Genomic DNA, 60,144 nt, shown 5'->3' with positions numbered 1-60,144 from the left:
TTTCTCCTCATCTCCTTCCTAAGAGAGCGTCCTTTAATTCTGAGACTTTAATTCACCCATTCCTATCTCTGCCTTAAAAATATCCACTGACTTGGCCTCCCCAACCGCCTGTGGCAAAGAATTCCACAGATTCACTGCCCTCTGACTAAAGAAATTTCTCCTCATCTCCTTCCTAAGAGAGCGTCCTTTAATTCTGAGACTGTGACCTCTAGTCCTAGACTCTCCCACTAGTGGAAACATCCTCTCCATGATTGAATAGGAATCTGAGGGGTAACTTTTTCACACAAAGTGTGGTGGGTGTATGGAACAAGCTGCCAGAGGAGGTAGTTGAGGCTGGGACTATCGCTATGTTTAAGAAGCAGTTGGACAGGTACATGGATTGTATAAGAAAATAACTGCAGATGCTGGTACAAATCGATTTATTCACAAAATGCTGGAGTAACTCAGCAGGTCGGGCAGCATCTCGGGAGAGAAGGAATGGGTGACGTTTCGGGTCGAGACTGAGGAAGGGTCTCGACCCGAAACGTCACCCATTCCTTCTCTCCCGAGATGCTGCCTGACCTGTTGAGTTACTCCAGCATTTTGTAGGTACATGGATAGGTCAGGTTTGGAGGGATATGGACCAAGCGCAGGCAGGTGGGACTAGTGTAGATGGGACATGTTGGCCGATGTGGGCCAAAGGGCCTAGTTCCACACTGTATCACTCTATGACTCTATGAATGGCAGAATAGACTTGATGGGCCGAATGGCCTAATTCTGCTCCGAGGACTTATGAACTATACCTGTGCCCCACGAGGGGTTATTTGTTGCAGGAGTTCAGTGATTATCAGTTGTCGTTTTAACGAGAGCTTCATTGGGCAGTTGTTCCCAAGGGGACTCCCCAACCTGGGGATTTCCACCCAAGTCATATTGTGGTCAATCGCTGAACAACACAAAAGAAACCAAGGGGAATGAAACTCCCTCTCACAAGGTGTTGCCCGGGCGACCAGCAGGAGCTTGCTGCTGCCTCTGGAACATTTTAAACGCCCACCGTATGGAAACTGTGTGCAAAGTAGTGACTACACTGGCAAGCTGTAGAGACGCAAATACCACGTGGAGACTGAAACCACAATCACCCCCACCCCCCCTAACCTCACTAGGGGTGTGTGTGTGTCCGTGTGTGTGTTTACGTGTGCGTATACCTGTGTGTGTACGTGTGTGTGTACATGTGTGTGTGTGTGTGTGTGTGTATGTGTATACGTGTGTGTGTGTGTGTGTGTGTGTGTGTGTGTATGTGTGGGTATGTGTGTGTGTGTATGTCGGTGTGTGTGAATGTGTGTGTGCGTATGTGTACATGTGTGTGTGTGTACACGTGTGTATATGTGCGTGTGTGTGTACATGTGTGTGTGTACACGTGTGTGTATGTGTGTGTACATGCTTGTGTCTGTGTATACATGTGTGTGTACGTGTGTGTATGTGCGGGTATGTTGTGTGTGTGTGTATGTGTATGTGTGTGAACATGTGTGTGCATATGTGTACATGTGTGTGTGTACACATGCGTGTGTATATATGCATGTGTGTGCCTGTGGGTGTACATGTGTATATGTGTGTGCATGAGTGAATGTGTGTGTGTGTGTGTACGTGTTTACGTGTGTGTGTGTCTGTATGTGTGTGCGTGCGTTTTATATATTATACAAGACAGACACAAAAAATTGGAATAACGGCATCACACAGCATCTCTGGAGGAAAAGAATGGTCGAGACCCTTCATATATATACTGTCTGTATGTGTGTGCATGAAAGACCAGCAGATGCTGGTTTAAATCAAAGATAGACACAAAATGCTGGAGTAATTCAGCGGGTCAGGCAGCATCTCTGGAGAGAAGGAATGGGTCATGTTTCGGGTCAAGACCCTTCTTCAGACAGAATGTGTGTGTGTATATATGTACAGTATGTGTGCATGAATTTATATATTTACCTGTACATGTATATGTGTATATATATTGTATATATATCATATCATATATATACAGCCGGAAACAGGCCTTTTCGGCCCACCGAGTCCGTGCCGCCCAGCGATCCCCGTACATTAACACTATCCTACACCCACTAGGGACAATTTTTACATTTACCCAGTCAATTAACCTACATACCTGTACGTCTTTGGAGATATATATGTTGTTTATATATATATATATGTTGTTTATATATATATATATATATATACTGTATATATATACTGTAAATATTATTTATATATATACTGTATTTATATAATGTATATAATATATATTTATATGTGTGTGTGTGTGTGTGTGTGTGTGTATCTGAATGTGTGTGTGTGTGTGTGTGTGTGTGTGTGTATCTGAATGTGTGTGTGTGTGTGTGTGTGTGTGTGTGTGTGTGTGTCTGTCTGGACAAATCTTTTGTTTGTTTTATGTCTTGTTTGCTCTGTAAAGCGTCTTTGAGTATCCTGAAAAGCGCTATATAAATTAAATGTATTATTATTATTATATGAATGTGTGTGTATAACTGTATGCGTGTGTGAGTATATGTACTAGCACCTACTCAATGGGCTAAATGGCCTCCTTCCTCTAAAGAACACTCATACACCTTCAGTAATAACGAATTAGTCATTTCTTTATTTTTTTGTAAATGTTCACATTCTGTATAAAGGCGACAAAAAAAATGAAACTATGGGCAGCAGAATGCCTCCAACATTATAAATCAGAAGTTAACTTAATTATTTACAGTACGTACAGTATATACATTGATTGTCTTCATAATTGAGGCTTTGCTACAGAGTTTTTTTACAACGCCTCGAAATGGTGAATCCCCCCCCTCCCCCTGATCACACACCACCCACCTCCCCATAGCAGGTCTGTCCCAGCTCCGAATCTGTGGAATTCTCTGCCACCGAGGGCAGTGGAGGCCAATTAACTGGATGTTTTCAAGAGAGAGTTAGATTCATCTCTTAGGGCTAACGGAATCAAGGGATATGGGGAGAAAGCAGGAATGGGGTACTGATTTTGGATGATCAGCCATGATCATATTGAATGGCAGTGCTGGCTCGAAGGGCCGAATGGCCTCTTCCTGCACCCATTTCTCTATGTTTTCTCTGCTGCTATGTTATCAGGCAACTGAACCGTCCTACCACAACCAGAGAGCAGTGCTGAACTACTATCTACGTCCTTGGTGACCTTCGGACTATCCTTGATCGGACTTTGCTGGCTTTACCTTGCACTAAACGTTATTCCCCTATGATGTGTCTGTACACTGTAAATGGATCGATTGTAATCGTGTATTATCTTTCTGCTGACTGGTTAGCCCGCAACAAAAAGCTTTTCACTGTACCTCGGTACACGTGACAATAAACGGAACTGAACATCACTGGTTAATATACTTCATGGCTTCATTAAAAGTCTCCTCAGAGTGATCATTAGGTCATCAGTCAAAAGGAGCAGAAGTAGATCAATCGGCCCATCGCGACCAACATGTCCCATCCACACTAGTCCCACCTGCCTGCGTTTGGCCCATATCCCTCTAAACCTGTCCTATCCATGTACCTGTCTAAATGTTTCTTAAACATTGTGATAGTCCCAGCCTCAACTACCTCCTCCGGCTGCTCGTTCCATACACCCACCATCCTTTGTGTGAAAAATGTTGCCCCAAAGGTTACTCAAATCTTTCCCCTCTCACCTTAAACCTGTGTCCTCTGGTTCTCGATTCCCCTACTCTGGATAAAAGATTCTGTGCATTTACCCCATCTATTCTTCTCATTATAGACAATGGGTGCAGGAGGAGGCCATTCGGCCCTTCGAGCCAGCACCGCCATTCAATGTGATCATGGCTGATCATTATCAATCAGTACCCCGTTCCTGCCTTCTCCCCATACCCCCTGACTGCTATCCTTAAGAGCTCTATCTAGCTCTCTCTTGAATGCATTCAGAGAATTGGCCTCCACTGCCTTCTGAGGCAGAGAATTCCACAGATTCGCAACTCTCTGACTGAAAAAGTTTTTCCTCATCTCAGTTCTAAATGGCCTACCCCTTATTCTTAAACTGTGGCCCCTTGTTCTGGACTCCCCCAACATTGGGAACATGTTTCCTGCCTCTAACGTGTCCAACCCCTTAATAATCTTATATGTTTCAATAAGATCCCCTCTCATCCTTCTAAATTCCAGTGTATACAAGCCTAGTCGCTCCAGTCTTTCAACATATGAAAGTCCCGCCATTCCGGGAATTAACCTAGTAAACCTACGCTGCACGCCCTCAATAGCATGATCTTGTACACCTCTGTAAGATTACTCTTCCTCCTCCTGCTGCAAGGATTAAAGTCTTAACCTGCTCAACCACTCCCGATAGTTCAGGGCCTCGAGTCCTGGCAACATCCCCGTGAAACCTTCTCTGCACCTTCTCCAGCTCGACAACATTGTCCCTATAACAACGCGACCAAAACTGAACACAATACTCTCAATGTGGCCTCCCTAATATCATGTACAACTGTAACATGACCTTCCAACCTCTACACTTAATATGTAGGGAGGAACTGCAGATATTGGTTTACACCGAAGATAGCTACAAAATGCTGGAGTAACTCAGTGGGACAGGCGGCATCTGTGGAGAGAAGGAATGGGTGACGTTTTGGGCCAGACTGAAGAAGGATCTTGACCCGAAAAGTCACCCATTCCTTCTCTCCCGAGATGCTGCCTGGCCCGGTGAGTTACTCCAACATTTTGTATCTATCTTCTACACTTGATACTCTGATTGAACAAGGCCAATGTAAATGGACAGGTATCTGGATGGGGTAGGTTTAGAGGGATATGGGCCAAATGCAGGCAGGTGGGACTAGTGCAGATGGGACATCTTGGACAAGTTGGGCCGAAGGGCCTGTTTCCGTGCTACATGACTCTACGCTAGATGCGACTGTGGTACAAGTCTATTTTTTGAGTTACCCCTAATTGAATTGAATAATGAATTGAATACATACAAGGAATTATCTCGGTGCCCTGCTCGCAAGTAACAACACAACAATTAAGAATTTAAAAATTATCATTTAAACATGTGAAGAATGAAATAAAATACCAGAGCAAAAGGAGGCTACAGACATTTGGTTATTGAGTAGAGCTAACGCTCGTGGGGAAAAAGCTGTTTTTATGTCCGGCTGTGGCTGCTTTGACAGTCCGGAGTCGCCTTCCAGAGGGAAGTGCTTCAAAGAGATTGTGGCCAGGGTGAGAGGGGTCAGAGATGATCTTGCCCACTCGCTTCCTGCCCCTTGCAGTGTACAGTTCATCAATGGGGGGAAGGTTGCAGCCAACAACCTTCTCAGCTGTGCGAACGATCCGTTGCAGCCTCCGGATGTGGTGCTTGGTGGCTGAGCCAAACCAGACCATGATTTGGTCGAAGGTAGACACAAAATGCTGGAGTAACGAAACGCTGGGTAACCTTTGAGGTGGTGGGTGTATGGAACGAGCTGCCAGAGGAGGTAGTTGAGGCAGGTACTATCGCAAAGTTTAAGAAACATTTAGATAGGTACATGGATAGGGCGGGTTTGGAGGGATATGGGCCAAGCGCAGGCAGGTGGGACTGGTGTAGATGGGACATATTGGCTGGGGTGGGCAAGTTGGGCCGAAGGGCCTGTTTCCTCACTGTATCACTGCGTGACTCTCTCTATGACCAAATGGATCCATATGTCAAGACCTGGTTGTAAAGGTTTGCCTCTATATTTAAAATGTGGCAATGTAGACTCGTCCTGCACAGAAACTGGCCCATCGGCCCAATTCGTCCGAACTGAACCATCCTGACACAACCACATCGGGGATGCTCAGACTATCTTTGATTGGACTTTACCTTGCACTGAACATGATTCCCTTATCAGTAGGAAATAAAACTGCAGATGCTGGTTTAAATCGAAGGTAGGCACAAAGTGCTGGAGTAACTCAGCGGGTCAGGCAGCATCTCTGGAGAGAAGGAATGGGTGACGTTTCGGGTCGAGACCCTTCTTGGATGCGCGGTGCAGGACTAAGATCCAGTCTAAAGACTGTGCGGCCAGGTTGGGAGAGTTCAGGTGGGGATAGACTTGGAGGCTGCAGAACACAGTAGTGATAGGGGCAAACAGCAAAGACATTGACATTGCAGGAACAGCTCGAATATCCACCAGAGCACGCGGCCTGAATAGCCATTCATTACTTAGGTGGTGAACCTCCCAAACATAATCTGCCCGGCAACAACAATAAAAACGAATGCATACAAACTAGGGTTGCCAACTGTTCCCGTATTAGCCGGGACATCCCGTATTCTGGGCTGAATTAGTTTGTCCCGTACGGGACCGCCCTTGTCCCGTATTGGTAGGGTTGCCAACTTCCTCACTCCCGAATACGGGACAAAGGGTGACGTGACCTCACCCAGCCAGCGGCCACGCGCTCCCGCTCCACCAATGGCGGCCGCCATTGGTGGAGCGGGAGCACGTGGCCGCTGGCTGGGCGAGGTCACGTGGGGCGCGGGGCGGTGACGTCACCCGTATTTGGGAGTGAGGAAGTTGGCAACCCTAAAAAAAAAACATTCCTGGACAATACAATCATGGCGAAAATTGCACAAAACCTAAAGCAAATTCTTCAGAAAAACTTCATTTCCCCCCCACCTCAAAAACAATTTGTAATACATTCTTAAAACAAAATAGAGTCAAGAAAGTTACAGTGCTTGTGGGTTTGACCAGGATAGGAAAATACACCGTGCCCACATGTGCAGATGCTGGTTTCAACCCAAGATAGACACAAAATGCCGGAGTAACTCAGCGGGACAGGCAGCATCTCTGGAGAGAAGGAATGGTCAAGACCCAAAACGTCGCCCATTCCTTCTCTCCAGAGATGCTGCCTGTCCCGCTGAGTTACTCCAGCTTTTTGTGCCTAATCTTGAGAAGGTTTGATGTTCTTCAACACCCTAATGTCCTTGGCTTTGGGTCAAAGTGGAGACAATCAATCTTTAAGTTTTAGTTCAGTTTCAGAGACACGGCGCGGAAACAGGCCCTTCGGCCCACCCTGTCCGCACCGACCAGCGATGCCCGCACACTAACACTACCCTATACACACACGGGGGACAATTTATTTACACCCAGCCAATTAACCTGCAAAGCTGTACGTCTTTGGAGTGTGGGAGGAAACCGGAGATCTCGGAGAAAACCCACGGGGAGAACGTGCAAACTCCGTACAGACGGCGCCCGTAATCGGGATCGAACCCGGGTCTCTGGCGCTGTGAGGCAGCAACTCTACCGCCGCGCCACAGTGTATCTGTGAAATGCCTCACAGTTTTTGAGTATTCTTCGACCCGGTGGGGTGGTGTCAGTAAGATAGCCGGGGTAAAGGACTCTCTGGACAACGTTTCCACATCTCCCAGGCTAGAGATGGCAATTGATGGGACCTCCGTTGGCGTGTCAGTTGCCTCCATCACAACCTGGCCCTCCACCATTTTGGAGGGGACAATGATGATGGTGGGACCAAGTGGGCAGTCCAATTGCAAAGGTGTCATGGTTAAAATGTCCCCCTCCCTCCTCCTTCACCTAACCCTATCTCTCTGTTTGAGCTTCTGTACCTCCAAGGGGAAAGGAAAGGGTATAAACTGGAAATAAAGACTCCTCAATTACATTCAACACAGGTAGACACAAAATGCTAGAGTAACTCAGCGGGACAGGCAGCATCTCGGGAGAGAAGGAATGGGTAACGTTTCGGGTCGAGACCCCTTCTTCAGACTGAGGAAGTACATTCAACACGGGTTTTGAGACCCTTCAGGCCAACTATTGGCCTGCTAACCCTCATGGCCGTAGCCACATGGACTAATGGAGAATAGGAGAGGCAGTCATGTTAAGAGTGGGAGGGGGGGGAGTTAGAGTTTTCCTGCACCTCTCCCCCTCCCCCTCCCATCCAACTCTAAAGTCAACCAAATGCCCCTCCACCCCCCCCCCCCCCAATTCTCACCCAACAAAGGGGGTGGCCTCTCAGCGTTTGCTGCCGGTTTGGTCATCTGGCATGGTGATGCTGGTGGCCAGAATACTGGGCAGCTCATCGTCTACCTGTGGAAACTCCCCGAAGGTGTAGGGGTTTAAGTAGCCCGTCTCTGCGGAAGCAGCCATGTCTCCCCCCTGCACCCTGGCACTGGCGAAGGCAGGGTTAAACATCCCCCCCTCTCTGTGGTGCAGCACGTCTTCCACCTGGGCCCCAAAGTGACCATTGCTCCAGTCCAGAGGCTCTTCTTTCTTGCAGCCACCGCCGTACAAGTCATTCACGGACTCCATGGTAGAAGGTTCGGGGCAGAAGGTCGTGTATCTCTGGTCAAAGCACTCCCACGGCTTCTGGACGTGTCTCGAGTCTGGAAATCTCTCATCCTCCTCCCCTGTCAAGCCAAGAACAAAGTCTTACACACGTTTTCAGGATATCCCTTATCGTTCTTGGTTCTTGGTCCTCCAAAATATTCCAAATGGAATTTAAACTGGAGGTCAAGTCAAGTCAAGTCAAGTCAATTTTATTTGTATAGCACATTTAAAAACAACCCACGTTGACCAAAGTGCTGTACATCTGATTAGGTACTAAGGAAAAAAAATGAAACATACAGTAGCACGCAAACAGTTCACAGCGCCTCCTCAATGAGCCTCAAACGCTAGGGAGTAGAAATAGGTTTTGAGCCTGGACTTAAAGGAGTCGATGGAGGGGGCAGTTCTGATGGGGAGAGGGATGCTGTTCCAGTCTAGGAGCTGCAACCGCAAAAGCGCGGTCACCCCTGAGCTTAAGCCTAGACCGCGGGATAGTGAGTAGCCCCAAGTCGGCCGACCTGAGGGACCTGGAGTTAGAGAGGGGGGTTAGAAGATTTTTGATGTAGGGGGGGGAATGTCCATTTAGGGCTTTATACGTGAATAGGAGGAGCTTGAAGTTGATTCTGTACCGTACAGGGAGCCAGTGGAGAGAGGCCAGAATCGGGGTGATGTGGTCCCTTTTATGGGTACCCGTCAGGAGTCTCGCTGTGGCGTTTTGGACCAGTTGCAGGCGGGACAGGGAAGATTGGCTGATCCCAGTGTATAGGGAGTTGCAGTAGTCTGGGCGGGAGGAAATGAAAGCGTGAATGATTTTTTCTGTGTCGTCGAATTGGAGGATAGGTTTGATTTTAGCTATGGTTCGAAGTTGGAAGAAGCTGGCTTTTACCACAGCGTTGACTTGCTTATCAAATTTTAATGCAGAGTCAAATATCATGCCGAGGTTTTTGACATGCGGTTTGACTAGGCAGGATAGACTTCCAAGACTGCCTGTTATCGATTTGATGGAGTCGGGGGGGGGCGAATAGGATGACCTCAGACTTGCTCTCATTTAATTGGAGGAAGTTCTGTGCCATCCAACATTTTATGTCCTCAAGGCAGTGTAAGAGGCTGTTTAAATTTGACTGGTTGTTGGGTTTCAAGGGGAGGTAAAGCTGAGTGTCATCGGCATAGCAGTGGAGGTGATGAAGTTAAACTTGTGGGGATGAAGTTAAATGGACGTTAATACGAATGGGTCGACTGGGCTTACATTCACTGGAATTTAGAGGGATGAGTATGGATTGTAGACACAAAAAGCTGGAGTAACTCAGCAGGACAGGCGGCATCCCTGGAGAGAAGGAATGGGTGACGTTTCGGGTCGAGACCCTTCTTCAGACTAAAGAATGGGTCGACTGGGAGTATATTTACTGGAATTTAGAAGGATGAAAGGGGATCTTATAGAAACATTAATAACTATTAAGGGATTGGACAGGCTAGATGCAGGAAAAATGTTCGCGATGTTGGGGGAGTCCAGAACCAGGGGTCACAGTTTAAGAATAAGGGGTATTTATTCATAAAATGCTGGAGTAACTCAGCGGGTCAGGCAGTATCTCAGGAGAGAAGGAATGGGCGACGTTTCTGGTCGAGACCCTTCTTCAGACTGATCCTAACTTATTTATTTTGTGAATAAATACTTTCGATTTGTACCAGCATCTGCAGTTATTTTCTTACACTAAGAATAAGGGGGTCGGCCATTTAGGACTGAGATGAGGAAAAACTTATTCAACCAGAGAGTTGTGAATCTGTGGAATTCTCTGCTACAGAAGGCAGTGGAGGCCAATTCACTGGATGTTTTCAAGAGAGAGTTGGAGCCCTTTTAGGGCTAACGGGATATGGGAATAAAGCAGCGGTGCTGGCTCAAAGGGCTGAATGGCCTACTGCTAGAGGGTGGTGAATCTGTGGGATTCATTGCCACAGAGGGCTGTGGAGGCCAAGTCAATGGATGTTTTTAAGGCAGAGATTGACAGATTCTTGATTAATGCGGGTGTCAGGGGTTATGGGGTGAAGGCAGGAGAATGGGGTTGAGAGGGAGAGATAGATCAGCCATGATTGAATGGCGGGGTAGAATTGGTGGGCCGAATGGCCTAATTCCGCTCCTATCACTGATGAGCCTGTGAACCATTCCCCGTAGTGGTACCGAATGCCAACCTTACCTCGAAACGTCATTGGGTTTTTCGGTCCTGCTGCTGCATCTGGTAAATTCACATTAGCATCTGTCAACAAAACAAAACAAAGGATTTATTTATTCAGTCAGTTAATGCCACACGCATTCTCCTGATCCATCTTCTCACCTTACACTGTGTAGCCTAAACTCTCCTTCCAAACCTTTCCCATCCACTTGCTTGTCCAAATGTCTTTTAAATGTCATAGCACCTGCTCGATCTACCTCCTCTGGCAGTGTAAGATCTGCCTCCTCTGGCAGTGTAAGATCTACCTCCTCTGGCAGTGTAATATCTGCCTCCTCTGGCAGTGTGATATCTACCTCCTCTGGCAGTGCAAGGTCTACCTCCTCTGGCAGGGCAAGGTCTACTTCCTCTGGCATTGCTAGATCTACCTCCTCTGGCATTGCGAAATCTACCTCCTCTGGCAGTGTAAGATCTACCTCCTCTGGCAGTGTAAGATCCACCTCCTCTGGCAGTGTAAGATCCACCTTCTCTGGCAGTGTAGGATCTACCTCCTCTGACAGTGCAAGATCTACCTCCTCTGGCAGTGTAAGATCCACCTCCTCTGGCTGTGTAAGATCCACCTCCTCTGGCAGTGTAATATCCACCTCCTCTGGCAGTGTAATATCTACCTCCTCTGGCAGTGTTAGATCCAACTACTCTGCAAGTGTAAGATCTACCTCCTCTGGCAGTGTAAGATCTACCTCCTCTGGCAGTGTAAGATCTACTTCCTCTGGCAGTGTAAGATCTACTTCCTCTGGCAGTGTAAGATATACCTCCTCTGGCAGTGTAAGATCCACCTCCTCTGGCAGTGTAAGATCCACCTCCTCTGGCAGTGTAAGATCCACCTTCTCTGGCAGTGTAGGATTTACCTCCTCTGGCAGTGTAATATCTACCTCCTCTGGCAGTGTAAGATCCACCTCCTCTGGCAGTGTAATATCCACCTACTCTGGCAGTGTAATATCCACCTCCTCTGGCAGTGTAATATCTACCTCCTCTGGCAGTGTTAGATCCAACTACTCTGACAGTGTAAGATCTACCTCCTCTGGCAGTGTAAGATCTACCTCCTCTGGCAGTGTAAGATCGGCCTCCTCTGGCAGTGTAAGATCTACTTCCTCTGGCAGTGTAAGATCCACCTTCTCTGGCAGTGTAGGATCTACCTCTGGCAGTGTAAGATATACCTCCTCTGGCAGTGTAAGATCCACCTCCTCTGGCAGTGTAAGATCCACCTCCTCTGGCAGTGTAATATCTACCTCCTCTGGCAGTGTTAGATCCAACTAATCTGGTAGTGTAAGATCTACTTCCTCTGGCAGTGTAAGATCTACCTCCTCTGGCAGTGTAAGATCGGCCTCCTCTGGCAGTGTAAGATCTACTTCCTCTGGCAGTGTAAGATCTACCTCCTCTGGCAGTGTAAGATCCACCTCCTCTGGCAGTGTAATATCTGCCTCCTCTGGCCGTGTAAGATTCACCTCCTCTGGCAGTGTAAGATCTACCTCCTCTGGCAGTGTAAGATCTGCCTCCTCTGGCAGTGTAAGATCTTCCTCCTCTGGCAGTGTGAGATCTACTTCCTCTGGCAGTGTAAGATCTACCTCCTCTGGCAGTGTAAGATCTACCTCCTCTGGCAGCTCGTTCCTGCACTCACCACCCTCCGTGTGGAAAAAGTTATGCATCCCATCTCGGGACGGCACGGTGGCGCAGCGGTAGAGTTGCTGCCTTACAGCGCTTGCAACACCAGAGACCCGGGTTCAATCCCGACTACGGGTGCTGTCTGTACGGAGTTTGTACTTTCTCCCTGTGATCGCGTGGGTTTTCTCCGAGATCTTCGTTTTTCTCCCACACCTATAGGCATGTAGGTTGAAGGTAGACTTCTTCAGTCTGAAGAAGGGTCTCGACCCAAAACGTCACCCATTCCTTCTCTCCAAAGATGCTGCCTGACCCGCTGAGTTATTCCAGCATTTTGTGTCTACCTTCGATTTAAACCAGCATCTGCAGATCTTTCCTACACAGGTTTGTAGGTTAATTGGCTTGGTGTATGTGTAAATTGTCCCTAGTGTGTGTGTTGCATAGTGTTAGTGTGTGGGGATCGTTGGGCGGCGCGGACTCGGTGGGCCGAAGGGCCTGTTTCCGCGCTGTATCTCTAAACTAAACAAAAAGATCTCACTGTTGGAGATACAGCATGTAAACAGGCCCTTCGGCCCAACGAGTCTCTGCCGACCAGCGACCCCCCCCCCCTTCCACTTGCACCATCCCACACAGTAGTAGATACTATAACATTTAGAAGGCATTTGGACAAGAACTTGGATTGGAAAGGTTTAGAATGATATGGCCAAATGGGCCCAGAGTCAGAGTGTTACAGTGTGGAAACAGGCCCTTCGGCCCAACTTGCCCACACCGACCAACATGTCCTATCCACATGACTCCCACCTGCCTGCGCTTGGTCCACATCCCTCTAAACCTGTCCTATCCAGGTACCTGTCTAAATGTTTCTTAAACGTCACGTTAGTACCTGCCTCAACTACCTCCTCCGGCAGCTCGTTCCATGCACCCACCACCCTCTGTGTAAAATGTCACCCCTCAGGTTTCTACTAATTCTTTCCTCCCTCACCTTAAACCTATGTCTGCTGGTTCTCGATTCCTCTACTCTGGGCAAGAGACTCTGCATTTACCCGATCTATTCCCCTCATGATTTTGTACGCAAAGCTGAGATCACGGACGCGATGGGCCGAAGGGCCTGTTTCCGTGCTGTATTCCTCCATGACTCAAGCCTCAAGCTAAGACTGAGTCACTAGTTCACATTTGGCGTAGAGGAGCAGACTGAGATTACAACTATAGGTAGACACAAAATGCTGGAGTAACTCAGCGGGACAGGCAGCATTTCTGGAGAGAAGGAATGGGTGGCATCTCGGGTCGAGACTATCTTTTGTGTCTATCGTCAGTTTAAGCCAACATCTGCAGTTCCTTCTTGGACAATTGGGCGGCACGGTGGCGCAGTGGTAGAGTTGCTGCCTTACAGCGAATGCAGCGCCGGAGACTCGGGTTCCATCCTGACTACGGGCGCCGTCTGTACGGAGTTTGTACGTTCTCCCCGTGACCTGCGTGGGATTCCTCCGAGATCTTCGGTTTCCTCCCACACTCCAAAGACGTGCAGGTTTGTAGGTTAATTGGCTTGGTAAATGCTTAAAAAAAATGTCCCCAGTGGGTGTAGGATAGTGTTAATGTGCGGGGATCGCTGGTCGGCGCGGACCCGGTGGGTCGAAAGGGCCTGTTTCCACACTGTATCTTTAAATTAAACTAAACTAAAATAAAACTATGACCGAGTGTTCCAAACTCACCTATGAATGTGCTGATTGGAGGGAACTTGATCTTTCTTTTCCACTTGTGCTGAATGCCGTAGTAATCTGACGTGGGAAATAAAAGTGGTGAAGAATCAGCTCAAAGTCATCACACTGAGGTCATCCACACAACAGTCCCAGAGAGCACAGTCCCCATTGCCCACACCATCCACTGTCCCAACTCACAAACCATCACCTAACTATCTCACACTTGCTTGTCACACAATGCTGGAGTAACTCAGCGGGTCAGACAGCGTCTCTGGATAGAAGGAATGGGTGACGTTTCGGGCCGAGACCCTTCTTCAGACTGATGTCAGGGGAGGGAGGGGGGGGCGGTTTAGTTAGTTTCATTAACCTAAACTAACCCAAACTAACCCAAATTAACCCAAACTAATTTAAACTAACTAATTTAAAGTAACTAAATTAAATTAACCTAAACTAACCCAAACGAAATTAAAATAACTACATTAAACTAACCTAAACTAACCCAAACTAAATTAAACTAACTAAATTTAACTAACCTAAACTACCCAAACTAAATTAAACTAACTAAATTCAACTAACCTAAACTAACCCAAACTAAATTAAACTAACCTAAACTAACCCAAACTAAATTAAACTAACTAAATTAAACTAACCTAAACTAACCAGAAATTAGACTAACTAAATTAAACTAACCTAAACTAACCCAAACTAAATTCAAATAACTAAATTAAAATAAACTAAATTGAACCAAAACCGAAATAACTAAACTGACCTAAACGGAGGCTTTCCCCTGTACCTCGGCACTTGACAAGCAACAGGACGCACCCACCCATCCCTGCACCCACCCGCCCCTGCACCCACCCGTCCCTGCACCCACCCGTCCCTGCACCCACCCGTCCCTGCACCCACCCGCCCCTGCACCCACCCACCCACCCATCCCTGCACCCACCCGCCCCTGCACCCACCCGTCCCTGCACCCACCCACCCATCCCTGCACCCACCCGCCCCTGCACCCACCCGCCCCTGCACCCACCCGCCCCTGCACCCACCCACCCACCCATCCCTGCACCCACCCATCCCTGCACCCACCCGCCTCTGCACCCACCCACCCCTCCCTCCCACACGGAGTGGGAATGATCATCTGCCGGCTGGGCGCGGGCGCGTCCTTTACCGATGTCCCTGGGGATGTAGCGGAACTCGAAGGGGTCACTGTACTCCTTGTCGGAGGGTCGGTACAGCCGCAGGTTGACGGGCACCGGCCGCTGGATGTCGATGTCACAGTACGGCGGCGTCTTGAACACGATGGCGATTTGCCGATGGACGTCCGTCTGGGAAAACACACCCCGGGCCTCCCAACCATCATCGGAGAAGATAACTGCAATGTCTTCTGTGTAGGAGAGGGGGGGGGAGAGGGGGAGGGAGGGAGAGAGGGAGAGAAAGAGAGAGGGAGAGGGAGTTACAGATGACAGCTCACATTGACTTCCCCCCCTCCCCATTCCCCGACTACGGGTGCTGTCTGTACGGAGTTTGCACGTTCTCCCCGTGACCACGTGGGTTTTCTCCGGGTGCTCCGGTTTCCTCCCACACTCCAAAGACGTGCAGGTTTGTAGGTTAATTGATTTCGGTAAAGATTTTAAATTGTCCCCTGGTGTGTGTAGGATAGTGTTAGTGTGCGGGGATCGCTGGTCGGCACGGACTCGGTGGGCCGAAGGGCCTGTTTCCACGCTGTATCGCTAAACTAAACTAATCTTTATCGTGGCCTGTTCCTTCTCTCCAGAGGTGCTGACTGACCCGCTGAGTTACTCCAGCTTTTCGTGTCCGTCTTCGACTAAATACGTCAGTGACTTTGTTGGCGCGTCCTGCATGGGCGCTAACGGAGATCCTCGCGGTACCAAGCACACGTGTGAATAAAGCATCAACCGGTCCTTCAGTGGGCAAACTGCGCAGGAGTTGCTGCATTGTTGCAGGCAAGAGACCGCGGCCCCCGTGACAACAGTGCAGTCTAATGCGTGTAGACAGGGCAATGGTCAGAGCATGGAGAAACCACCCTCCACTCCCCTCCCTCTCCCTGAACTCCCTCTCCCTGAACTCCCCCTCCCTCCACTCCCCCTCCCTCCACTCCACGCGCTTTCCCCGCCTCTTACGTCCCCTCCAGGCCACTCGACTCCACTCTCCCCACCTCTCCCCCCTCCACTCTCCCCACCTCCACTCTCCCTTCCCCCTCCCTCCACTCCACTCTCCCCCCTCCACTCCACTTCCCCCCATCCCACTCCCCTCCCCCCTTACCTCCCCTCCCCTCCCCTCCACCCCTTCCCTTTCCTCTTCCACCCCTTCCCTCACCCCCTCCACTCTCCCTCCCTCCACTCCACTCCCCCTTCCCCCCACTCCCCTCCACTCTCCCTCCCTCCACTCCCCTCTCCCTCCATCCACCTCCCTCCACTCCACTTCCCCCCATCCCACTCCCCTCCCCGCCCCCCTTACCCCCCCCCCCCCCCACTCCACTCCGTACCTTTCTGCACCTTGTCACACAGGAGGAACAGCTCTTCGCCGCCCGTGCACACCCCACAGTCTTTGTTCAGCCGGCAGATCCGTAGCTCGGACGTGTTGGTGGCTTCTGTGCGGTGGAGAGAGAGAGAGAGAGAGGGGGGGGGGGGGGGGGGGGGGGTGTGAGATGAGGCGTTGAGACAACGTCAGGGCCCTAGTGAGACCGCACCTGGAGCACTGTGTGCAGTTGTACAGGGCCCTAGTGAGACCGCACCTGGAGTACTGTGTGCAGTTGTACAGGGCCCTAGTGAGACCGCACCTGGAGCACTGTGTGCAGTTGTACAGGGCCCTAGTGAGACCGCACCTGGAGTACTGTGTGCAGTTGTACAGGGCCCTAGTGAGACCGCACCTGGAGCACTGTGTGCAGTTGTACAGGGCCCTAGTGAGACCGCACCTGGAGTACTGTGTGCAGTTGTACAGGGCCCTAGTGAGACCGCACCTGGAGCACTGTGTGCAGTTGTACAGGGCCCTAGTGAGACCGCACCTGGAGTACTGTGTGCAGTTGTACAGGGCCCTGGTGAGACCGCACCTGGAGTACTGTGTGCAGTTGTACAGGGCCCTGGTGAGACCGCACCTGGAGTACTGTGTGCAGTTGTACAGGGCCCTAGTGAGACCGCACCTGGAGTACTGTGTGCAGTTGTACAGGGCCCTAGTGAGACCGCACCTGGAGTACTGTGTGCAGTTGTACAGGGCCCTAGTGAGACCGCACCTGGAGTACTGTGTGCAGTTGTACAGGGCCCTAGTGAGACCGCACCTGGAGTACTGTGTGCAGTTGTACAGGGCCCTAGTGAGACCGCACCTGGAGTACTGTGTGCAGTTGTACAGGGCCCTAGTGAGACCGCACCTGGAGTACTGTGTGCAGTTGTACAGGGCCCTAGTGAGACCGCACCTGGAGTACTGTGTGCAGTTTTGGTCTCCAAATTTGAGGAAGGATATTCTTGCTATTGAGGGCGTGCAGCGTAGGTTTACTAGGTTAATTCCCGGAATGGCGGGACTGTCGTATGTTGCAAGACTGGAGCGACTAGGCTTGTATACACTGGAATTTAGAAGGATGAGAGGGGATCTTATTGAAACTTATAAGATTATTAAAGGATTGGACACGTTAGAGGCAGGAAACATGTTCCCAATGTTTGGGGAGTCCAGAACAAGGGGCCACAGTTTAAGAATAAGGGGTAGGCCATTTAGAACTGAGATGAGGAAAACCTTTTTCAGTCAGAGAGTGGTGAATCTGTGGAATTCTCTGCCTCAGAAGACAGTGGAGGCCAATTCTCTGAATGCATTCAAGAGAGAGCTGGATAGAGCTCTTAAGGATAGCGGAGTCAGGGGGTATGGGGAGAAGGCAGGAACGGGGTACTGATTGAGAATGATCAGCCATGATCACATTGAATGGCGGCGCTGGCTTGAAGGGCCGAATGGCCTCCTCCTGCACCTATTGTCTATTGTTACCCACCACACGGCATTGCGAGGCCAAGCCGGCTGCCTGCCCCCTTTCTCCGGGGTTACGTCCGCGCCCCGGTAGGATCGCCAACCTCCTCGCTCCCGAATACGGGACAAAGGGTGACATCACCGCCCCGCGCCCCACGTGACCTCACCCAGCCAGCGGAAGCCATTGGTGGAGCGGGAGCACGTGGGCGCTGGCTGGGTGAGGTTACGTGGGGCGCGGGGCGGTGATGTCACCCTTATTTGGGAGTTGGCAACCCAACTAACACGGAATAACGCTTTCCGATACGGGACAAAACTAATTTACCCCCAAACTACGGGACGTCCTGGGTGGTGAATCTATGGGATTCTTTGCCACAGAAGGCTGTGGAGATATTTTATGTCAGGGGATATTTTTAAGGCAGAGATAGATTCTTGACCTATCAGTCTGAACCCGAAACGTCACCCATCCCTTCTCCCCAGAGACGCTGCCTGACCCGCTGAGTTACTCCAGCATTTTGTGTCTACCTTCGATTTTAACCAGCATCTGCAGTTTTATTTCCTATAGATTCTTCATTAGATTTTGGAGATACAGTGCAGAAACAGGCCCTTCGGCCCACCGGGTCCGCGCCGCCCAGCGATCCCCGCACACTAACACTATTCTACACCCACTAGGGACAATTTTTACATTTTGCCCAGCCAATTAACCTACATACCTGCACGTCTTTGGAGTGTGGGAGGAAACCGAAGACCTCGGGGAAAACCCACGCAGGTCACGGGGAGAACGTACAAACTACATACAGACAGATTAGTGCGGGTGTCAGGGGTTATGGGGAGAAGGCAGGAGAATGGGGTTCGGAGGGAGAGATAGATCAGCCATGAGTGAATGGCGGAGTAGACTTGATGGGCCGAATGGCCTAATTCTGCTGCTATCGGTTGTGAACCTACTCTTGTCGTAGATGGGCTCGGAGAGCACGGGCGGCAAGGCCATGTACGGCTCCTGGACAAAGGCCTGGAAGCAGAGGCGCACCACGTTCATGTCGATGTCCTCCAGGTAGTTGAGGGATTCTCCCACTGGGGACCAAGATCAACGCCGTCAGCACCCGGCCCACTAACCCACCGCCACCACCGCGACCAACCAACCCACCCACCAGGTCCACCAGGCCCACCCACCAACCCACCCCCACCCACCAACCCACCACCCGACCCACCAACCCACCCCCACCGACCCACCGACCCACCAACACACCGACCCACCAACACACCGACCCACCGACACACCAACCCACCGACCCACCAACACACCAACCCACCACCCGGCCCATCATGGACTTCACCTTGTCCCACTATCCCACCTCCAGCCTGAGGGTCCTGACACAAAACATCACTGAGGTGAGGAAAAACGTTTTCACCCAGAGAGTTGTGAATCTGTGGAATTCTCTGCCACAGAGGGCAGTGGAGGCCAATTCACTGGGTGAATTTAAAAGAGTTAGATAGAGCTCTAGGGGCTAGTGGAATCAAGGGGTATGGGGAGAAGGCAGGCACGGGTTACTGATTGTGGATGATCGGCCATGATCACAGTGAATGGCGGTGCTGGCTCGAAGGGCCAAACGGCCTCCTCCTGCACCTATTTTCTATGTTTCTATCACCTATCCACGTTCTCCAGTGATGGTGCCTGACCCGCTGAGTTACTCCAGCACTTTGTACCTATCCACGTTCTCCAGAGATGCTGTCTGACCCGCTGAGTTACTCCAACACTTTGTGTCTTATTCCCTTTATCATGTAACACTGTGGACGGCTCCATTGTAATCATGTACAGTCTTTCCGCTGACTGGTTAGCACGCAACAAAAAGCTTTTCACTGTACCTCGATACACGCGGCAATAAATTAAACAATGTGCACGCCGAAAATGATGCCAACTTAACCTAATCTCCTCTGAGAAATAGAACCATGACTTGAGAATGAGATGCTGTGGAGAGGGAACCTGTGGAGAAGTAATGCTAGCACGGCAAAGTGGGCTGAATGGCCTCCCCCACGAATTTTCCAGCATAATGTTTCCTGGTAGTTCATTTAATCATGTGTGAAAATCCTGTTCTTACATGCACATGATCCATTCCCCGCATATACACGTGCCTATCTAAAAGCATCTTAAACCGTGAACGTAGAACAGTGCGGCAGACAAAACTAAAGGGTGGTAGACACAAAAAGCTAGAGTAACTCAGCGGGACAGGCAGCATCTCTGGAGAGAAGGAACGGTGACGTTTCGGGTCGAGACCCTTCTTCAGTCTGAAGAGTCTCGACCCGAAACGTCATCTATTCAGCCTGTCTTCGTGTTTAAACCAGCATCTGTAGTTCCTTCCTTCAGTGTGTGTGTGTGTGTGTGTGTGTGTGTGTGTGTGTGTGTGTGTGTGTGTGTGTGTGTGTGTGTGTGTGTGTGTGTGTGTGTGTGTGTGTGTGTGTGTGTGTGTGTGTGCCGTGTGTGTGTGACCGTGTGTGTGTGCCGTGTGTGTGTGTCCGTGTGCGTGCGTGTGTCCGTGTCCGTGTGTGTGTGTGTGTGCAAGTCTAAACTAAAATCTAATCTATCAAAACGCTGTGAGAAGCCAGAGACTGCTTAGCCACTTTTGTTGTGCAACAGATTTGTAGAATTCATAAATAACCCAGATGAATCAGCAAAGGGCCAAAGGGAAACGGTTAAACGAGACAGTGAAGGGGCAGCGGTAGAGTTGCTGCCTCACAGCGCCAGAGACCCGGGTTCCATCCTGACTACGGGTGCTGTCTGTACGGAGTTTGTACGTTCTCCCGTTTGTACAATCTCCCTTCAGTTTCCTCCCACATTTCAAAGACGTACAGGTTTTGTAGGTTAATTGGCTTGGCATAAAATGTAAAACTGTGATGGATGTTTCTTTTTTCTGTTTTGTGTTGGTTTGTGATTGTGTGTGAAATTGCTTATTTTTATTGCTCCATTGCTGGACTGTGGGTGAACTTTCATTTCACTGCACATCTTGTATGTGTATGTGACAAATAAACTTGATTGATTGATTGATTGATTGATTGATTGATTGATTGATTGATTGATGCGTGTGTGTGTGTGCAGGATAGTGCTAGTGTGCGGGGTGATCGCTGGTCGGCGTGGACTCGGTGGGCCGAAGGGCCTCTGTGTGCGCGTCTCTGTGCGCTTGTCTCTGTGTGTGCGTGAGTCTCTGTGTGTGCGTGTGTGTCTCTGTGTGTGTGTGCGTGAGTCTCTGTGTGTGCGTGTGTCTCTGTGTGTGTGTGCGTGAGTCTCTGTGCGTGCGTGTGTGTCTGTGTGTGCGTGTGTCTCTGTGCGTGCATGTGTCTCTGTCTGTGTGTGCGTGTGTGTCTGTGTGTGTGTGCGTGAGTCTCTGTGTGTGTGTGTGTGTCTCTGTGTGTGTCTCTCTGTGTGTGCGTGCGCGTCTCTGTGCGTGCGTGTGTCTCTGTCTGTGTGTGCGTGTGTGCCTCTGTGTGTGCGTGTGTCTCTGTGTGCGTGTGTCTCTGTGTGTGCGTGTGTGTCTCTGTGCATGCGTGTGTCTGTCTGTGTGTGCGTGTCTGTGTGTGCGTGTGTGACTGTGTGTGCATGTGTGTCTCTGTGTGTGTGCGCGTCTCTGTGTGTGCGTGTCTCAGTGTGTGCGTGTGTGTCTCTGTGTGTGCGTGCATGTCTCTGTGTGTGCGTGTGTCTCTGTGCGTGCGTGTGTGTCTCTGTGTGTGCGTGTGTCTGTGTGTGCGTGTGTGTCTCTGTGTGTGAGTGTGTCACTGTCTCTCTCTCTCTGGGCCACTGTCGGCCGGGACAGTGTAGGCTACCGGAGTGTGTTCGGGGAGTGGGGCCGCCGTTGGTGGAGCGGGAACACGCGGCCGCTGGCTGGGTGAGGTCACGTGGGGCGCGGGGTGGTGACGTCAACCTTTGTCCCGTATTTGGGAGTGAGATAGTTGGCAACCGGAGGGAGGGAGGGAGGGAGGGAGGGAGGGAGGGAGTAATTTCTCCAGGGTGAGGGGAGACTCCAGTGAGTGGGAGAGGCAGCAGCAATGGTGGCTTGTGTGTTGCAGGGCCGTTTCCTGTGTGTGACTCTCCGTGTGGGCCTGCCTGCTTGTCTGGCGGCCGCAGCCTATCGCAGTGGCTCTGTGGTCAGGCAGTTGTTACATTTCACTCTCTATCTTTGTCATCCAGCAACACAAACCACGCTAACCCGGGGCAACTTAAAACCACCTGGCTGCTAAATCACAAAGCACATTGGCAGGCCAATATTTTATACCTCGGAAAAAAACTGCAGATGCTGGTTAAAATCGAGGGTAGACACAAAATGCTGGAGTAACTCAGCGGGTTAGGCAGCATCTCGACCCGAAACGTCAACCATTCCTTCTCTCTCGAGATGCTGCCTGACCTGCTGAGTTACAGATCTCGACCCGAAACGTCACCCATTCCCTCTCTCTCTCGAGATGCTGCCTGACCCGCTGAGTTACTCCAGCATTTTGTGTCTCCCTTCGATTTTAACCAGCATCTGCAGTTTTATTTCCCTAAACTAAACAATCTAGACAGCCTGCCAGTCTGCCTGAAGAAAAATGTTCCCAATGTTGGGGGAGTCCAGAACCAGGGGCCACAGTCTTAGAATAAAGGGGAGGCCATTTAAAACTGAGGTGATGAAAGGGCTAACATTACGAATGCAGCTATGTGGGTTTTATTGCAGGAGTGTAAAAGCTCCAGCTCGGATTATTCCTGGGGCATCCCTGTTGTCAGCATGGAAGCGTGGTTTATGGCTGATCGTATCCTCTGATATCAGCAACCAGCCTCAAAGCTTTGAAGTGTTAAGAACAACATCTTGCCATATGGACTGCCCTTTGTTCCCAAGAAAGAAGAGGTCGTCACGATGGACACGACACAGAGGTCCCGAAAGACACATAAAGATTTATCGGGCATTGTAAACTTGCCATATAAGGCAGTGATGGAAAAATACTGGCACATGTATTTAGGGTATAAAAGGTGAGTAAATGTAGGCTTTCGGAGAGAGAGGCTACACGAGCTTCCTGAGCGTTTCCGAGAACGCTTTGGTATCTAGGCTCTCTCCCACCTGGGTGAATAAAGAGGCTAAATGATTTTGGTTTAATGCTCGGTACGCATTAACCAAACTGATCTCCCGGTGGCCGAGCACTTCAACTCCCCCTCCCATTCCCAGTCTGACCTTTCTGTCATGGGCCTCCTCCAGTGCCATAGTGAGGCCCACTGGAAATTGGAGGAACAGCACCTCATATTTCGCCTGGGCAGTTTGCAGCCCAGCGGTATGAACATTGACTTCTCCAACTTTAGATAGTTCCTCTGTCCCTCCCTTCCCCTCCTCCTTCCCAGATCTCCCTCTATCTTCCTGTCTCCACCTGTATCCTTCCTTTGTCCCGCCCCCCTGACATCAGTCTGAAGAAGGGTCTCGACCCGAAACGTCACCCATTCCTTCTCTCCCGAGATGCTGCCTGACCTGCTGAGTTACTCCAGCATTTTGTGAATAAATGATTTTGGTTGTCTGACTATTCTGTTAATAGGTCACAAACTACAACAGTGAGAAGGAACCTTTTTCACCCAGAGAGTTGTGAATTTGTGGAATTCTCTGCCACAGAGGGCAGTGGAGGCCAAATCACTGGATGAATTTAAGAGAGAGTTAGATAGAGCTCTGGGGGCTAGTGGGATCAAGGGATATGGGGAGAAGGCAGGCACGGGTTACTGATTGTGGATGATCAGCCATGATCACAATGAATGGCAATGCTGGCTCGATGGGCTGAATGGCCTCCTCCTGCACCTATTTTCTATGTTTCTATGAAAGGTCCCAACCCTGAAACATGGCCATTCCCTCTGCAGATGCTGGTTGACCTGCTGAGTTCCTCCAGCACTTTGTGTGATTTCTCTAAGCCAGTCGTGTTCTCTAAACACAACACAAACTGAAGTTCTCCCAAAGCCATCTTACCATTGAAGGGGTCAATCCCAATCTTCAACCTGTGCTCGACAGCCTTCGTGGTTTCTTTCTTCTTCACGCATTGAATGCCAAGGTTAGTGAAGCTGGAACGAGAAGGCCAGGTTAGTGAAGGCACGGTGGCGCAGCGGGTAGAGCTGCTGCCTCACGGCGCCAGAGACCCGGGTTCGATCCCGACTGCGGGTGCCGCCTGCACGGAGTTTGTACGTTCTCCCCGTGAGTTTTCTCCGAGATCTTCAGTTTCCTCCCACACTCCCAAGGCGTGCAGGTTTGTTGGTTAATTGGCTTGGTGTAAATGTAAAATTGTCCCCAGTGTGTGTAGGATAGTGTTAGTGTGCGGGGATCGCTGGTCGGCGCGGACTCGGTGGGCCGAAGGGCCTGTTTCCGCGCTGAATCTCTAAACTCAACTGGAACTAGAAGGGTTATTGCGGACATTGGACTTTGTCTGTGGGACTGATGCGCTACAATGCTGAGAACTATATTCTGTGCTCTCTCTTCTCCTTTGCTCTGCCTGTTGTGCTTGAGTTTGATATGATGGGATTTATACACGGTATATCTGACCTTGGATCGCATGCCAAACAAGGTTTTTCACTGCACCTCAGTACACGTGAGAATAATACATTTAAACCTTAGCGTTTAGTTCGGAGATGCATGGAAATAGACTCTTTAGCCCACCATCGATCACCCCTTCACCCTAGTTCCACGTTATCCCACTTCCTCATCAACTCCCTACACTCTAGGGGGCATTTACAGAGGGCCGATTAGCTTATGAATCTGTACGTCAAAGTAGGAAACCGCAGCACCCGGAGAAAACCCACGCGGTCACAGGGAGAACGTTCAAACTCCACACAGACAGCACCCGAGGACAGGATCGAACCGGGGTCTCTGGCGCTGCGAGGCGGAAACACTACCGCAGCGCCACCTGAAGTTCTGCCCCAGCACAGCGGCGTAACTCAAAGTATCACCTGCAGACCACCGATGGTCAGCATGGGTTTGATGGGCCGAATAGCCACGCCACGCCGCCACCCCCGCCACCCCCCCCCCACCCCCCCCAACCCCACCCACCCCACCCCCCACCTCCCTCACCTGGCCTTCATGTTGCACTTGGGACTGACGGTGACTTCACAGATGCCATTCTGGCAATCCTTGCCCACCAGGCTGTGAGGGTGAGGCTTGTACGGCACGTCCTTGGTCACCAGGGAGACGATCATCTTCACCTCCCCCTGCCAGTTCTGGATCTGGGCGGGTGGAAAGCAGACGAACGTAAACGATCATTTCACAGGGACCATCCCAAGGAACTTTATTCCCCTTATCTGACCACTGCGCGCGGCCCACCGAGCCAGCTGCCTCACTCTGACGCAGGGTCTCGACCCGAAACGTCACCCATTCCTTCTCTCCCGACATGCTGCCCGACCCGCTGAGTTACTCCACCATTTTGTGTCTACCCCCAACTACCTCAACTTTAGTTTGGTTTAGAGATACACCGCAGAAAACAGGCCCCTCGGCCCACGCCGACCAGCGATCCCCGCACACTAACATCTCCCATCGGGCAAAAGGTACAGAAGTGTGCAAACGCACACCTCCAGATTCAGGGACAGCATCTTCCCAGCTGTTATCAGGCAACTGAATCGTCCTACCACAGCCAGAGAGCGGTGCTGAACGACTATCTACCTCTTTGGTGACCCTCGGACTATCCTTGGTCAGACTTTGCTGGCTTTACCTTGAACTAAATGTTATTCCCTTATCGTGTATCTGTCCACTGTGGACGGCTCGATTATAATCACGTGTTGTCTTTCCGCTGAGTGGTCAGCACGTAACAAAACCTTTTCACTGTACCTCGATACACGTGACAATAAACTGAACTGAGCAGAAATGAATTGAACTGAGAAAGGTTTGGGTTAACATACGATGAGCGTTTGTCGGCACTGGGCCTGTGCTCGCTGGAGTTTAGAAGGATGAGGGGGGACCTAGTTGAAACGTACCGAACAGTGAGAGGCCCTGATAGAGTGGGTGTGGAGAGGATGTTTCCACTAGTGGGAGAGTCTAGGACCAGAGGGCACAGCCTCAGAATAAAAGGACGTACATTTAGGAAGGAGATGAGGAGGAACTTCTTTAGTCAGAGGGTGGTGAATCTGTGGAATTCATTGCCACAGACGGCTGTGGAGGCCACAAGTCAGTGGAGTATCTTTAAGGCAGAGATTGACAGATTCTTGATTAGTGCGGGTGTCAGGGGTTATGGGGAGAAGGCAGGAGAATGGGGTTGGGAGGGAGAGATAGATCAGCCATGATTGGATGGCGGAGTGGACTCGATGGGCTTTCTTCAATCTCCAGCAAGCTGGCAGTAAAAGCAGTTGATGTATCTTGTTCAATAGTGATTGGACTCAAGATACATAATTAACAGAATGCACGGTGGCGCAGCGGGTAGAGCTGCTGCCTCACAGCGCCAGAGACCCAGGTTTGATCCTGACTGCGGGCGCTGTCTGTACGGAATTTGCACGTTCTCCCCGTGACCTGCGTGGGTTTTCTCCGGACGCTCCGGTTTCCTCCCACACTCCAAAGACGCGCAGGTTTGTAGGTTAATTGGCTTTGGCGACATTGTAAATTGTCCCCGGTGTGTGTGGGATAGTGTTAGTGTGCGGGGATCGCTGGTGGGTGTGGACCTGGCGGGGCCGAAGGGCCTGTTTCCCTGCTGTATCTCTAAAGTCTAAAGACTGCAGACGGCAACAGGTTTATGAGGATGATGCCAGGGAAATGCAGGTCGATGGTTCCGCCCCAGCTCCACACTCCTGGTGTCAGAGACAACGGCAGGTGTAACGGAATCCCCCACAGAATCTCCCGGACACTGTGGGAATCACCCTGGGCAACGGCCAAATTCCCAACCAAAACCCCCCACCGCTGAAACACGCCCTTGAAACACTCCCAGTATAATCACCTGCCAGTCGAATTCAGAGGCTGTACTGACAAGTGGGGCTTACATATAACATATAACATATATAACAACTACAGCATGGAAACAGGCCTGTCCGGCCCTACCAGTCCACGCCGACCATTCTCCCTGACCTAGTCTCATCTACCTGCACTCAGACCATAACCCTCTAATCCCCTCTTATCCATATACCTATCCAATTTACTCTTAAATAATAAAATCGAGCCAGCCTCCACCACTTCCACCGGAAGCCCATTCCATACAGCCACAACCCTCTGAGTAAAGAAGTTCCCCCTCATGTTACCCCTAAACCTTTGTCCCTCAATTCTGAAGCTATGTCCCCTTGTTGGAATCTTCCCCACTCTCAAAGGGAAAAGCCTACCCACGTCAACTCTGTCCGTCCCTCTCAAAATTTTAAAAACCTCTATCAAATCCCCCCTCAACCTTCTACGCTCCAAAGAATAAAGACCCAACCTGTTCAACCTCTCTCTGTAGCCTAAGTGCTGAAACCCAGGCAACATTCTAGTAAATCTCCTCTGTACCCTCCCCATTTTGTCGACATCCTTCCTATAATTTGGCGACCAGAACTGCACACCATACTCCAGATTCGGCCTCACCAATGCCCTGTACAATTTCAACATTACATCCCAACTTCTATACTCGATGCTCTGATTTATAAAGGCAAGCATACCAAACGCCTTCTTCACCACCCTATCCACATGAGATTCCACCTTCAGGGAACAATGCACAGTTATTCCCAGATCCCTCTGTTCCACTGCATTCCTCAATTCCCTACCATTTACCCTGTACGTCCGATTTTGATTTGTCCTACCAAAATGCAGCACCTCACACTTATCAGCATTAAACTCCATCTGCCATCTTTCAGCCCACCCTTCCAAAAGGCCCAAGTCTCTCTGTAGACTTTGAAAATCTACCTCACTATCAACTACTCCACCTATCTTAGTATCATCTGCATATTTACTAATCCAATTTGCCACACCATCATCCAGATCATTAATGTAAATGACAAACAACAGTGGACCCAACACAGATCCTTGGGGCACTCCACTAGACACTGGCCTCCAACCTGACATACAATTGTCAACTGTTACCCTCTGGTATCTCCCATTCAGCCATTGTTGAATCCATCTTGCAACCTCACTATTAATACCCAACGATTTAACCTTCTTAATCAACCTTCCATGTGGAACCTTGTCAAATGCCTTACTGAAGTCCATATAGACAACATCCACAGCCTTGCCCTTATCAATTTCCCTGGTAACCTCTTCAAAAAATTCAAGAAGATTAGTCAAACATGACCTTCCAGGCACAAATCCATGTTGACTGTTTCTAATCAGGCCTTGATTATCCAAATAATTATATATATTGTCCCTAAGTATCTTTTCCATTAATTTTCCCACCACAGACGTCAAACTAATAGGTCTATAATTGCTAGGTTTACTTTTAGAACCTTTTTTAAACAAAGGCACAACATGCGCAATGCGCCAATCTTCCGGCACCATCCCTGTTTCTAATGACGTTTGAAATATTTCCGTCATAGCCCCTGCTATTTCTGCACTAACTTCCCTCAATGTCCTAGGGAATATCCTATCAGGACCTGGAGACTTATCCACTTTTATATTCTTCAAAAGTGTCCGTACCTCCTCTTCTTTAATCCTCCTAATTTCCATCACTACTCTACTTGTTTCGCTTACCTCACATAATTCAATATCCTTCTCCTCGGTAAATACCGAAGAAAAGAAATTGTTTAATATCTCCCCCATTTCTTCCGGCTCAGCACATAGCTGTCCACTCTGACTCTCTAATGGACCAATTTTATCCCTCACTATCCTTTTGCTATTGACATATCTGTAGAACCCCTTGGGGTTTACTTTTACATTACTTGCCAAAGCAGCCTCATATCTTTTTTTCGCTTTTCTAATTTCCTTTTTAAGATTCCTTTTACATTCTTTATATTCCTCAAGAACCTCATTTACTCCCTGCCGCTTATATTTATTGTATATCTCCCTCTTTTTCCGAACCAAGTGTCCAATCTCCCTGGAAAACCACGGCTCTTTCAAATTATTATTCTTTCCTTTCCACCGAACAGGGACATAAAGACTCTGTACTCTCAAAATTTCACCTTTAAATATCCTCCATTTCTCTATTATATCCTTTTCATAAAACAACAATTTCCATTTCACTCCTTTTAAATCCTTTCTCATCTCCTCAAAATTAGCCTTTCTCCAATCCAAAATCTCAACCCTTGGTCCAGATTTGACCTTCTCCATAATGATATTGAAACTAATGGCATTATGATCACTAGACCCAAAGTGCTCCTCAACACATACCTCCGTCACCTGACCCATCTCATTTCCTAACAGGAGGTCCAACACTGCCCCTTCTCTGGTAGGCACCTCTACGTATTGCTGCAAAAAACTATCCTGCACACATTTTACAAACTCCAAACCATCCAGCCCTTTAACAGAATGTGATTCCCAGTCTATATACGGAAAATTGAAATCACCCACAATCACCACTCTGTGCTTACTACTAATATCTGCTATCTCCTTACATATTTGCTCTTCCAATTCTCGTTCCCTATTTGGCGGTCTATAATACACCCCTATAAGTGTTGCTAAACCTTTCTCATTTCTGAGTTCCACCCAAATAGCCTCCTTAATCGAGCCTTCTAGTCTGTCCTGCCAAAGCACTGCTGTGATATCCTCCCTGACAAGCAATGCAACACCCCCACCTCTTGCCCCTCCGATTCTATCACATCTGAAACAATGAAATCCTGGAATATTTAATTGCTAATCGCAACCCTCCTGCAACCATGTTTCACTGATCGCCACAACATCATACTTCCAGATGTCAATCCAGGCTCTAAGCTCATCCACCTTTCTTACAATGCTCCTAGCATTAAAATATACACATTTAAGGGACCCATCATTTCTTATTCTCAGTTTATTTCTTTTCCCTTCTTTCTCTCCTACTGCTTGGTGTCTGAAAACTGCAACTCAGAGCTGGGGCAGAGGACAAGACACAGAGAGAGACACATACACACACAGACACACAGAGAGAGAGACAGAGAGACACACACAGAGAGAGAGAGAGGGAGAGAGGGAGGGAGGGAGGGAGGGAGAGAGGGAGGGAGAGAGGGAGGGAGAGAGGGAGGGAGAGAGGGAGGGAGAGAGGGAGGGAGAGAGGGAGGGAGAGAGGGAGGGAGAGAGGGAGGGAGAGAGGGAGGGAGAGAGGGAGAGAGAGACGGAGAGAGAGAGACGGAGAGAGAGAGACGGAGAGAGACAGAGAGAGACAGAGAGAGACGCGCACACACACACAGACACGTGTCTCCACCTCACCCACACATTTGTCCGCCTTCCCCTCCAATACTGCTGTAGTATTCACTGCAGCCTCTCTCTGTCTGTGGGAACCAATCCCACATTCACTCCGCGCATTGCTCACTGGGCAGTGGTTGAGGCAGGGACTGTCACAGGGTCTAATAGACATCTGGACAGACAGGTGCATGGACACGAAAGGTTTTAGAGGGATATGGGCCAAAGGTGGGCAGGTGGAACTAGTATAGATAGGCAGTGTGGAAGAAGGAACTGCAGATGCTGGTTTACACCGAAGATAGACACAAAATGCTGGAGTAACTCAGCGGGACAGGCGGCATCTCTGAAGAAAAGGAATGGGAGACGTTTCGGGTCAAGACCCTTCTTCAGACTGAGATGGTGATTCTTGGTCTGTGCGGGTAAGTTGGGCTGAAGGGCCTGGATCCGTGACTCTTTGATCGACTTTAATAGGTAGCAACAGAAAACCGATGGCAACACAAAAACCCCATTGCCAATCAACACCAACACCAAGTCAAGGCCAACCTCAATACTATTCCACCCCCAACCCAACCCAATACCAAGCCAACGACAACTCAACGCCAACCCAACCCAACACAGGCCAATGCCAACACCAAGTCAAGGCCAAGCACAATACTAACCCACCCCAACCCCAACCCAACCCAACACAGGCCAATGCCAACACCAAGCCAAGGCCCAACACCAATATCAAGCCACGGCCAACACCAACATTACAGCAACACCAATACAAATCAACCGTAATCCAATGCCAGGCCAATGCCAACACAACACCCACCCCAACCCAACACCAAGTCAAGCCCAAACACAAGCCAACAGCAACCCAAGCCCACCCCAAGGCCAATAGCAACCAAACAGCATCTGAACCCAACTCCAACACGAAGCCAACCCAACCCCAACCCCAACCCAACCCCAACACCAACACCAGCCCAACGCCAACCCAAACCCAGCCCCAACATCAACCCAACATCAAGCGGGGAGGGGGGGACGGGGAGGGGGGAGGTTGGGGAGGGGGGTGGAGGGTGGGAGGAAGGTGGAGGGGGGAGGGTGGAGGGGGGGAGGGTGGAGGGGGGGAGGGTGGAGGGGGGGGGAGATGGAGGGGGAGGTGGTCCGGTGCTCACCTGTGCTGTGGGGAGGGTCTTGCTGACCTCAGTGCTGTTCTCCCCAGGGATGCTGCCGGCCGACCGTCCCTCACACTCGTAGCGGAACCGCATGCCCCGCTGCTTGGGCTGCTCGGTGATCACCAGCCTGGGGGCCATGTCCTCGGGCCCGCCGCCGGGGCGCCGCGCGGGGAAGCAGCGTGGCGGTGGCGCCCCGCTCCCGGTGCCCCGGCCTGACCCCTGGTGCTTCACCTGCGCCGGCCCCCCCGCTCCCCGGGAGCACGCCTGTGGGGGCCCCGTGCCACGGCTGACCAGCTGGGTGGGCCCCGGGCCCCTGGGCACCAGCTGGGGAGACCCCGTGCCCCTGGGCACCAGCTGGGGGGACCCCGCGGCCATGGGCAGCAGGTCGGTGATGTTGCAGCCCCAGCTGGGCACCTGGTCCATCAGCTGGTCTCTGATCTCCCCAATATGGACGTCGTTGAAGTCACATGGCTGTGCGGGCAGTGGCTCCTGGTCCTCCAGGTCTTTCATGATGTACTCGTTCAACACGTTCAGATCTGAAAACAAATCAGGACCATCACCTTCCGCTCGGCACAACCCTCCCCCTTGAACTCTCCCTCCCTCCTCATAGAAACATAGACATAGAAACATAGAAAATAGGTGCAGGAGGAGGCCATTCGGCCCTTCGAGCCTGCACCGCCATTCAATATGATCATGGCTGATCATCCAACTCAGTATCCCTTACCTGCCTTCTCTCCATACCCCCTGATCCCTTTAGCCACAAGGGCCACATCTAACTCCCTCTTAAATATAGCCAATGTACTGGCCTCAACTACCTCCTGTGGCAGAGAATTCCACAGATTCACCACTCTGTGTGTGGAAAAAAAACTTTCTCATCTCGGTCCTAAAAGACTTCCCCCTTATCCGTAAAGGGGCCACAGTTTAAGAATAAGGGGTAGGCCATTTAGAACGGAGATGAGGAAGAACTTTTTCAGTCAGAGAGTGGTGAAGGTGTGGAAATCTCTGCCTCAGAAGGCAGTGGAGGCCAGTTCGTTGGATGCTTTCAAGAGAGAGCTGGATAGAGCTCTTAAGGATAGCGGAGTGAGGGGGTATGGGGAGAAGGCAGGATTGAGAGTGATCAGCTATGATCGCATTGAATGGCGGTGCTGGCTCGAAGGGCTGAATGGCCTACTCCTGCACCTATTGTCTATTGTCTATTAAACTGTGACCCCTTGTTCTGGACTTCCCCAACATCGGGAACAATCTTCCTGCAACCTTCCGTCCCTCCCCAACTATCGCTACCTGCCCCCTGACCCTTGCCTCTCTCCCCAGTCTGAAGGGTCTCGACCCAAAACGTCACCCATTCCCTCTCTCCTGGATGCTGCCTGACCCGCTGAGTTACTCCAGCATTGTGTGATACCTTCGATTTGTACCAGCATCTGCAGTTATTTTCCTACACTACATCTCTCCTCCACTCCCTCCCACCCTAACTCCCTCTCCCTCCCTGACACTACCTCCCTCCCCACAGGAGCAGGATTAGGCCATTCGGCCCATCAGGTCTACTCCTCTATTCAATCATGGCTGATCTATCTCTCCCTCCTAACCCCATTCTCCTGCCTTCTCCCCATAACCCCTGACACCCGCACTGATCAAGAATCTATCCATCTCTGCCTTACAAATACCCATTGACTTGGCCTCCACTGCCATCTGTGGCAACGAATTCCACACATTCACCACCCTCTGACTAAAGAAATTCGTCCTCGTCTCCTTTCTAATTGGTTTCACCAGTCTCGTCCGAGCATCTGGTTTAAAGTAACCTCAATCGACCCTAACCCTGATACAAACACAGAAACATAGACAATAGGTGCAGGAGGAGGCCATTCGGCCCTTCGATCCAGCACCGCCATTCATTGTGATCATGACCGATCGTCCACAATCAGTAACCCGCGCCCATCAGTAATGAGGAATTCCGTGAAACTCACCGAAATTCTGATCGGCTTGTAGAAACGGACTGGGACCTGGAAAGGCAAGAGAGGAGACACAAAGGAGACAAAACGAAAAAGTTAATCAACTGGTTTTCGTCCCAAAGGATGGTCTGAATAGGCATGCGGACTGTTCTAGAAGCAATGAATCGACCCCTGTGCGTCCAAAAACTAGCCACGTTTAGTTTAATTTAGAGGTACGGCGCGGAAACAGGCCCTTCGGCCCACCGAGTCCGCGCTGACCAGCGATGCCCGCACACTAACACTATCCCACACACACCGGGGACATTTTACAATTATACCAAGCCAATTAACCTACAAACCCGCACATCCTTTGGAGTGCGGGAGGAAACCGGAGCACCCGGAGAAAACCCACGCAGGTCACGGGGAGAACGTACAAACTCCGTACAGACAGCGCCCGAAGTCAGGATGGAACCCGGGTCTCTGGCGCTGTGAGGCAGCAACTCTACCGCCGCGCCATCATTTTGAGTCTGTCTTCATTTTACTAACCATGTTGGCAATATTGTCATCAAGATTGACAAAGGGTACCCCAGCACCAAACCCTGTGACCTGTCACTGGCCCCTGACCCCCAACGTGAACCCCAACGTGAACCACAACCTTCCACCTCCACCCTTCCACCTCCACCCTTTGACCCCTTCCACCCTTTGACCTCTTCCACCACACCACTGTGACCAATCGACCAGCTCACTCTAGGTCACACATTGACAGGTGATTCTTCAGGTTGGGACCTCCTAGTTACTAATCCCAGTATCCCGTATCAATAGGGAAACCAGGAACTTCAGTTGCTGGTTTACAAACAAGAGACGGGGTGCTGGAGTAACTCAGCGGGTCAGGCAGCATGTTTGGAGAACATGGACAGGTGACATTTCACAGAGTGCTGGAGTAACTCAACGGGTCAGGCAGCATCTCTGGAGAACATGGATAGAAACATAGAAAATAGGTGCAGGAGTAGGCCATTCAGCCCTTCGAGCCTGCACCGCCATTCAATATGATCATGGCTGATCATCCAGCTCAGTATCCTGTACCTGCCTTCTTTCCATACCCCCTGGTCCCTTTAGCCACAAGGGCCACATCTAACTCCCTCTTAAATATAGCCAATGAACTGGCCTCAACTACCTTCTGTGGCAGAGAATTCCACAGACTCACCACTCTCTGTGTGAAGAAATGTTTTCTCATCTCGGACCTAAAAGACTTCCCCCTTATCCTTAAGCTGTGACCCCTAGTTCTGGACTTCCCCAACATCGGGAACAATCTTCCCGCATCTAGCCTCTCCAACCCCTTAAGAATTTTATATGTTTCTATAAGATCCCCCCTCAGTCTTCTAAATTCCAGCGAGTACAAGCCTAGTCTATCCAGTCTTTCTTCATATGACATTTCACAGAGTGCTGGAGTAACTCAGCGGGTCAGGCAGCGTCTCTGGAGAACATGGATAGGTGACGTTTCACAGAGTGCTGGAGTAACTCAACGGGTCAGGCAGCATCTGTGGAGAGAAGGAATGGGTGACCGTTCGGGTCGAGACCCTTCTGTCTGAAGTTTGAAGAAGGATCTCGACCCGAAACATCAACGATTCCTTCTCTCCAGAGATGCTGCCCATCCCACTGAGTTACTCCAGCATTTTGTGTCTATCTTCAGGGTAAACCAGTATCTGCTGTTCCTCCCTACATATTAAGTGCAGAAGTTGGGAGGTCATGTTACAGTTTCGGGTCAGGTCCCTTCATAAGTGACAGGAGCAGAATTAGGCCATTCGGCCCATCGGGTCCACTCCGCCATTCAATCATGGCTGATCTATCTCTCCCTCCTAACCCCATTCTCCTGCCTCCCCCCCGTAACCCCTGACACCCGGACTAATCCACTTACTTACCCCGAGCAGGAGTACGTTGAGCAGTTGTGGATACACAAGGTTCTGCCAGCTCCAGGTTCTGGCCTGGATGGACTCCAGCAGATGGGAGTGCACTGGGCAGAGTGGGCCCTTGTATGCTCGCTCCAAAGCTGCCCGGCTATCCTGAGCCGTGTCTCAGCTGTGACTGAGCAAGGCCGAGGACAGAGTGCCTCTTTAAAACGTGGCGGGAAGAGGAAGCGAAACTCGGGAATCGGGCAGCAGCCCACAACCCACGTCAGCAACAAGCTAACCTTCTCCCACCACCCCCTCCCCACTCTCCCCGACCACCAACCACCGCACAAATGAGTGCCAATAATTCCCCTTCTCCCTCCCTCGCTCCGAGCCAACAATGCACCATCCCCACCCCTCAGTGGCTGGTTCTGGGCAGGTGGCCGGCTTGGATTCACAGAATAGGGAAGCACGGAGACTACAGAGCAGGAAGGAACTGCCTATGTTGCTTTACACCGAAGATAGACGACAAAGTGCTGGAGTAACTCAGCGGGTCAGCGGTAGAGTTGCTGCCTTACAGTGCCGGAGACCTGGGTTCCATCCCGACTACGGGCGCCGTCTGTACGGAGTTTGCACGTTCTCCCCGTGACCTGCGTGGGCTTTCTCCGAGATCTTCAGTTTCCCCCCACACTCCAAAGACGAACAAGTTTGGAGGTTAATTGGCTTGGTTTAAAAGTGTAACTGTAAAAATCGCCCCTAGTGTGTGTAGGATAGTGTTAATGTGCGGGGATCGCTGGTCGGCGCGGACTCGGTGGGCCGAAGGGCCTGTTTCCACACTGTATCTCTAAACTAAAGAGTGCACCATGTTATCGGAAAGATATTGCCAAGCTTGAAAGGCTTCAGAAAAGATTTACGAGGAAGTTGCTGGGACTAGAGGGTGTGAGCTACAGGGAGAGGTTGAGCAGGCTGGGTCTCTATTCCTTGGAGCGCAGGAGGATGAGGGGAGATCTTCTAGAGGTGTACAAAATCATGAGAGGAATAGATCGGGTAGATGCACAGTCTCTTGCCCAGAGTAGGGGAATCGAGGACCAGAGGACATAGGTTCAAGGTGAAGGAGAAAAGATTTAATAGGAATCTGAAGGGTAATTTTTTCATACAGAGGGTGGTGGGTGAATGGAACGAGCTGCCGGAGGAGGTAGTTGAGGCTGGGACTATCCCAATGTTTAAGAAACAGTTAGACAGGTACATGGATAGGACAGGTTTGGAGGGATATGGGCCAAACGCGGGCAGGTGGGACTAGCGTAGCTGGGACATGTTGGTCGAGGTGGGCAGGTTGGGCCGAAGGGCCTGTTTCCGCACTGTATCACTCTGTGACTCGAGGCACAGCAAGATCCCACAGTGCGGCCGCTGGCACTGAACGATCTGGTATGGCGCGGCGAGACGAAGCTGGTGGCGCTCAGCACACAGGAGGAACAGGAAGGATGGTTTTTGGCCCCATTCCCAGAAGCCGGATCCTCCTCTCACCCAGCTCCACTTGCCCAACCCGTCAGACAACATTCCCTTTCCCCCAAGCAGGCTGGCATTCTGTTGAGGCTTCAGATACCAATTCTACTCCTGGTCTCTCCCCATCGCTTGAAATAGAAACATAGACAATAGGTGCAGGAGGAGGCCATTCGGCCCTTCGAGCCAGCACCGCCATTCAATATGATCATGGCTGATCATCCACGATCAGTACCCCATTCCTGCTTTCTCCCCATATCCCTTGATTCCATTAACCCTAAGAGCTAAATCTAACTCTCTCTTGAAAACATCCAGTGAATTGGCCTCCACTGCCTTCTGCGGCAGAGAATCCACAGATTCACAACTCCCTGGGTGAAAACGTTTTTCCTCATCTCAGTCCTAAATGGCCGACCCCTTATTCTTAAACTGTGTGACCCCTGTTTCTGGGATTCCCCCAACATTGTGAACATTTTTCCTGCATCTAGCCTGTCCAATCCCTGAATAATGTTATTTGTTTCTATAAGATCCCCTCCCCTCTCATCCTTCTAAATTCCAGTGAATACAAGCCCAGTCGATCCATTCATTCATCATATGTCAGTCCCGCCATCCCGGGAATTAACCGGGTGAAGTTTGCAGCATGAAAACAGACCTAACTGTTCCATGCCGTCGAAGATGCCCGATCTAAGCTAGTCCCACTTGTAGATTAGTGTAATGGTGTCACTCATGCTATGTGTCATGCTTTTGTAGTGACGCCCCTTTAGCTTTTGAGTGACCACTGCGTGTGTGATTGGGGTTAGTGTAAGTGGAACGAGCAGGCGTGAGGTGGTGCTTGCTATGTAGTTAATAAAATCTTTGGATCATTATCCAGGTGTAAGGCTTATGTAAGGCACAACATGGTGTCAGAAGTGGGATACAAACCCACGCCTCCATTTGGAGGCGAAGATGGAACAGGCAGAGGAGCTGTTGCCGACATGGATTGTTGTGTTGGCAAAAGCATGCAAGTTGGCAAAAGCATGCGAACTTATCATCATATATCATATATATACAGCCGGAAACAGGCCTTTTCGGCCCTCCAAGTCCATGCCGCCCAGTGATCCCCGCACATTAACACTATCCTACACCCACTAGGGACAATTTTTACATTTACCCAGCCAATTAACCTACATACCTGTACGTCTTTGGAGTGTGGGAGGAAACCGAAGATCTCGGAGAAAACCCACGCAGGTCACGGGGAGAACGTACAAACTCCTTACAGTGCAGCACCCGTAGTCAGGATCGAACCTGAGTCTCCGGCGCTGCATTCGCTGTAAAGCAGCAACTTCTACCGCTGCGCCACCGTGCCGCCCATTGTACGATCTGGATTATACTGGGGAGGAACTGGCCCGTTCACAGGCAGGATGTGTCGCCTGTTCCATCTTCGCCTCCATATCCATCGCCTGTTCCACAGTTTGCTGCTTCGTCTTCATCACGCCTTCATCACCTCCCGTCTGGACTACTGTAACAGCCTCCATCCTCTATGGTTCACCCTCAATAAACTCCAATACATCCAGAACTCCGCTGCCCGTCTACTCACCCACTCCCCGGTCCGTGACCATATCACCCCCGTCCTTTACAAGCTCCACTGGCTCCCCATCCCCCAGAGAATCCAGTACAAAATCCTCCTCATGACCTACAAAGCCCTCCATAACCTGGCCCCATCCTACCTGACTGACCTCCTCCACAGACACACTCCCACCCGCACCCTCCGCTCTGCTGCTGCCAACCTCCTGTCCCCCCCCATCCGGATCAAACTCAGATGCTGGGGGGACAGGGCTTTCTCCATCGCTGCTCCCACCCTCTGGAACTCACTACCTCAGACCATCAGAGACTCCTCCTCACTCACCACAATCAAAACATCACTGAAGTCTCACCTGTTCATCACTGCCTTCAACCACTGACCGTCACCTCACCTTATTTTTCCTTTTCTGTTCGTTTACTTATTTTTTTATTTTTTTTCCCCATGTTTTAGTAATCCCTGTAAAGCGTCTTTGAGTTTTTAGAAAAGCGCTATATAAATGTAATGCATTATTATTATTATTATTCGTCTCCAGGGACGTTGATTCAGTCCCCCTCGCCTGTGGAATCACCTGCTCTCTCCCCGGATAAGAAGAATGTAGATGGTCTCAATCGTACACGCGCTGGTCGTGTTTGCAGGCCGGTTGTGAAGTACCCGGACTATGTTTAACTTTCCTCCAGTTTGTCACCGATTGTTATACATGACGTGCTTAGTTTATGGGTCTGTATCGTTGTTGATTCTTTAAGAGGGGGGGTGTAGATTAGTGTAATGGTGTCACATTAATACTACCCCACACACACACTAATACTATCCCACACACACTAATACTACCCCACACGCACTAATACTATCCCACACACACACACACACACACTAATACTACCCCACACACACACTAATACTATCCCACACACACTAATACTACCCCACACGCACTAATACTATCCCACACACACACACACACACTAATACTACCCCACACATACACTAATACTACCCCACACTCACCAATACTACCCCACACACACTAATACTATCCCACACACCCACCCCACACACACTAATACTATCCCACACACGGGTGGGTATGCGGGGGGGGGGGGGAATCTTTCTTTTTTTTTTTCTTTTTCTTTTTTTTTTTAGGTCTCTTCCGCGGGGCCTTCCATCACCCGGCGCGGCTCGGCCGCGGGACTGAACAGCGCCCGGTGCGGCTCGGCCGCGGGGCCTTCCATCGCCCGGTGCGGCGCGGCCGCGGGACACCATTCTGCTTTAGTTAAACATTTTGTTCAAGATGGCCGCGCCGTTGTGTTTGGCTGCCTGCCACTGTACGTTTCTTTTTTTTTTCCTCATCAGATGTGCAGCACTTTGGTCAACGTGGGTTGTTTTTAAATGTGCTATACAAATAAAATTGACTTGACTTGACTCATGTTATGTGTCATGCTTTTGTAGTTACCCCCCTTTAGCTTTTGAGTGACCACTGCTGGTGTGATTGGGGTTAATGTAAGTGGAACGTGGAGGCATGAGGTCGTGCTTGCTATGTAGTTGATAAAGTCTTTGGATCATTATCCAGGTGTACGGCTTATGTTATTATACGGTCAGCACAACACACTCATTACACGAACCCAGATTCAGAGACAGTTTCTTCCCAGCTGTTATCAGGGAACTAACACAACCTCATCGGGGACCCTCGGACTATCTTTGATCGGACTTTACTGGCTTTATCTTGCAGTTTTGGTCTCCTAATTTGAGGAAGGACATCCTTGCTATTGAGGCAGTGCAGCATAGGTTCATGAGGTTAATCCCCGGAATGGCGGGACGGTCGTACGAGGAAAGATTGGAAAGACTGGGCTTGTATTCACTGGAAATTAGAAGGATGAGAGGGGATCTTATAGAGACGTACAAAATGATAAAAGGACTGGACCAGCTAGATGCAGGAAAAATGTTCCCATGTGTTGGGGGAGTCCAGAACCAGGGGCCACACAGTCTAAGAATAACGGGGAGGCCATTTAAAACTGAGATAAGAAAAAACCTTTTCACCCTGAGAGTTGTGAATTTATGGGATTCTCTGCCACAGAGGGCAGTGGAGGCCAATTCACTGGATGAATTTAAGAGAGAGTTAGATAGAGCTCTAGGGGGCTAGTGGAATCAAGGGATATGGGGAGAAGGCAGGCACGGGTTACTGATTGTGGACAATAGACAATAGGTGCAGGAGGAGGCCATTCGGCCCTTCGAGCCAGCACCGCCATTCAATGTGATCATGGCTGATCATTCTCAATCAGTACCCCATTCCTGCCTTCTCCCCATACCCCCTGACTCTGCTATCCTTAAGAGCTCTATCTAGTAATCATGTATTGTCTTTCCACTGGCTGGTTAGCACGCAACAAAAGCTATTCACTGTACCTAGACACATGTGACAATAAACGGAACTAATCCCACCTGCCCGCATTTGGCCCACGTCCCTATAAACCTTTCCTATCCATGTACCTGTCCAAATTTCTTTTAAATGCTGTTAGAGTATCTGCCTCAACTACCTCCTCTGGCAGCTCGTTCCATACACCCACCGCCCATCGAGTGAAAATGATGCCCTTCAAGTTCCTATTAAATCTTTCCCCTCTCACCTTAAACCTATTCATGCCCTCTGGCTCTCGATTCCCCTACTCTGGGTGAAAGACTCTGTGCATCTACCCGATCTAGAAACATAGAAAATAGGTGCAGGAGTAGGCCATTCGGCCCTTCGAGCCTGCACCGCCATTCAATATGATCATGGCTGATCATCCAACTCAGTATCCCGTACCTGCCTTCTCTCCATACCCCCTGATCCCTTTAGCCACAAGGGCCACATCTAACTCCCTCTTAAATATAGCCAATGAACTGGCCTCAACTATCTTCTGTGGCAGAGAATTCCACAGATTCACCACTCTCTGTGTGAAAAAAAAACGTTCTCATCTCGGTCCTAAAAGACTTCCCCCTTATCCTTAAACGGTGACCCCTTGTTCTGGACTTCCCCAACGTCGGGAACAATCTTCCTGCATCTAGCCTGTCCAACCCCTTAAGAATTGTATATGTTTCTATAAGATCCCCCCTCAGTCTTATAAAGTCCAGCGAGTATAAACCTAGTCTATCCAGTCTTTCTTCATATGAAAGTCCTGCCATCCCAGGGATCAATCTGGTGAACCTTCTCTGTACTCCCTCTAAGGCTAGAATGTCTTTCCTCAGATTAGGAGACCAAAACTGCACACAATACTCCAGGTGCGGTCTCACCAAGGCCCTGTACAACTGCAGCAGAACCTCCCTCAATCTTCTAAATTCCAGCGAGTACAAGCCGATTCCTCTCATGATTTTATACACCTCCATTAGATCACCCTTCATCCTCCTGCGCTCCAAGGAAGAAAATCCTGGCCTGCCCGGCCTCTCCCTGGAGCTCTGGCCCTCGATTCCCGGCAACATCCTCGTTTATCTTCTCCGCTCTCTATCCTGATTCCAACAAAGCTGTGTGTGTGTTTGTGTGTTTGTTTGCGCCCGCGTGTGTGCGTGCGTGCGTGTGCGCGTGTCTGTGTGTTTGTGCGTGTGTGTGTGTGTGTGTGTGTGTGTGTGTGTGTGTGTGTGTGTGTGTGTGTGTGTGCGCGTGTCTGTGTGTTTGTGCGTGTGTGTGTGTGTGTGTGTGTGTCAGAGAGACAGTGTTAGTGTGCGGGGAACGGCAATGTTGGGGGAGTCCAAAACAAGGGGCCACAGTTTAAGAATAAGGGGTAGGCCATTTAGAACGGAGATGAGGAAGAACTTTTTCAGTCAGAGAGTGGTGAAGGTGTGGAATGCTCTGCCTCAGAAGGCAGTGGAGGCCAGTTCGTTGGATGCTTTCAAGAGAGAGCTGGATAGAGCTCTTAATGATAGCGGAGTGAGGGGGGTATGGGGAGAAGGCAGGAAAGGGGTACTGATTGAGAGTGATCAGCCATGATCGCATTGAATGGCGGTGCTGGCTCGAAGGGCTGAATGGCCTACTCCTGCACCTATTGTCTATTGACTCGGTGGGCCAGAGAGCCTGTTTCGGCGCCGTATCTCGAAACTAAATTAAATGTTTACAATGACACGATACTGTTGGTTTACATACAAGATGTGATAAGGGCAGTAATAATGTGTGAAATAGTCAGGAACAAAAATGGAAGGCGCAGACATTCCTTGCCAAGTTCGAGAGGGAAATGTGACATTTAGGTCAATGGTCTGTCACAGATGTGAGACATTAACTTTGTTCGACTGTGCCTGCTGCTCCCTGACCCATTTCCGGCCTGCTCTGTTTGGAATCTGGATAGAGTGCAGAGAAGATTAACGAGGATGTTGCCGGGAATCGAGGGCCAGAGCTCCAGGGAGTGGCTAGACAGGCTAGGATTTTCTTCCTTGGAGCGCAGGAGGATGAAGGGTGATCTAATGGAGGTGTATAAAATCATGAGGGGAATAGATCGGGTAGTTGCACAGTCTTTCACCCAGAGTAGGGGAATCGAGAGCCAGAGGGCATGCACAGATGTAAGGTGAGAGGGGAAAGATTTCATAGGAATTTGGGGGGCAACCTTTTCACTCGATGGGCGGTGGGTGTATGGAACGAGCTGCCAGAGGAGGTAGTTGAGGCAGATACTGTAACAGCATTTAAAGGAAATTTCGATTTTTTCCGATTTCGAGATACAGCGCGGAAACAGGCCCTTCGGCCCACCGGGTCCGCACCGCCCAGCGATCCCCGCACATTAACACTATCCTACACACCTTAGGAGGAATTTTTACATTTGCCCAGCCAATTAACCTACATACCTGTACGTCTTTGGAGTGTGGGAGGAAACCGAAGATCTCGGAGAAAACACACGCAGGTCACGGGGAGAACGTACAAACTCCGTACAGACGGCGCCCGTAGTCAGGATCGAACCCGAGTCTCCGGGGCTGCATTCGCTGTAAGGCAGCAACTCTACCGCTGCGCCACTGTGCCGAAATTTGGACAGGTACATGGATAGGAAAGGTTTATAGGGACGTGGGTCACATGCGGGCAGGTGGGATTAGTTCAGTTTATTGTCACACGTGTCGAGGTACAGTGAAAAGCTTTTGTTGCGTGCTGACCAGCCAGCGGAAAGACATTACACGATTACAATCGAGCCATTCGCAGTGTGCAGATAACTGATAAGGGAATGTAGACACAAAGTGCTGGAGTAACTCAGCGGGTCAGGCAGCATCTCTGGAGCGAAGGAATGGGTGACGTTTCAGGTCGAGACTGTCTGAATAAGAGTCTCCACCCAAAACGTCACCCATTCCTTCTCTCCAGAGATGCTGCCTGCCCCGCTGAGTTACTCCAGCTTTTTGCGTCCATCTTCAGTTTAAACCAGCACCTGCAGTTCCTTCCTGCACATAAACAAGAGATCTGCCTGAGTCACAAGCCTGACACGCTCCAGAGATCTCACAGCGTGCCCTTCTATACGCCCACACTGTGTTACTCTCAAAACAGCAGCTTACAAATAGTCTCATCTCTCAATTCACCACAGGAAGCCACTTGTCCCAAGTTCATAAGTTCTACGAACAGAATTAGGCCATTCGGCCCTGCAAGTCTACGCCACCATTCGATCAATCTTTCCCTCTCAACCCCATTCTCCTGCCATCTCCCCTGACACCTGTACTAATCAAGAATCTGCCAATCTCCACCTTCAAAATATCCACTGACTAGGGTTGCCAACTGTCCCGTATTAGCCGGGACATCCCGTGTTTTGGGCTAAATTGGTTTGTCCCGTACGGGACCGCCCTTGTCCCGTATTAGTAGGGTTGCCAACTTCCTCACTCCCAAATACAGGTGACGTCACCTTGTCCCATATTTGGGAGTGAGGAAGTTGGCAACCCTATCAATCGCAATGAATCCCAGATTCACCACCCACTGACTGAAGAAATCCCTCCTCATCTCCTTTCCGAATTAATGTCCTTTCATTCTAAGGCTGTGCCCTCTAGTCCTAGACTCTCCCACCAGTGGAAACATCCTCTCCACATCCACTCTATCCAGGCCTTTCAAGTTTGTTGCCCTTCACAATAAGACCCTGTTGCGTTTTCTCCTCATTGCCCCCAGTTGCCCAAATCAGGGTATCAGTGACTCGAATAACAGAACTAAAGATAGACACAAAGTGCTGGAGTAACTCAGTGGGGCAGGCAGCATCTCTGGAGAGAAGGAATGGGTCACGTTTCCGGTCGAGACCCATCTTCCCGACCCGAAATGTCACCCATTCCTTCTCTCCCGAGATGCTGCCTGACCCGCTGAGTTACTCCAGCATTTTGTGTCCACCTTCGATTTAAACCAGCATCTGCAGGTTTTTTTTCCAGCAGAACTCAAGGTGTTGGCTGCTACAGAGATAATGATAGGCCTGACTGCCTTTCTTCCCCCTATACCCCCCATCCCTCCCCTACCTCCCTCCCCTACCCCCCTCCCCTACCCCCCTCTCCTACCCTCCCCAACTAGACATTCTCTCAATGTCATTGTGAAAACCCCCCAGTCCCAAAAACCTACAGTCCAACACAGGAACAGGTCCTTTGGCACATCATGTCTGTGCTAACCACAATGCCAAATTAAACTTTCAAAACAAGTTAGTCCTTTCAGGCAAGGCGGAGGTTCACTTGCATTTCCCTCCAACCTCATCTCCTGTATCCGCTGTTCTTGCTGTGAATTCCTGCACATCGCTGAGACCAAACGTAGACTGTGCAATCGTTTCGCTGAACACCTTCGCACAGTCCGCCATGGCCTACCTGACCTCCCTGCCACATTCCCCATCGTGGTCTGGTTTGGCTCAGCCACCAAGCACGACATCCGGAGGCTGCAACGGATCGTTGGCACAGCCGAGAAGGTTGTTGGCTGCAACCTTCCCCCCATTGACGAACTGTACACTGCAAGGGCCAGGAAGCGAGCGGGCAAGATCATCTCTGACCCCTCTCACCCTGGCCACAAACTCTTTGAAGCACTTGCCTCTGGAAGGCGACTCCGGACTGTCAAAGCAGCCACAGCCGGACATAAAAACAGCTTTTTTCCACGAGTGACAGTTCTACTCAATAACCAAAAGTCTGTACCCTCCTTTTGCACTGGTGTTTTATTTTACTCTCCAGTTGTAAATTATACTATTTTATTCTTAATTGTTTACTGTATGTCGTGTTGTTACTTGCGAGCAAAGCACCAGGGCAAATTCCTTGTATGTGTGTACATACTTGGCTAATAAAATGTATTCAATTCAATTCAATCACTTTAACTCCCCCTCCCATTTTCACAATGACTTATCCGAAGAAGGGTCTTGACCCGAAACGTCGCCCATTCCTTCTCTCCAGAGATGCTGCCTGATTCACTGAGTTACTCCATCTTTTTGTGTCTATCTTCGGGTTTAAGTCAGCATCTGCAGTTCTTTCCTACACATAGACATAAAATGCTGGAGTATCTCAGCGGGACAGGCAGCATCTCTGGAGAGAAGGAATGGGCGACGTTTCAGGTCGAGACCCTTCTTCAGACTCCTGTTTAAAGTAGCATCTTGCAGTTCCTTCCTACACTTTCATGGTTGTTGACCTCGGATGGACCTGTCCAGCCGTCTCTGCGACCCACTGTTACTTTTGATAGACACAGTCCTTGTCGTTTCCAATCGAGGTGACAAACGAGTCTTTGAAAAGGGGGTTTGCAACAACGACTCCGGACTGATACATGCACTGGGGCAGTCTGAAGAAGGGTCTCGGCCCGAAACGTCACCCATTCCTTCTCTCCAGAGATGCTGCCTGACCCGCTGAGTTACTCCAGCATTTTTGTGAAGAATAAATACCTTCGATTTGTACCAGCATCTGCAGTTATTTTCTTATTATACATACACTGGCAGAATCGGTGCAACTTTCATGGCCAGTCTCAGGGTGAGGGCAGGAGAAGGAAGGGGCAGTCAGTCACAGGGGAGGGGGGACATGGAGGCAGACAGACAGACACAGTAATCGTGGGGGAAAGGGCAAGGCAGTGAGTGGGGGGGGGAGACGAGAGGAGACGAGGGGGGGGGGGGGGAGACTGTGGGAGGGGAGTGGAGACGAGGGGGGGGAGAGACTGAGGGAGGGGAGAGGAGACGAGGGGGGGAGAGACTGAGGGAGGGGAGAGGAGACGAGGGGGGGAGAGACTGAGGGAGGGGAGAGGAGACGAGGGGGGGAGAGACTGAGGGAGGGGAGAGGAGACGAGGGGGGGGGAGACTGTGGGAGGGGAGAGGAGACGAGGGGGGAGAGAGACTGAGGGAGGGGAGAGGAGACGAGGGGGGGGGGAGACTGAGGGAGGGGAGAGGCTGAGGGAGGGGAGAGACTGAGGGAGGGGAGAGGAGACGAGGGGTTCAATCAAACAGGGGTTCGGAGGAGCAGAAATGGGCGGGGGGGGGGGGGGGACATGTACCTGGGTGGCAGAGCGGCCCCGGGAGCTGCTCCTGTTCCCTGCTCTTCATGCCGCCGCCGCCGCCGCCCGTCCCCCTCGCCGTTTGAACCGACGCCAGCGTCAGGCCCGATCGCCGCCGTCCGTCCCGGTCCCCGCCGTCTGCCTGGCTCGGCGCCGCCGTCTGTCCCGGTCTGTGGTGCCGCCCCAATGTCCCGTCCCCTCTCTGCCGCCTCTCCGCGTTTCCCTCGGCCCCGGCGACTCTCTGTCTCCGTGTCCCCGGTCTCTGGGCCTCAGTGTCCCGGTGTATCAGAGTCTCGGTGTCCCGGGTGTCCGTGCACCAATGTCGGTGTATCAGCACCGTGTCCCCGGTCTGTGAGTCCTGGTGTCTCTGGGTTCTCGGTGTATCAGTCTCGGCGCCGTATCCCGGGGGTCTCGGTATCCCGGGGGTCTCGGTGTCCCGGGGGTCTCGGTGTCCCGGGGGTCTCGGTGTCCCGGGGGTCTCGGTGTCCCGGGGGTCTCGGTGTCCCGGGGGTCTCGGTGTCCCGGGGGTCTCGGTGTCCCGGGGGTCTCGGTGTCCCGGGGGTCTCGGTGTCCCGGGGGTCTCGGTGTCCCGGGGGTCTCGGTGTCCCGGGGGTCTCGGTGTCCCGGGGGTCTCGGTGTCCCGGGGGTCTCGGTGTCCCGGGGGTCTCGGTGTCCCGGGGGTCTCGGTGTCCCCGGTGTATCAGCTCTGGGTCTCAGTGTCCCAGCGCCGTGTCCCCGGTATCCCGGGGTGTCGGGGTCCCGGTGTATCAGTCTCGGCACCGTGTCCGGGGTGTACCAGCTCAGTGTCCCAGCGCCGTGGTGTGTCGGGCGGGGTATCCCGGGGTGTCGGTATCCCGGGTCTCAGTGTCCCAGCGCCGTGTACCAGCCCCACTGTATCAGTCTCGGCGCCGTTGACTTTGCGACACCGCTGGAAATCCCCGGCCGCGCCGCGCGCTGATTGGCCGCGACGGGGGGTTCCCCCGCGGCCCGTGACGTCACGTGACGTGACGCGACGTAACGCGCGGTCGGCTGGAAATCCCGGATCCGGACTTCACTCACCCGCCGCCGACAGCGAGGAAAACCCGGAGTGGATCAGAACAGAAACCCGGAGTGGATCAGAATGGAAACCCAGAGTGTCAAGTCAAGTCAAGTCAATTTTATTTGTATAGCACATTTAAAAACAACCCACGTTGACCAAAGTGCTGTACATCTGATTAGGTTCCAATAGAAAAAAAATGAAAACATATAGTAGCACGCAAACAGTTCACAGCGCCCCCTCAATGAGCCTCAAACGCAAAGAGTGGATCAGAACTGAAACCCAGAGTGGATCAGAACGGAAACCCAGAGTGGATCAGAACAGAAACCCGATACATGCACTGATACCTCCACTGGCAGTCTGAAGAAGGGTCTCGGCCCGAAACGTCACCCATTCCTTCTCTCCCGAGATGCTGCCCGACCTGCTGAGTTACTCCAGCATTTTGTGAATAAATACCTTCGATTTGTACCAGCATTTGCAGTTATTTTCTTATAGAAACCCGGAGTGGATCAGAACAGAAACCCAGAGTGGATCAGAACAGAAACCCGGAGTGGATCGGAACAGAAACCCAGAGTGGATCAGAACAGAAACCTGGAGTGGATCAGAACGGAAACCCAGAGTGGATCAGAACGGAAACCAGGAGTGGATCAGAACAGAAACCCAGAGTGGATCAGAACAGAAACCCAGAGTGGATCAGAACAGAAACCCAGAGTGGATCAGAACAGAAACCCAGAGTGGATCAGAACAGAAACCCAGAGTGGATCAGAACAGAAACCTGGAGTGGATCAGAACAGAAACCCAGAGTGGACCAGAACAGAAACCCGGAGTGGAGCAATAGGTAGTATAAGAAAATAACTGCAGATGCTGGTACAAATCGAAGGTATTTATTCACAAAATGCTGGAGTAACTCAGCGGGTCAGGCAGCATCTCAGGAGAGAAGGAACGGGTGACGTTTCGGGTCAAGACCCTTCTTCAGACTGAAGAAGATCCACTCCCAGAGTGGATCAGAACGGAAACCCGGAGTGGATCAGAACAGAAACCCGGAGTGGATCAAAACGGAAACCCGGAGTGGATCAGAACAGAAACCCGAACCCTGACATGAAAACAGAAAACTGTAGGAAGGAACTGCAGGTGCTGGTTTACACCGAAGAGAGACACAGAGTGTTGGAGTGACTCAGCAGCCGATTCCTTCTCTCCAGAGATGCTGCCTGTCCCGTCTGGCATTTTGTGTCTATCTTCGATGAAACTATTTTCGATTAAAGGGCGCTCTTTTAGAAAGGAGGTGAGGAGGAACTTCTTTAGTCAGAGGGAAGTTAATCTGTGGAACTCATGACCACAGAGGGCTGTGGAGGCCAAGTCAGTGGATATTTTTTACGGCAGAGATAGAAAAATTCTTGATTAGAACGGGTGTCAAGGGTTTTGGGGAGAAGGCAGGAGAGTGGGGTTAGGAGGCAGAGATGATTGAATGGTGGAGTAGACTCGATGGGCCGAATGGCCTAATTCTACCCCTGTAACCTGTGAACGTGAAGACAGAAAATGCGGCAGATAGACACAAAATGAAATACTACCATTGCTTAGTAGGTCAGGCAGCAACTCTGCAAAGAGAAACAGAAGATAAACGCTGCAGATAGTGTAAGAAAATAACTGCAGATGCTGGTATAAATCAAAGGTATTTATTCACAAAATGCTGGAGTAACTCAGCAGGTCAGGCAGCATCTCAGGAGAGAAGGAATGGGTGACGTTTCGGGTCGAGACCCTTCTTCAGACTGATGGGACAGTCTTGGCAGGACAGTCTGAAGAAGGGTCTCGACCCGAAACGTCACCCATTCCTTCTCTCCTGAGATGCTGCCTGACCTGATGAGTTACTCCAGCATTTTGTGAATAAACGCTGCAGATAGAAGACTTTTAAAAAATCAATAAACGAAACATATTTTAGCCGTAATTAATAGAACCATGACACTAGACATGTTACTCTCAGACCTCTGAAGAAGGGTCTCGACTCCAAACGTCACCTATCCCTTTTCTGCAGAGATGCTGCCTGACCCGCTGAGTTACTTCAGCTTTTTGTGTCTATCTTAGACAATAGACAATAGGTGCAGGAGGAGGTCATTCGGCCCTTCGAGCCAGCACCGCCATTCAATGTGATCATAGCTGATCATTCTCAATCAGTACCCCGTTCCTGCCTTCTCCCCATACCCCCTGACTCCGCTATCCTTAAGAGCTCTATCTAGCTCTCTCTTGAATGCATTCAGAGAATTGGCCTCCACTGCCTTCTGAGGCAGAGAATTCCACAGATTCACAACTCTCTGACTGAATTTTTTTTTCCTCATCTCCGTTCTAAATGGCCTACCCCTTATTCTTAAACTGTGGCCCCTGGTTCTGGACTCCCCCAACATTGGGAACATGTTTCCTGCCTCTAACGTCTTCACTGGAAATAACGTGCACACTAGGGACAATTTACAATATTACTGAAGCCAATTAACCTACATACCTGTACGTCTTTGGAGTGTGGAAGGAAACCTGAGCAACTGGAGAAAACCCATGTGGTCACGGGGAGAACGTACAAACTCCGTACAGACAGCACCCGTAGTCGGGATTGAACCCGGGTCTCTGGTGCCGTGAGGCAGCAACTCTACCGCTGCACCGCTGTGCCACCATTGTATTTTTATTTCAGATTATCAGCATCTGCAGCTTTACTTTCGAGATGCTGTATGGAAACAGGCCCTTCGGCCCACCGAGTCAATGCCGACTGTAAGGGGTTTCTGCGCCGAGCTTTCGCCCGACCTAAGTTCCCCGTGCCTTGCTCTGATCCCTTGACCAGGCCCCGCGCACTGGTTCCCCGTGAGTGGTTCGACCCACTCACCCCCTACGGTTCTAGACACTGGACTTAGATGCAGGAGCGTTGATAGTGCAGAAAAAAACTCAACCAGACCAGATTTGAAGACCAGGGTTTAAATGGAAAAGGCTTTTATTGAGCACTTGGGACTATTGTCCATGAATACTTATACACAGTTCTATTAGACATCATATCATCATATATATACAGCCGGAAACAGGCCTTTTCGGCCCTCCAAGCCCTCCAAGTCCGTGCCACCCAGCCAATTAACCTACATACCTGTACGTCTTTGGAGTGTGGGAGGAAACCGAAGATCTCGGAGAAAACCCACGCAGGTCACGGGGAGAACGTACAAACTCCTTACAGTGCAGCACCCGTAGTCAGGATCGAACCTGAGTCTCCGGCGTTGCATTCGCTGTAAAGCAGCAACTCTACCGCTGCGCCACCGTGCCGCCACATATGCATAACTACACAAATGCTTAGACACAGTTCTACTAGACGTATGCACACTTACACGAACACTTTTGACGCAGTTCTAAAAGATATATGCATAACTACACGAATACTTAGACACAGTTCTATTAGACATATTCTTGACTGTAAGATGGGGAACGTACGACACATCGCAAACTTGACCAACACATATTCAATTACACACCCACGTTTATTCAAACCACCCTCCCCTCTGCACTAAAACTATGCCCAGGATGTGCAGGATCGGGGTACATGCTCACCATGGGGCTATTACTGGGGTTACTGGCTGTTCGTGCTGCTTCTCCGCTGCTTTCTGTGAGGGTCGTGCTTGTCCCGTGAGTTTCTTCCTTCCGTTTCTTGCGTTCCTGGCCAGTCGTTGCAAGCGTTGTTGTCCCTGCTGCGAGCGTGCCTGTCTTTTTCGTCTTCCTCCTGGCTTGCGTTCCTTGCAGGTTTTCTTGCATGCGTTTTCCAGTTTCCGACTTCTGCCTTGCATGAGTTTAAAACCCAAAAGTCGTGGCCAGTTATACTAATTCTGGCCCGTCCTATCTCCCGCCAGATCTCGGGATCTCTTTGTTTAAAAGATATGTATTGAGTTTTCCTTTTGTCCTGCGTTATGTCCGGGGGGGGTACCGGGGATGGCCAGACGGTATGTTAATTGGTATTTCATTGAGAGGTGATGGGTTTAACTGGTTTCCCATCACCTACCAGGTAGGTTTCTATGGGCTATTGTGCCCCCTTAACGAGATTAACTGTTTAGGTCGGCTTGGGGCATTGTGAGTATGCTGATGTCAGCGCCCCAGTGTCTGGACTTCGACCTGGTTTCGCAGGTTTCTGCATGGCCAATATCCATCCATTGTTCTGGCCGTGGCTTTGCAGAAACCTAGAGACTGGGCTGTAAGGTTTTTGCTTTTGTGGCTGGTCACGAGGTCCCGCGGCCATCTTGGGACCCACGGATTGTGACATCCCTTGGTAAACTGACCGCAGCATTTCTCCGCTATCAGCCCCAGTCTCCCGTTTAAAATGTCCAAACTGCAGCTCTTTGGTTTGGTGTTGCTTGCAGAATGAGGGAAAACTTCTCAAATCTTACACGACCAGCACTGGGACTATCCTACGCACTAGGGACAATTTACAATTTTTTACTGAAGCCAATGAAACCAACAAAACCTGTCCGTCTTTGGAATGTGGGAGGAAACCCCGCGAAAACCCACGCGGTCACGGGGAAAATGTACAAACACTGTACGGACAGCGTGGTCAGGATCGAACCCGGGTCTCTGGCGCTGTGAGGCAGCAACTCTACCGCTGCCCCACTTTGTCGCTCCTGCATTTCTATTTCGGATTTTCGGTATCTGCAGCGTTTTGGGATTTCAGAAACCACCTCCCGCTTTGTCCTGGCGAACTGGAGTCTCCGAGCTGGGCTCGGATTCAGCTGAGTTGCTGGCTTAAATAGAGAGTTGCCGCCGTGGAACACAAGAGCCACATCACCACCCAGTGGCAGGTCTTCTACCCTCTTTCGGGTGGCAGTGATTACATTGAAGTAAGTGTAAGAAAATAACTGCAGATGCTGGTACAAATCGAAGGTATTTATTCACAAAATGCCGGAGTAACTCAGCAGGTCAGGCAGCATCTAAGGAGAGAAGGAATGGGCGACGTTTCGGGGCGAGACCCTTCTTCGGACTGAAGAAGGGTCTCGACCCGAAACGTCGCCCATTCCTTCTCTCCTGAGATGCTGCCTGACCTGCTGAGTTACTCCAGCATTTTGTGAATAAATACATTGAAGTATATACAGTGCACATTAGGAACTACAGATGCTGGAGTAACTCAGCGGGTCAGGCAGCATCTCTGGAGAACTCTGGTGACATTTCGGTCGAGACCCTTCTTCAGACTGAGTGCCAGGGGAATAGGAAACGAGATATAGATGGGAATATTGTGTTGTGTTGCAGCAAGTGAGAATTTCATTGTTCTATCTGGGACCCATGACAATAAAACACTTGTGGCTCTCTTGACACTGGGAGATCATATCATATCATATATATATACAGCACGGAAACAGGCCTTTTCGGCCCACCAAGTCCGCGCCGCCCAGCGATCCCCGCACACTAACACTATCCTACACCCACTAGGGACAATTTTTTACATTTTACCCAGTCAAATTAACCTACATACCCGCACGTCTTTGGAGTGTGGGAGGAAACCGAAGATCTCGGAGAAAACCCACGCAGGTCACGGGGAGAACGTACAAACTCCGTACAGTACAGCACCCGTAGTCAGGATCGAACCTGAGTCTCCGGCGCTGCATTCGCTGTAAAGCAGCAACTCTATCGCTGCGCTACCGTGCCGCCCATCAACTGGTGTGTGATGTAGAGCACTTGCATGAAAGATATGCATAAAAGTAACGATGATAAAGGAAACGGGCCATTGTTAGCTGTGGGCTAGGGGAAAACGAGTTACAGACAATGAGACCCAACAAGACTTTGAAACTATCACAATTACTTGGGTGGGCCACTTCAGAAGAAGTCTCCTTCTTTTTTTTTCTTTTTTTTTCCAATAGGTGCAGGAGGAGGCCATTCAGCCCTTCGAGCCAGCACCGCCATTCAATGTGATCATGGCTGATCATTCTCAATCAGTACCCCGTTCCTGCCTTCTCCCCATACCCCCTGACTCCGCTATCCTTGGGAGAGGGAGAGGGAGAGGGAGAGGGAGAGGGAGAGGGAGAGGGAGAGAGGAGAGGGAGAGGGAGAGGGAGAGGGAGAGGGAGAGGGAGAGGGAGAGGGAGAGGGAGAGGGAGAGGGAGAGGGAGAGGGAGAGGGAGAGGGAGAGGGAGAGGGAGAGGGAGAGGGAGAGGGAGAGGGAGAGGGAGAGGGAGAGGGAGAGGGAGAGGGAGAGGGAGAGAGAGAGGGAGTGTTTAATTGTCATATCTACCGACAACATATTACACTGAGTCTGATGAAGGGTCTCGACCTGAAACGTCACCCTGATCTCGAGAGGGAAGGAATGGGTGACGTTTCGGGTCGAGACCCTTCTCCAGACCATAATCAAGAACCAGTTTTGTATTCTCAATTGAGTTAAGTAATAATCTGCTTTTTATTTTTCCTTCCAGAGTTGCAAGGAACTATCTACCTCTTTGGTGACCCTCGGACTATCCTTGATCGGACTTTGCTGGCTTTACCTTGCACTAAACGTTATTCCCTTATCATGTATCTGCACAATGTAAATGGCTCGATTGTAATCACGTATTGTCTTTCCACTGACTGGTTAGCACGCAACAAAAGCTTTTCACTGTACCTCGGTACACGTGACAATAAACTCAACTGAACTGAAAGTTGCTAAACGCACATTTACTCACATCATTATCCCCTGATGTGGTTTGGTTTGAAGAGCAGGAAACTTTCTGGGTCTAAAATTCCATCCTTAAACAACATTAAAATAAGTGTAAAAAGGAACTGCTGATGCTGATTTATACCAAAGATAGACATAAAACAGTGGAGTAACTCAGCGGGTCAGGCAGCATCTCTGGAGAATAGAACGGTCCTGACCAGAAACATCACCTATTCCGTTTCTCCAGAGATGCTGCCTGACCCGCTGAGTTACTTCAGCATTTTGTGTCTACAGCATTAAAATAATCAATGTGTAGGAAGGAACTGCAGATGCTGGTTTAAACTGAAGATAGACACAAAGTGCTGGAGTAACTCAGCGGGTCGGGCAGCATCTCTGGAGAGAAGGAATGGGTGACGTTTTGGGTCGAGACGCTCCTCAGTCTGAAAAAGGGTTCTGACCCGAAACGCCATCAGGTCCTTTGTACACAGATGTTGACTGTCGTATGTTGAAAGGCTGGAGCGATTGGGCTTGTATACACTGGAATTTAGAAGGATGAGGGGGGATCTTATTGAAACATATAAGATAATTAGGGGATTGGACACATTAGAGGCAGGAAACATGTTCCCAATGTTGGGGGAGTCCAGAACAAGGGGCCACACAGTTTAAGAATAAGGGGCCGGCCATTTAGAACGGAGATGAGGAAGAACTTTTTCAGTCAGAGAGTGGTGAAGGTGTGGAATTCTCTGCCTCAGAAGGCAGTGGAGGCCAGTTCGTTGGATGCTTTCAAGAGAGAGCTGGATAGAGCTCTTAAGGACAGCGGAGTGAGCGGGTATGGGGAGAAGGCAGGAACGGGGTACTGATTGAGAGTGATCAGCCATGATCGCATTGAATGGCGGTGCGTACAGGCTCGAAGGGCTGAATGGCCTCCTCCTGCACCTATTGTCTATTGTCTATTGTCTATTGTCTATTGCCCGACCCACTGAGTTACTCCAGTACGTTTGTGTCTATCTTCAATGTTAAAATCATCAGTCTAATGAAGCATCCTGTCACGAAATGTCGTCTGTCCGTTTCCCTCCACAGATGCCGCCTGACCCGCTGAGTTCCTCCAGCACTATGTGTTTTTCTCAGGACTCTAGCATCTGCAGTCTCTTGCGCCAGTTTTAAAATAAACGGCTCAGCAGTGATAATTTTGGTTTCAGGTGCACAGAAAAAGTCCCCATATTTTTCACACCCTCTTCAAAGCATGTGGCTTTTGCAGCGTGGTCTTTGCTGCAGAATGATCAGCCTCTGTAGAGCACCACAGCGCCCATTATGAAGCAGAACACTCTCTCACCACCTCATCCGCCACCCACCATAGAGTCACAGAGTCATGCAACGTGGAAATAGGCCCTTCAGCCCAACTTGTCCACATCGACTTACATGCCCCATCTACATTAGTCCCATATCCCTCCAAACCTGTCCTATCCATGCACCTGTCTAACTGTTACTTAAACATTGCGATAGTCCCAGCCTCAACTACCTCCTCTGGCAGCTCGTTCCATACACCCACCACCCTCTGTGTGAAAAAGTTACCCCTCAGGTTCCTATTAAATCTTTCCCCCCTCACTTTAAACCTATGTCCTCAGGTTCTCGATTCCCCTACTCTGGGCAAAATACTGTGCGTTTACCCAATATATTCCTCTCACGATTTTGTACACCTCTATAAGATTGCCCCTCGTCCTCCTGCGCTCCAAGGAATAGAATCCCAGCCTCCTCAACCTCTCCCTGTAACTCAGGCCCTCGAGTCCTGGCAACATCCTCGTAAATCTTTTCTGCACCTTTTCCAGCTTGACATCAGAGCCACTGCCTCACATCATCAGAGACCCATGTTTGATCCTGACATCGGGCGCTGTCTGTGCGCAGCTTGTACATTCTCCTTGTGACCACGTGGGTTTCCTCCGGGTGCTCCGGTTTCCTCCCACATCCTAAAGATGTGCAGGTTTGAAGGTTAATCGGCCCACTGTAAATTGCCCCTCGAGTGTGTGGTGGAATGGATGAGAAAGTGGGAAAACGTAGAACTGGTGTGTGATCGATAGACAGAGTGGACTCGATCTGCCGAAGAGTCAGTGAGTCTTTCAATTCAATTCGAATCAATGCGTAGGAATGCGTAGGTTCACCAGATTGATCCCTGGGATGGCAGGACTTTCATATGAAGAAAGACTGGATTGACTCGGCTTGTACTCGCTGGAATTTAGAAGATTGAGGGGAGATCTTGTAGAAACTTACAAAATTGTTAAGGGGTTGGACAGGCTAGATGCAGGAAGATTGTTCCCAATGTTGGGGAAGTCCAGAACAAGGGATCACAGTTTAAGGATAAGGGGGAAGTCTTTTAGGACCGAGATGAGAACGTTTTTTTTCACACAGAGAGTGGTGAATCTGTGGAGTTCTCTGCCACAGAAGGTAGTTGAGGCCAGTTCATTGGCTATATTTAAGAGGGAGTTAGATGTGGCCCTTGTGGTTAAAGGGATCAGGGGGTATGGAGAGAAGGCAGGTACAGGATACTGAGTTGGATGATCAGCCATGATCATATTGAATGGCGGTGCAGGCTCGAAGGGCCGAATGGCCTACTCCTGCACCTATTTTCTATGTTTCTAATGCTGGTTTATACCGAAGATAGACCCAAAATACAGGAGTAACTCAGTGGGTCAGACAACAGACAAAGGTGCAGGAGGAGGCCATTTGGCCCTTCGAGCCAGCACCGCCATTCAATGTGATCATGGCTGATCGTTCTCAATCAGTACCCCGTTCCTGCCTTCTCCCCATACCCCCCTGACTCCGCTATCCTTAAGAGCTCTATCTAGATCTCTCTTGAATGCATTCAGAGAATTGGCCTCCACTGCCTTCTGAGGCAGTGAATTCCACAGATTTACAACTCTCTGACTGAAAAAAAGTCAGGCAGCATCCCTTGGAGAAAAGGAATGGGTGACGTTTCGGGTCGAGACCCTTCTTCAGACTGAGAGTCAGGGGACAGGGAAACGAGAGATTTGTAGACGATATAGAACAAATGAATGAAAGATGTGCAAAAAAGTTCCGATCGTAAAGCAAACAGGCCATTGTTGTAACTCGTTCTCACCTAGCCTACGGCTAAAAATGGACCATTTCCTTTATCACCATTAATTTATGCACATCTTTCATTCATTTGTTCTACAGTCTATCTCTCTCTACATCACCGTCTAAATCTCTCCTTCCCCCTCTCCCCTGACTCTCAGTCTGAAGAAGGGTCTCCACCCGAAACATCACCTATTCCTTTTAGACAATAGACAATAGACAATAGACAATAGGTGCAGGAGTAGGCCATTCAGCCCTTCGAGCCAGCACCGCCATTCAATGCGATCATGGCTGATCACTCTCAATCAGTACCCCGTTCCTGCCTTCTCCCCATACCCCCTCACTCCGCTATCCTTAAGAGCTCTATCCAGCTCTCTCTTGAAAGCATCCAACGAACTGGCCTCCACTGCCTTCTGAGGCAGAGAATTCCACACCTTCACCACTCTCTGACTGAAAAAGTTCTTCCTCATCTCCGTTCTAAATGGCCTACCCCTTATTCTTAAACTGTGGCCCCTTGTTCTGGACTCCCCCAACATTGGGAACATGTTTCCTGCCTCTAATGTGTCCAATCCCCTAATTATCTTATATGTTTCAATAAGATCCCCCCTCATCCTTCTAAATTCCGATTTCTCCGGAGAAGCTGCCTGACCCGCTGAGTTTCGTTTAGTTTAGATACACTGCGTGGAAACGGGCCCTTCAGCCCATCTGGAGATAGAAACATAGAAACATAGACATTGAAACATAGAAAAAAGGTGCAGGAGGAGGCCATTCGGCCCTTTGAGTCAGCACCACCATTCAATATGATCATGGCTGATCATCCAAAATCAGTACCCTGTTCCTGGCTTCTCCCCATATCCCTTGATTACGTTAGCCCGAAGAGCTAAATCTAACTCTCTCTTGAAAACATCCAGTGAATTGGCCTCCACTGCCCTCTGTGGCAGAGAATTCCACAGATTCACAACTCTCTGGGTGAAAAAGTTTTTCCTCATCTCAGTCCTAAATGGCCGACCCCTTATTCTTAAACTGTGTGTGACCCCTGGTTCTGGACTCCCCCAACATTGGGAACATTTTCCCTGCATATAGCCTGTCCAATCCTTTAAGAATTTTATATGTTTCCATAAGATCCCCTCTCATCCTTCTAAATTCCAGTGAATACAAGCCCTGTCGAGCCATTCTTTCATCATAGGTATCACAAAATGCTGGAGTAACTCAGCGGGTCTGGCAGCATCTCTGGAGAGAAGGAATGGGTGACGTTTCGGGTCGAGACCCTTCTTCAGACTCAGTCCCGCCATCCCGGGAATTAACCTGGTGAACCTACGCTGCACTCCCAATAATGTCCTTTCTCGAACTGAAAGGGCAGCACAACGATACTTCGACGACCCAAAGCGTCACCTATTTCTGTTCTCCGGAGATGCTGCCTAACCCGCTGAGTTACTCCAACACTCTGTGAAACGTCACTTGCTATTCACTTGATATTCTGGCTGCAAAAACACAAACCCCCCGCCCCCCCCCAAGGGATGAGAAAGGAAGAACAAGTTCAAAGCCTGTCTGTGGGCCTGAGCTGCCACATGACTATGTGAGTGGTGAGAACAGGAAAGGCCGGGATAGACAGAGATAACGAGATTACCTTGGAAAGACAAAGGAAGGAACGGAGCCCAGCAGACGGGGGGGGGGGGGGTGAATAGCCCAGCAGCAAGACAATCACCATCCATCGGGACAATGGGAGCCCATCCAGGTGATGGAATAACGATTAGGCCGATGCATCGTGACATCAGCAAACCCATTATCATCGGAAGCCTATTGTTCATGCCAGATCGAAACTGGCAATCATCAAAAGACCCTTTTGTCCAGAGGATCAGCTGGGAGTTTTCAAGGGAGAAGCTCTCAGGTAGAAAAAGGGGAGCAGGCGAGCAAGCGAGGAGGCCCCTTCTTGGTTTTCGGCTGCTCTGTTGGACGTGCATCGATCTAGCTGTAAGTACCCCTGACGACCTGGTGAAGTTCCCCAAATAGGATAGAGGTTGAGAGAAGAAGGGGGGGGGGGGGGGGGGGGGGGGGTGTATTTGTAATTAAATTGTGTAAAGTAAGTTTTACGACATGCCCGATAATTTTCTTTCCATAGTCTTAGTTTCAAGCATAAGTTTTATCATGTGTTATGTAGTATTGGTGAGATTTGATTTTCCATTTGTTTAATAAAGCCTGTAAATTTTAGACTCGCTTTGAGTCCGTCTGGGTTTGTGTTTTTCTCTCTTCAGCACGCTCTGGTCAAGTCAAACTTTTATCATATCCCACCATAATTCCGAGGTCTAGAACCCAGGGGAATCCGGGCACCTCGAAACGCCCACTCTCCCTTTTGTATTCTCTCTTGGGAACCGCTCGAGTGGAGTGGTGGCCGGCCGGGGTGGGCTGTTTGACCCACCGACAAGGGAGAGAATCACTCGGGCAGTTGGGCCCGAAGTGGAGCAAAGGGAACGAGACCCCTACAAGGGGGTGCAGCGTAGGTTTACTAGGTTAATTCCAGGAATGGCGGGACTGTCACATGTTGAAAGACTAGAGCGACTAGGCTTGTATACACTGGAATTTAGAAGGATGAGAGGAGATCTTATCGAAACGTATAAGATTATTAAGGGGTTGGACACGTTAGAGGCAGGAAACATGTTCCCAATGTTGGGGGAGTCCAGAACAAGGGGCCACAGTTTAAGAATAAGGGGTAGGACCATTTAGAACTGAGATGAGGAAAAAACGTTTTTCAGTCAGAGAGTTGTGAATCTGTGGAATTCTCTGCCTCAGAAGGCAGTGGAGGCCAATTCTCTGGATGCATTCAAGAGAGAGCTAGATGGAGCTCTTAAGGATAGCGGAGTCAGGGGGTTTGGGGAGAAGGCAGGAACGGGGTACTGATTGAGAATGATCAGCCATGATCACATTGAATGGCGGTGCTGGCTCGAAGGGCCGAATGGCCTCCTCCTGCACCTATTGTCTTTTGTCACCTAT

The 60,144-nt window shown here is 50.2% G+C and overlaps 1 protein-coding gene across 5 annotated transcripts; it reads right to left on the bottom strand.

Annotated features, from left to right (window-relative positions):
* Positions 1 to 7,958: 7,958 nt before the first annotated feature.
* LOC144611689 (transcription factor RelB-like) lies at positions 7,959 to 47,958 on the bottom strand. 5 transcript variants are annotated; one of them, XM_078430914.1, is made up of 11 exons: positions 47,901 to 47,958; positions 33,103 to 33,138; positions 31,142 to 31,677; positions 24,810 to 24,961; positions 23,718 to 23,809; positions 18,706 to 18,831; positions 16,304 to 16,408; positions 14,966 to 15,181; positions 13,810 to 13,875; positions 10,469 to 10,528; positions 7,959 to 8,362 (listed from the first exon to the last, which is right to left on the bottom strand). In XM_078430914.1, the coding sequence occupies exons 1-11, from the start codon at positions 47,917 to 47,919 to the stop codon at positions 7,968 to 7,970; spliced, it is 1,803 nt and encodes a 600-aa protein (XP_078287040.1). In that variant the 5' UTR covers positions 47,920 to 47,958; the 3' UTR covers positions 7,959 to 7,967. The 5 variants fall into 5 exon arrangements, with proteins under 5 accessions (XP_078287040.1, XP_078287038.1, XP_078287036.1 ...); XM_078430912.1 differs by lacking the exon at positions 47,901 to 47,958 and adding an exon at positions 46,409 to 47,325; XM_078430910.1 differs by lacking the exon at positions 47,901 to 47,958 and adding an exon at positions 46,409 to 47,097 and having other exon boundaries at positions 14,966 to 15,178.
* Positions 47,959 to 60,144: the final 12,186 nt, after the last annotated feature.

The sequence above is a fragment of the Rhinoraja longicauda genome, chromosome 41, assembly GCF_053455715.1.
Source record: "Rhinoraja longicauda isolate Sanriku21f chromosome 41, sRhiLon1.1, whole genome shotgun sequence".
Lineage (NCBI taxonomy): Eukaryota > Metazoa > Chordata > Chondrichthyes > Rajiformes > Arhynchobatidae > Rhinoraja > Rhinoraja longicauda.
Note: the sequence above shows the minus strand (reverse complement) of the source record. Positions and strands in the feature narration are given on the sequence as shown.

Excerpts from the sequence above, each read along its gene's own strand:
- LOC144611689 (XM_078430912.1), bottom strand. The coding sequence starts at position 46,457 with ATGAAGAGCAGGGAACAGGAGCAGCTCCCGGGGCCGCTCTGCCACCCA. Across the intron at positions 16,409-18,705 it reads CGAGCCCATCTACGACAAGA|AAGCCACCAACACGTCCGAG; the intron begins GTAGGTTCACAA and ends TCCACCGCACAG. Across the intron at positions 15,182-16,303 it reads GTGTGACAAGGTGCAGAAAG|AAGACATTGCAGTTATCTTC; the intron begins GTACGGAGTGGA and ends TCTCCTACACAG.